The sequence below is a fragment of the Callionymus lyra genome, chromosome 3, assembly GCF_982586985.1.
Source record: "Callionymus lyra chromosome 3, fCalLyr1.hap1.1, whole genome shotgun sequence".
Taxonomy (NCBI): Eukaryota; Metazoa; Chordata; class Actinopteri; order Syngnathiformes; family Callionymidae; genus Callionymus; species Callionymus lyra.
This window is the reverse complement of record NC_141820.1, coordinates 29,931,103-29,985,448: the sequence shown is the minus strand read 5'-3', so window position 1 is coordinate 29,985,448 and position 54,346 is coordinate 29,931,103. Positions and strand designations below refer to the sequence as shown.

General features: G+C 38.6%; 2 protein-coding genes across 2 annotated transcripts; both read left to right on the top strand.

Annotated features, from left to right (window-relative positions):
* Positions 1 to 16,147: 16,147 nt before the first annotated feature.
* On the top strand, positions 16,148 to 19,384 carry rpl14 (ribosomal protein L14). The gene is made up of 6 exons (XM_087787498.1): positions 16,148 to 16,167; positions 16,669 to 16,770; positions 16,841 to 16,935; positions 17,924 to 18,023; positions 19,153 to 19,206; positions 19,288 to 19,384. The coding sequence occupies exons 1-6, from the start codon at positions 16,165 to 16,167 to the stop codon at positions 19,345 to 19,347; spliced, it is 414 nt and encodes a 137-aa protein (XP_087643624.1). The 5' UTR covers positions 16,148 to 16,164; the 3' UTR covers positions 19,348 to 19,384.
* A 3,067-nt stretch (positions 19,385 to 22,451) lies between these two features.
* LOC148084428 (SNF-related serine/threonine-protein kinase-like) lies at positions 22,452 to 41,924 on the top strand. The gene is made up of 8 exons (XM_087787497.1): positions 22,452 to 22,634; positions 27,659 to 27,915; positions 28,656 to 28,874; positions 30,207 to 30,453; positions 35,647 to 35,788; positions 36,794 to 37,006; positions 38,196 to 38,330; positions 38,730 to 41,924. Exons 2-8 carry the CDS (start codon positions 27,793 to 27,795, stop codon positions 39,907 to 39,909), a joined length of 2,259 nt encoding a protein of 752 aa, XP_087643623.1. The 5' UTR covers positions 22,452 to 22,634; positions 27,659 to 27,792; the 3' UTR covers positions 39,910 to 41,924.
* The last annotated feature ends 12,422 nt before the right edge of the window (positions 41,925 to 54,346 follow it).

Here is a 54,346-nt window from a genome sequence, read left to right as displayed (position 1 = left end):
CAAGAATGTTCCAGTAGAATCAAGAAAATAAATGTAAATGCCTACTTATCGCCTACATGTAGAACTGAATGCAGAGATTTGTATTTAATATTTATTCAATTTTATTTTTTATTACAATTATTACTAACCTGCATACCTGACATACCTGGGTAAGTCAGGTATGCAGGTTAGCTTCAGTAAGAGCCTGAAGAAAAGGGAACAATATAACAATATAGGAATAATTTTAAGCTTAAACCTCTATTGTACTCATCATTATGTGTCTGTTTGTACAAAACTCTCTTTTCATTTTAATATTTACATTAGAAAGTGCACTTAAGCCCCGCCCACTGAAATAGGCTTAGTTTTTCTGGAGATGAAAGCTTCAGATTTACCATAACTTCACCCACTCTGTTGTGATTGGTCAAGCATGTTGTTTAAACAAAGAGGGTGTGATACAGCTGGTCTGAGGAGGAGTGAAGACCATTAATACATCATAAAGAAACAAGCTGGAATTAGGTTAGGTTAGGTAGAACTTTATCGATCCCTCAGGAGGTCTCCTTCAGGAATTTTTTTTTTTCCAAATTAGCCACAGCAAATACAGCAATTTTTCATAAGAAATGATCAAAATAAAATAAGAACAAGAACAAAGAGAAAGAACTGGATGATACAATCTAAGTCTAAAGATAAAGATAAAGAACATAGATCAAATGAAAAATAACAAAGACAAAGGATGCAAAGATTAACATAGAACAGAACATCATGATACTTTTACTTGACTCCTGCCCCCGAACTCAGAATTGTACAATTTAATAGCCAGAGGAATTTTTTATATACCAGAATCAGAAACCCTTATTACCAGTTGTGTAAACACAACACAATTTATAATTGTAAAATTCATTATAACATAATTATAATGAATATAATGGAAATTGGACATACTACACTTTCATTGTGTACCACTCTCCATCCACCCAGTGGTTTCTGCATCTTCAAGTATTTAAAGGTCATGCGAGACACTTCTGCTCTAAGTCATCTGTGAGTTACGCGTACAGTGAAGAGACTGTAGTCAGTAGGTGCTTCAATAAACCTCGGGATGATCAGCAGGGTGAACCAAGGACTCCAATGAGGTCTCTCACACCACATGTGTTAAGATGACAGTAATTGGTAAAAGCTTTGGGGAGCTGTGAATCCAGAATTCATTTCCTAGACAGCGTCCCCATAACCGGATGCAAAAGATATTTGGGATCAAACAGAGAGAGCTCTGTAACAGTATAACACAGAGCAAGTCTGTATTTTCTCATCGAGAAGGCCACGGCCATTGCCAGGCAGATGTTTGGGTTGGATCCCTCTGTGCTGAGACGCCACCCTTCCATCTGGCTCCGGCTCTGTAGCCGACAGGAATAGAGCTGAGAGAAAAGCAGGGAAAACAACGCTTCTTTTCAATGGCAATAATATAAAAATGTTCTTCCTGCACCTGCTTTGCTTTTATGAGAGCAATTATTGTTCATGGCATTCCATTTTGCTTGTGTTTAATCACTTGGCTTGCTGGTGTTGCACCTCAGAAGCCGCCTCTGTCTGAAACATCAAACAGGCAAATGAATTCTGGAACTGGGAGGGGGGGTGGGAGAAGTTGGAATGACTTATTCAGTCAGAATTATATATGAAGAAAAAAACTGTGTCCGTCGAGCAAAGCATGGAGGAAAGAATGATCCTTCAGGTCTATATATTTAGTTACTTAACTATCTCTTTCCCCTCAGTACTAGTGAACTAACAAAGTTCACATACTCTTTATTGTGACCTGTACTTGGATGGCCTGACACTTATCAGCTTTATTTATAATGGACTTATGGGTCTCCCACCTTATATAACTGTGAGTCTTCAGTGCAAACCTGATGGCAAATCCTAACCCTTGTTTTATGACAGCAGTAAGAGCGAGAATGGCCTCTCAGTCTCAGGCTTCTGCAGACTGGAACTCTTCACAGAGTTCTCAGGTTTGGGTTTAAATGCACTCTGAAAGACCTGGAACTGGAATTACCATAATTTGTTCTACTATTGTATGAAATGTAGTGGTTGTGTGTAAATTAACCTCTTGGCCAGGACCTTGAAAAAGACTATCCTAAAGAAGTATATCAGCGTACTGAGAGAGTGGTGGTGATGCTAAGATCACAGTCTTGTTGGTGGTGTCCACTTAAGTAAAAGGTTGTATCGCAGGAGTTCACTCAAAGCCATATAGACAGTCAGAGGGACTATGTGAAGTTCTAAAACACTCTAAGTTACAACGTATCCCTTTGAGAAATAGGTAAATAAAGCCTTGACAACCATTCACTGACAGTAATGAAAAGGTAGAGTACTCAGTTAGCTGTATGTTTTTGGACTGTGGAAGGAAACCAGAGTTCCCGGAGTAAACCCACTCAAGAACTGAGAGAACATACAAACAGAGCTAACCACTTTTCCACAACCCTATAGAGAAATGTATTTCTTTCTTTTTTGCTTTTTCAGCTTGTTTTTTATTTTGGATCTCTTCCATTCCAACTGAACCAACGAAGAGTAAGGCTGGCTTTTCTTTTGGATCAGAGTTTTGCTCCATTGCATCAGGAGGGTGTGCGGTTCTCTCCCTTGATGCCCAATTGTGCCAAAAGTCTGTCTCGATATTAATAGCATCTCTCCTATAATCTACGTGACATTTGTTCCAATACATGAGCAGTTTGGCATCAGTGCAGCAAATGAAGAATCAAGCTCTCGATGAACGACTGAAAGAGAATCTGTGGCGTTCCTTCGTGGTCATTTAAAGTTTGTGAGAGATCTGCACTGTATAAGGTACAGATCCCGCCAGCGACCTGCAAAAACCTCCTGCTGAAAACTGGCAAAGCTGCACTGAGGGAGATTTATGAGAATTCCAGCACACATATCAAATGTTAGGCCAAGAAGCTTAAACTTCCCACATTTACTGTACAATAAACTTATTTTCTCCCTGATTCAAGTTGAAGACAAGATTGTCGACGATCCTCTCTCGGTTTATAAACATACTATCACTGATATAAAACAGTAAGTTGATTACGAAAAAAAAAAGTTCTTTAGAGGGACTTTCATTTTTGAGTTGCTTTAGCTAAATCACAAATTACGATGAAATGACTTTGTTATCTTAGGGTCAAGTTGACCTGTAGGCCCAAAAACAAATGTGTTTGTGTGGGTCACCTTGAACCTGAGATGACACAAGGGTAAAACTACCATACACTCACAATAACATTTAAAAGCTAACCTAAGAAATGTTGCACAATCATACTGTGTTGCAGTGCATGCTGGGAGTGCCCTCCTAACATGAATACCTGCAAGAAACAAATATAAAGGTTTTAACTCAAAATAAATTAACTAATTAAATATGCCAAAAAAAAATAAAACTAAGATACTGTCAGGCTCTTTCTCTATTTTTATTATATGTTTTTGCACTATTACTTGTTTATTCCAAATAATAAAGTTATTTAAGTTAATACTTAATACTAAACTAGTTCTTCTCAGTCAAAAAGTCCAAGTTAAACGTTATTATGTTTATTTATCTTAAAAATAATTGTTTACAGTGTAGGGTCTGCTTTGTGTACAAAAATGCTACTTTAACCTGACATCCAAAAATGTAAACTGATATCCTGCTTTAGTTATATTAGAAAACAATTATGTGCTTGCACTGAAAAATAAGATCTTGTCTGATGAGATTTTGCTATAGAGAATATAAGTGAGTCTGCAGCTTGAGTAGTGAGTCTTTTTTTCATCTTGTGTTAGATAATGTTCTATTTTTTTTTTCATAAAATGAATTCCAGTTTCTGGGCAATTTATTTTTGTCGACGATTCCTTCAATTTCCAGAGAGTAATCTATCTGATTCCAGCAAGATATTCTGTAGAAAGTGTTGGAGAAAAGGTCAAACAGAAGCGAACAAATGTGATGTAACAAGTGTGATATGATTTTGGAACTAAACACGCTGAACAAATGCAGAACGTTCTCTCCACAAAGTACAAGACTAATTTCTCTTGGAGCCAACGACTAAAAATCAGGAAGCAGTGGGAGGAGAGGGAACATATGTGGATCGGTCAATTTGGGAGTATCCATGAGTCTGTGCTGTAGGACTGTTTGAACTTTTAAACTGTCAACATGTCAGACAAAGCGACTCTTGGTGCAGTTTTGGGGAGACAATTCACTTTTCTGGAAAGGATTTTCATCAGAATTTCTTTTGGGATCAAGAGCTGCACTGTTTCATGACACAACCACTTGTTGTTGTGGTGATGTAGCTGCCTAATGGAGGACAAGGAAGGGGGGGGGGGCAAAATAGGAATTATACTTTTATGCTTGCATACTTGATATTTAACTTGGTAATAATACATATTTGTATATGCAAGATAAGATTAAAACAACAAAATCTAGGTCATGGTGACAAATTAACAAAGTACAGAAATTATTTTACTGGCAAGAGGTATAATTCTGATAATGATAAGATATATGACCAGAGATTATTCATTTAAATGTACAAAACTATAGCAGCCAGTTCTGCTATTTGTCGAAAAGATGAACACAAACTTGACTAGTATGTTGGTGTTTTTTCTCAATGTAATTGTTTTTTTTAATATTTAGTTATTATCATTTGTATTATTATTATTGCAGTACTGTACATTAGTGTTATTTAACTGACAGTGCTGTGCTGTGTCCTTATAAAAAAAAGGGGAAAAAAAACAATGACGCATTTCCTTGTTTTGTTTTTTCAGCACATTGATACCACTGTCCATTTACCCCCCTCCGCTTTTTGTCCTTAATTGTGTGTTGTGTGTTCCGCAAACATCTCGACGTTGACCTTAGAAAAGCACCCAGGCTGAAACTAGGTTTGTGAATTTGCAACTCAGTTCTCAGTATCTGGCTCTGCTGACTGTGTGTGTTTTTTTTATTGCTAAAATAGTATCTTGAGAGTGTTGCTTAACACCAGGTATTTAATGCTGGCTGAAGTAATGACCAATGGAACAAAAAAATATTATCTAAAAACCCGCCATCCTTGGTGGAGTACATTTAAATTGAGACGTAATAGGTGTGTTCTAGGGCTGTCATCATATCAATATAGTGAAAAAGGGGAGACTGAGCTGGGCTGCAGAGCTGCACACATGTGAACAGTTTGAGCGGGGTTAGGAAAACAGCGGCGGTGATAACCTGGAGGGTAAGCCGGCCACGTTGATTGGCTTATCTCTTCGTGATGGCTTTAAAAACGTTGGCCGTGGGCCAATAGCAACAGAGCGAGGAACAATCCGCTCCAATCAGCCGGAGAACAAAACACAATGTGCTGACACACAGGGAGGAAGACAACCCTTCAGGAGTAGGACTTGAGGTCTCTTGCTGAGCAGCAGTCGGCCCTTCAGAATTTTTAAATAATCCACGCGTTAACCTCCTGACCTTAGAATATCTGGGAGACTTTTCATGCAACAACCATTTGGTACATTTGTCATCATCATTGTGGTCACCTTAACTTCCCAAGAAAAGTCACTGAAACTTTAGTTACGTGACTCATATTTTTGGCGAAGCTTAACTCTCTAAATCGTGTTGTTATGTTGTACAATTATGGAACAGTCGCAGACATTTTCCAAGATGTATTTGGGGTATTCAACTGTACTGTCCAACTGAGTCCAAATGTTCTTTTACTGTTTTGTATTATTTCTGCCTATTTCTCTTGGTTCACATGTTTTAACTTGTACAGAGTGGTCCTGCTAAATGCACGACTGGGAAAAGACTCCATCTATGCGGCCCGCATGAGGTCAAAAAAATACTTTGAAAAACTGGCCATGTGAAAAAGTTTCTGATGGCTATCCAACAATTGTATTACTTGTTCAACTCTACATGTAACTTGAATATCTTTGTGTATAAACTCTTTTTCTTTTCTTTATTTCTGTCCTTTTATTTATTTATTTTTACATTTTACCATTATATTAAATCATTTATTTGTCCCTTCCTCATTTTGGCTTTACGGCCCCATATAACAGTCACAGTATATAATGCAGTATAATATATAATGCTGCCCCAACCGCACGGTGTTAAACTTGTCTGTGGAAGGGCCCGATTATTAAAGGATATACAGTACATATATAGTATTCTATCTGTATTGAATATTATCTCTCTTGTAAAAGAGATTTTAATCTCAATGGGACTAACCTGGATAAATAAATAAATAAAATAATTATTTAACATTGAATAAGAGCTAACAACTATAAAAAAAAAGGAGCAAAAAAGATTGTATATTCAAACAGTAAAAAAAAATACAGTGTAGACTTGTACATTCCATTTATCCTTCCCATTGATTCCACCATAAAAAAGATTGATGATGCAGAGGGATTTGGTTTAGAGGGGGTAGTTTTACTTAGATTAGTAGATTAGTTTACAATCCATTTCCATCAAATATATATTTACAAGAAAAATAATAATGTCTAACATGTTTTTTTGTTTTTATTTTAAGAAAGGTTCATGAAATTTGACCAGGAAACAAATCAAGTGACACTATAAACCTGCACGCCTATACTAACTTGAGCATCTATGGATGCATGAACAAACGTCTCTGTGTGATTCAAATGATGTGAGGCTGATTTATGTCCACACAAATAAGGAGGTAAGCAGGATACACAAACACACACCTAACAATTAAGTGACAGCGCGTCCCTAAATAGCTCTCCGACAGTGTCATTATCGCAGCAGGGGCAGAGCTCTGTTATCTCTCACCCTTCACTCCCATTGTTTTACTACTTGAGCAGATGATGGCTACACAGAGGCCGAGACCTGTTTGCTCCCTGCAGTACTCGTTATGTAAGACGTGCTTTGACTACAGCTTGTTTGATTTGTTTCTCAGAGAGACAATATTTATTCTTGCTTTGTCGGGCGCAGCACAATGTAAACTGAGCAAGTTCTGAAACTGCTTTACGGTGCTTTAGTGTGTTCGACTTAAGATTTGTTGAAAATTCTGTTTTAAAGCAGTGCTACATAGCATTAGGAGATCAAATATGTTTTTTTTTTGGATTGGTTTAATCTATTCATAACCTGCAGTTGAACTCACAAGCTCTCTAGAATATTTTTTTGCTCTGATGTATTTCTACTTTTGCAACAGTTGAAAATAATCTGGCACTCTATTGAAACTATAATACTGTATATGAGGTCTGAAAGTTTCAGTATTAACTTTGCGTATTTAACACTCATCACTCATTTAAGAGGCTATGTAAGTAATGGTTATTTCTAGAGCGCCTTTCTAGACCAGGGTAACAAAGCGCTTTAACAATCAAAAACAATACACAGTAAAAATATATACTTAAAAGATCAAGACACCCAGAAAACCAGGGAAAACCCTGCACAAATAAGAATGTCTTAAGATGTTTCTTGAAGGAATCAGTAGATCCGTCAAACACAGAGAGAGAGGGAGATCGTTCCAAAGCTTAGGAGCAACAGCCTGGAAGGATTTCTCTCCTCTGGTCCTGAACCGTGTGCGAGGAACCATAAGTAGATTCTGATCCACAGACCTCAGAGTCCGAGCTGGGGTGTAAGGCTGGATCAGATCAGTGATGTAAGGAGGAGCCTGACCATGAATAGATCTGAAAGTAAGAACCAGAATTTTAAAGTTGACCCTGAAAGTAACTGGAAGCCAGTGAAGAGATTTAAGGATCGTAGAAATGTGAGTTCTTCTACTAGAGCGGGTCAGAATTCTTGCTGCAGAGTTCTGTATTAACTGCAAGCGAGACAGTTCCTTCTTGTTTGTCTAAACAACAAGACACAAACACATGGATTACAAGCTCCAGATCCTGTTGTCACAACATTTTCCTAAGTTAAGAGATTTTTCTCAGGTGAAGGAAACAGTTTCTGGTCAGTTTTCTACAGTGTTGAACTAGAGACATGTCTTTGTCAAACACAACACCCAGGTTTCTCAGGCTCAATTTGACAGACTGACCTAAGAATCAACCCTTGAACCTTCAAAATCATCAGGAGCAATAACCAAAGTTTCAGCTTTGTCCACATTTAGCTGCAAAATGTTTTCACTCAGCCACTATTTCAAGCAAACAATTGACTAAGCTGTTCAGCCTCTGGGGCTCAGTTGGATCAAAAGAGCAGTAGAGCTGGATGTCATCAACAAAAATGTGGTAAGAAACATCAGGAAATCTCTGAATGATTTCACCCAGAGGATTCAAGTACAGCAAAAACAGTAAAGGACCCAGAACAGAACCTTCAGGAGCTCCAGACAACATATCCGCTGATTCAGACCTCATTTGATTGGCAGATACACTGAAACGGCGCCAAGAAAGGTATAACGAGAACCACTCTAACACAGACCCAGACAGTCCCACTTCATCCCTCAGTCTTCTCAGCAGGATCTGGTGATGAACTGTGTCAAAGGCTGAGGACAGATCCAAGATCTTCTCAGTTGCACTAATTACATCAAACACTTTAATAAAGAGCCTACATGGAAGGACGTCGGACGAGCCAGAGGAGCGCTTCATCTTGCTCACGAGTGTTGAAATATCAGCCAGCGTTACAACGTTGAAGGAGGACCACAGCGTGGAGACAGGCTCAGTGACAGCAGGGGTTCCACACAGAGGGGGAGCGATTTTCTCTTTGATCAATTTAATTTTGTCAGTGAATAAAATCTCAACAAAGCATCGCTGTCAGCTTCATAGAAGATAGGGGTGATTGGAGCTGCAGGACACATGACAGAATTTATCGTATCAAACAGCACCTTATTTTTACCTGTTCTTAAACAAACACTGTTCAAATAAAACGGTCACCAACAGTTTCATCAAATCCATTTTTACCCTGATGTTATTCACAGGTTGACTTGGCCTTGAGATAATTTGCTCCGACTCGACTCACACAGCCTTACCATGTTCTCTCATCCCAGAGGGCCATGATGACGGACCGTTGACAAGGGCGTCCCTGATTCACATTTTGCTGCCTATGTTATGCAGCTAAGGTAAATGTGATGAAAGCAATCACCACTCGAGAACGTGTCCGATCTCCGGGTGCATTGCACTGTAGACGCTGAGGATATATATTGATCATCAATAACGCTGTCCATGTGGCCTAAATTGTTGACTCAGGCGAACCATGGGTCTCCCGTAATCAGTCCACTTATTCCAGATGGTGGGTCAGAATGCTTCTCTGCCATCAGTTATGCCAAGTGGGACTTCATTAGAGATTGGATATAGTTGCTTTCCACTTCCTCCAGTGATTGTTGGTGAGTGTCTCTAGGTACATCATTAACACCTTTGCCAGAACAAGCTCTACCGTGCGAGTGGAATCCCGGAGGCGGTGTTCGTGTGAAAGGTGTGGTAACAATCATTTCCACTTTGTTTGCCATGGATATTTTTCTACCTCTAGCTTCTGTTGGACTGTGGCCACTCATTGTCCGCTTGTGTGGTTTTAGCCTTGGCCATGGCCGCCTTCCACAATAGGTTTGCCTGAAGCCACTCGTGGGTCACGGCTTTTTGTTAAGGTCAATGTCACGCACAACAAAGATTCCTTCCTCCACCTCTGATTCATGCTCAGCAGCCAGCTGGAAGTACACAAATTCCGCCATGACTCCGTTTCTGGTGCTAACAAATAGTTAAGTTACAGTGTGGGGCACGTATGATGTAGAAATGTGGGGTTACCTTGGTGTAGACCCAGTTATGTGAATATGTGCAATAGCCGCTAACTGTTTACCCAGAGTGGACGAGTGAGTCGTACAGTATCTATGCTTTTTATAACATGGGTTACACTGCCTACTGTCAGGTGCTGAGGAATAGGATCAATGATTGGTAAAGCCCTTAAAGCACATGAGTCCAACCCAAAGTCGGCCTAGTGCGGCCCGCCAAGTCTTTTTATGTGGCCCGCCAGTTGTTTGGCTCAAAATGTTGATATGTTGATTTGGTGATCTATAAAAATGCCAATGTTTAGGATAAGATGGGAACAAATAATATATGTCAGCCATTATACAGTGACGCCCAATAAGAGTGAAAGTGATGTTGAAATTATGGTAATTGATAAACACAACAACAAAAAATTGAGAAATATCAAACTTCAAAATATGAAAAGACAACATTACAATTAGACTCATAATTCCTGTTTAAGACGGTTTGGTAAATAAGTTAATTTTGTTTGACCCGCAACTTAGACGTCTAAGAGATTGTGGCCCCTTGTGTGATTGAGTTTGATACCCCTTCTTTAGCAGGTGTTGCGCCATAGAAAATATGAATTTAAAATTCTATTTTATTTTTATATAAATTAAATAACTGGTAGATAATACATGTAATACTGTAAACCCACCAGGGGTGTGCATTTGATGAAGAAAGTCTTTTTTGAAAACAAAATATGTTGAAACATCAGTTTTTAAAGCTGCTTTTATTAAAGTAACTAGAGAAAAAATATTAGATATTTGACAAAAGCAGAAGTCAGTAAACATTAAACATAATTATCCTAAACAGCCAATATTTTCAATTCAATTGTAAATCAAAAAATAAAATGATTTCATTTTATCCACACTTTGTTGAACTACTGTATCATTATAGACTAGAACAATGGTAAAAAATAAAATGATTTAATCTATACTCATTAGCTACTTTGAATCTTAGGAAATATATTTTCTAACTCCCCTAAAATTAACCAAATATATTTTTTCCAATGTTTTACTTGGGTATGTTTCTACTGTACGTGCAGACTCTCACGAACCAATGGTCTAAATGATGACAATGACCCCTCAGAAGACAATTTGCAGAGTTTGGCAGCTGAGAACAGATATTGTTCCAGACCAACACACCACAGGAGGTACTCTGTTGTTTTACCGCTTTTATGACAGAACACCCACATTGGTTTGCTGAGTCACCCATTGAGAGTTGACCAGTCCGACGGAGGGATGGAGCTCAGCTGTCTGATGGCAGCGGCTTCATGAAAACGCATCAAACACACACCCTGCTGCGGTGCGGGACAAACACACACACACATTTCATTCACAAAATCTATTGTTCACCTTAGCCGGATGTGTGTAGTAGGCCCTGGCCTATTTTGACACATCCCAAACAACGACTGACCGACCACGCTACTATTTCTCACACGGCACACAGATGCTGTCTGTTCTCTGCTGTGTTTACACCCAAACAAACACACTGGTGATTGGGTGGTCACAGCGAGCGCCGCATTCCTAAATCAGGTCCGCAGTTTGCACGCAGCATTTGCCTATTTAATACTCACTGACCCACATAGATCTTAGCACAGATCTGATATTGTGGCATCAGTAACGAGTGTGAAATGTATTCAAACCGTATTTCCACAATTATGCTACAAATGCATGGGATATGTTGACTTCTTAAGTGATAATGTTGGTTGATGTGTTTAGAGATTTTCGAGTCTTACAGTCTTTTTAATTCTGCCATTACGCATATCTTTGTTTTTTTTCAATGTTTTCTTGATACTTTTTTAGATTTGAAGACAGTTGTACAACTTCATCCAGGTCTGAAACAGGGCAACAATAAATCATCTCATTTTAGATGTTTACTTTGGCAAATTAAACAGAAGGGACAGACTTAAGAGACATTTTAACCCTTGTGTTATCTCAGGGTCAAAGTGACCCGAAGACCGGAAAAACAATGTGTTTGAGGTATCTCTTGTATTGCTCCTGGGTCAAGATGAACGACCTCCCTGGCTTCAATAAATACTGTACATATGCAAATGTGGGGGTCATTCATAATGACCCAAAAGCAACACAAGGGATAAAAAAATGAGATAAAACAAGAATTAATTATGGAGAACATTTTCGACAGGACTTTGCCACTTGCATTCTGAAGGCTTATCTTAAGTCAAGATACCCAGAAGCCTTAGTGGAGTTATAGTATCTCTAGAAGTATCTAGAGAGTTCCAAAGTGAGGCCACTGGACTGAGTAAAGTTTGGGAAGACCTTTCTCATCTTATCCAAGAGGCTTCTTTAGTTCCAAATAACTGGTCTGAGGAGCCAGTATATATCTTGGACATCTACGGGAGATGCCGAGAGGTAATCCACCATCTACCTGGAAGTTTTCTTGTGCTCCCGAACCAACTGATTCGTACTTTACCCGAAGTGTGATCAAATATGTCTGTGAATGTTCTCACTTATCCAGGCCATGGTTATCCAGAGAGTTCCAAAGCTGGGCTGAGAAAGGTTTTGGGAAGACGTTCATACCTGGGGTTAAGAATTGAAAACAATGGACTTGGTAAGTTGTTTAGCTGTAACCAGAACTCTAAGTAGTTATTTTGCAGACTGTAGGAAACTGTAGGAAGGTGGACAATCCAAACTCTATTAGAGATGATTTCTTTAAAGTTGTCTGCACAAATATTATTAATGAAAAAATATATTAAAGAGTGTTTCTGCAGTATCGTGATCCTATTCTATTCCATTAAACAACTTTGTGAAAGCCTTGGATCATTTGAAGAAAGAGTCGACATCATCCGTTAGCAAAAGCAAACAACGCTCACGCCACAGAAACAAAAATAGTTTCTTTTAACAATTTTTGTTCACAGCTTCAGGCCAAACTGCGCCAGTTTGGCTTTCAATAAATAAATAACAGCATCGCAAGAGGACTGACCGGTTAAAGTGTGACAGATTGTTGGTGAATGAGTAAGTTTCAGAGTGCCGACGTGGTTTTCTCCACTGAAATCCCAAACAGTTGTTCATGTGTGTCTAGGGAAACTAAATTGAACAAAATTCACACATATTAAATGCAGCACTATGTAAAAATTTTAATTGATTAATTTTATTTGTGTATTTTCTGTAATGGTTAGTTTATTTTCAACAGTCATGAATCGGAAACTAGAAGCCTCTAACTACTTTTTAATATTTAAAAATACACGTGCTGTTATGTGGTAACAGCGCAACAGAGATAGTGCTACAACATTGCAGTTACTCTGTTCTTACACAAGGGCGAGCCAGAAACAATATTTCCAATATTACGTATTGCTGCTTTAAGTTTCTGTTTTAGTAAAGATACTATTTTGAGTTGACTAAAAGTATATATTGCTGGATTTGTGAGTTCCCATGTGAGAAGCTATTGTTTCACATGTGAGATAAACTGCTAAATAAATAAAATGCTTGATAGATTTTCCATGTGGGATAAGGAGTGCGCTCTCGCTAAATGCAGGTTATTAACACTAATTTGTAGCAGAAACGTGCTTTAATTGAACAATACATTGGGTTTCCACTTGTAAACCTGGAGAGGTAACACAGTTGATTAAAACAATTGTTTTAAGCTAATATGATATAGATGTTCAACCAAAAGCAGCCCGACTTCATGACACTGACTTCACGAACGAGCCTGACGTGAACAAACCCAGAGAATGTGTCTAATTGTCAACGCCTGAAACTTACAAGCTAGTTTTTATGCCTTGTGGTCTGATTAAACAAAAGCTCCATTACATCCGAGATAAATTGTCAAACAAGCATTACTCAGATTTTCCAGAACTGAAAAACTCCAAGGCTGAGCCCATTGAAAATATTGCCGTTTAACTGCAAACATCTGTGTGTGTTTCGTGTTCAGGCATTCATCAATTGTGTGTGTTTTCATAGTGAAACACTTTTCGACTCACACAGGGGTCTTGATTTTCTCCATGATAACATAAGCAAAAGATAAATCGTGTAACATGAATATATGTAAATATTTGCAGCAGAATAATAAAGTAAAGTTATTTTTCGAAACATTTGAAATATGAAATGACAAATCTGACATTAATCCGGTTGTTGAAATAAAGTTTGTCGTTTGTTATGTTAATTGCACAGATGCAGTTCACCAAAAAAGATTAACGTTACAAACACATTATATTTAGATATACAATATGATAATAAATAAAAGTGATACAAATTAAAAATAATGGAATGGATGCTTTTATATGCAGTTTCCAGCGTAAGATCATCGCTTAATGGCAGTCTTTGTGTAAGAGAATGTTGTGGAAAAGAATCTAGCATAAATAATTACAGATAAGCACATGTAAATGTAAATAACTATGTACCTTAAAAAAAAAAAGTACATTTTATATCTCTATATTTTAAGTGTCTGTACCTTAAAAATGGAGAAATTATACTTCAGTTACCAAGACATGCTGCTCAGATGCAAAACTACCTGAAAAGCTACTTATAGTGTAAGAATTATTCTGAAACAAAACTCTTCTGTCTTTACTTTCTCTGACCCTGGTCCACTTGAGTCTGGCTCCGAACAGAGGCTTCTACTTCCAGGTCAGCTCTTAAAGATTGGCTGTTTAAACAAAGATTAGAACCACCAGTTACATAATGTTTACAAGAAATGAAAACGTCCGTCTCCTGGACGTCACTAAGTGCCAGAGTTTCCATCAGAAGTGGACCAGAGGTCAGACAGGATTTCCTTCATGGTTAACAGTCGGCTACACAAAATATAGACTTGAAAACAAACATGTTATTGGACTGAGGGCCACAGGAAAACCCAGACAAAGCCGTGGTGACGTGGCAGCTGAAAATAAATCACATCATCCATCAGACGTGAGAGCTCTCCTGCTGGATGTTTGAGGCAGACCTCTGCACTCGCTGGCCCGAGCCGGCTCTTATTGTTTTAATGAAACACTGTATCAGCAGACTTTGGCATGATTAACAATTTGTGGAATTCTTTCTCTGTGTGTGTAACCTTGTAATCAGTTGCTGGACTCCCCGTTTTCCGGCCACTAAATCCACCTCATGACACTTGAATGTGAGTAATTTGCTCTCGCTGCTGCACTCTGATCGTCATCTGGCCATTAAACAAATGGGAGTCCAGCTGCACTCACCAACAGGCTTCCTGGCTTTGTTTGGAGTGAAATATGAAGCCTGGGCTGTCGGACATAAACGATAAGGAGCTCATCTTGTCCAGCTGAAAGTCCTTCTTAGCGATGCCGACTAAACTAACCAATGCTAGTGAAGAAAATATAGATTTATTTTCAGGGTAAGAAGACAAAAACAAAATACTTAATGGGTTAAATGTAGTGATGGTCTGATGAAGCTTTATGAAGCAGTGTCATGTTGTTTAGACGTCAGTAGGTGGCGCCATCCGTTTAAATATGATGTGATGTTTTGTTCAAAACAACTATCCCATGTAAACAAATCTCATTTATCCAAAGTTAAGCTAGACATTTAAACTTTTTTGTCTTTATGAAGTTGTATTTTATCATAGAACAAAACTCAACAAAGACTACAGAAATACCTATGTTGCTCATTCTGGACAATCCCAAGATCCATTGCAAACCAAAACTAAACTGTTCTTCAATAAACATGAAACTGATAGAATGTTTTTGTCGCACATTGTGAACGAAGATAATGTTTGACCTCCTATTGGGTGCTGTTTGTTTCTTTCCTCATGTGGAAAACCCTTACAAAACATTGTGTCAATTACACCAACCCCTAAAAAATGCAAAATATATTTTTATAGGATCAAAAGTTGAAGTGGTAGGAATCATATAATGTATGTTTCAATGTGATCATGAAGATAAATAAATACATTACTCAAATAGTTTGAAAACTAAAATCCCAAATCTCCAATAAAAAAACTATAATCCATCACTTCAAATTGAGGACATTTAATGACAGGAAAACATTGAATTGTTTGAAATAAATGAATACTACAAATATTACTCGAACAATGTCATGTAAATTGACACTTAAGAATACTGTTCTCGTAATACCTGATTTTTGTTAATGCTTTAATAGAAAATGTATATTTCTAAAGCACTGTATAGAAATTGAACTGTGCTGCTCTCTGGTGGAATATTGGTAAAACAATTATTTGTCAGCGCTTCCACAGACGGGACATGACCTGAATACCTCACCGGGCGTCCAGGAGGTATCCCTATCGAATACCAAAGCCCCTTTATCTGACCCCGATATACTTGAACTCCTCCGCCTGGGTCCAGATCTCATCGCGGATCCGAACCCCCTACGCTTGTGAACCGTAGTGACGTAAAAGCAGGAAGCATGCCCATGACATACAACACTTTTTTTTTTTTTAAAGTGAGTGAATTGTTGTCTGTTTTTTAACGTTCTAGTCATATAGGGCTGCATATATTCAATTTATTCGCAAATGTTAAAAAAAAAAAGTTTTTTGAATGGTGCGCATGCGCATTTGCAGAAAGGAAGTGATGATTTATTTTGCCGGAAGCTAGATCGTCCTTTCCGCTCCCGGTCGGCCATCATGGTAAGGCAACGCCGAGTACTCTGAAATAAAAATCCGATTTTCAACTAAAGTACTTGATCATTTGGCACCAAAAGCATACATTTTGTAATATAACGATGTATTACACGTGCTTCAATGCGACGGTGGATCGTTTGTGTGTTTTCTTGAGCTAAAACTCTACGTGGAATTCAGCTTCACTAAAACGTGGTCTCGGGGCGACCAGGCCTCAGACTAGAGCAGCTAACAGCGTGTGCTGTGGTTCGTGTTTTAGGTGAACGTTGAAGTATTTGATTCATCTTGTTGAGTTGTTTGTCTTTATGGTGTTAGAATTGCATGTATCTGTTGTTTACGAATATCTGGCTAATGTTAGCAACGGTTAGCTGTGAGCAGATGCTTTCTGTCAGTCAAAGTGACTTGGTTTACTCATCCAGCATAGCTTCTGTAGAATATCTCCACTCCTTTTATTCTCATCAAAACTTCCCCCCCATTTTTGAATCTCACTCTGGTTTTATATTATCTTAGGTGTACAAGCGCTTCGTCGAGATTGGCCGCGTTGCCTACGTTGCTTTCGGCCCCTACGCTGGCAAGCTGGTGGCCATCGTTGATGTCATTGACCAAAACAGGGTGAGTGTTTGTCAGAAGTAACTCCTGCGATTTGTTGAAAGTTTTTTTTTAAACCTACGTGTGGTTACAGGCACTGGTTGATGGTCCCTGCACTGGTGTGAAAAGGCAATCCATGCCATTCAAGTGTATGCAGCTCACAGACTTTGTCATCAAAGTACCACACAGGTGAGTTGTTGGATCTACTGAAACCCATGTGCTTGTGTTGACTACATTATCTACCACTCCTGTAAAAAAACGTGCTAAAAGTGTGACGTTTACAATTATATGTATGAGTCTAAAATAAATCATACAAACTTCAGTGCAGAGTAAGGGAAAGGGAAAACGCTAGTCAGTTCTTCTTCTTACTGCATATTTATGCATAGTTTCTCTTCTGTTTAAGTGCAATTCCTGTCGTATATAATATGTTGTCATTTACACAATTTGAAATGTGTGATTGCATAAAGTAACTTTGATGAGCACACAAACGCGCGCACGCACACAGACATGTCGGCAGACGCGCGTCTCGATTCAAATGTACGAACCGATTTAAAGATGTTAAACACTGTAGTTTGTTTCTTACTGCTGCTCTTAAGCTTCCCTAGACGTCACTGATCAACAGTTTAAAGTGCCTCGCTCTGCTTGTTGCGCTCCGAGCCGCTCGCAAGTCATTTTGAAGGCTTGAAAGTTAAATTAACATTAAATAAAATTGCCACCTGTTATATAATAATCGCACTTTTGAATATCACAATTGTATCAAAGATGTGATAAATCGTTCATCCTTAATATTACTACTAAAGTAGTATCCATCTGTTGTGGATTTTTTTAATTTAAGTTAGAAATTACCACTTGCCTTGTTCTCATGGTCAATCAACCCCTGACAGGGCAGCCATGACACATGCACTTCAGTCTACCCTAACTGTCTAATTAAAAGTTATCAGCCTTTATTTTTCAAAAAAAATCTCAAGCTTCTGATACCAATGAATATATTTGAGTTACTTTAACTGCGATGTTTTTATAGTTTTTCAGTGTGTGAAAATGAAGTCTTTGTACCAAGGTTTAGGTTGACAATCACAAAGTATCACATTTGTTCTAGTGAGTTCAATCAGTTTGTGTTTTGTTTTCAACCCAATGGTGTATCGGTTTTGTAACTACTTTTTCCTGGTGTGGTTTGCAGTGCCCGTCAGAAGTTTGTGAGGAAGGCCTGGGAGAAGGCAGGTGTCAATGAGAAGTGGGAACAAACCAACTGGGCTAAGAAGATCGAGGCCAGAAAGAAGGTACGTCTTAATTCTTTGGTGGTGGCAACGTGCAGTTAAATGATCACGGATCTACGTTCACTTAAAACACAAAAGTGATGGCTAAATTTAATTCCAATTTAAATGTCCAGTGTTTATAACAGGCTCTAGACAAGGTCTGTGTTAGTCAAATATCCATGCAGGACCAAATGTCAAAAAGGATTCTCTGGTATATCATTTTGTATTGAAAATGGTGTTTGCTCATGTTCCAATCTTTAAGCGAACTAATGAAGTTGCACTTCACTTTTGACCGCCTTGAACTTGATCAGAGAACGACCTTATTTAAATGATGGGCCCAAAACTATTCAAAGAGACTCGCTCCAAACCTCACCATAACCACTTTTTCCTTGTTGTAAAAACTAACCACCCAAAGCAGACAAATCTAAAGATGTATTTTACTTGAGCACAACAATCACTGAAACAACAGAGCTGGAGAAACTGACTTAAATTTTACAATCAGCTCTGCTGTTTTACTCTTATAAAAAAACTTTAAATAAACAACTTGAACATGTTAAATCAAGGACATTTCTTTACAAAAAAGCTAAAAGACTACTTTTAATAATAAAAAAAACGGGTGTATAGATATTGTCACCCAGAGTCGAATCAGCTTTTCATCAAATGACCAAAAACCAACCCTTTCTAATAAAAGGACTCCAAATAAAATTAATACAGCAACCCTGAAAAAAAAATCTATACCAGAGATGATTTATTAAAAGGGATTACATTGAGGTTGTCATTTTTGAAAGCGTACTATAAAACATATTTATCAACTTTGTTTTAAAGACTGCAATCTTACATCTAAATCAATCGATATATTCCCACTGGACTCTGTACAACACTCGGTTTCACACGAGCGCCATAAGCTACTGCGATATCTTAGCTTTAGTGTTAAACAGATTTTCATTTTTGGAGTTTTAACTATCGCCCCATAGTGGTGATGTCTTTATTCTGTCCACCTCGAATGGATGGATAGAAAGAACTTTATTGAATGTTTGGTCATGTTTGCATCTTTGAATGTTGAGTGGTTCTAAGAACGGTAGAATTAAACGCCTCTGGATGGTCAACGGTGTAGAACATGCATGTTTACACGTCTACAAATGTGTTTCTGCAGCGTGCCCAGATGTCTGACTTCGACCGCTACAAGGTCATGAAGGCCAAGAGAATGGTGAGCAATCGCAAACAATATTTAATTGTATTATTGTTAAACGTCTATATTTTGTGTTATTCACCCTTCGTCTGTCTACAGAGGAACAAGATCATCAGGCACGAGGTGAAGAAGCTCGAGAAAGAGGCAGCAAAGAATTAAACAGTTCCACAAATAAAAATTCATTGTTTAAATTGTTTGTTTTTCACTTCATTTACCATCTCTATCTGAAGGAAAAAGATTTAAAATGGATTTGTTACCTGGAGTAGCCTGTAGTCATTTAACTGCATAAAAAAAAGTTGTCCAATGCCAACATCTTGGCTTGCAAACTACAGGAATGTTTATCAACTAAAGAATCAAGAGACGGCTGTACTAATGAGACTTTTTTTTTTAACTTTGAAATGGTTCCTAACATCTGAATCATCACATGAATCCTAAATCATTTGTCTTGGACAAAACCTTTTCAAAATGGTTAGATTTATTAGGCATGCTATGCACAGGAAGTTATGCAACTTTAAATCCGCAGTCATTTCCTGTTGCGAACACTAGGTGGAGGTGTTGCGTACATATTTCCTCCCCCTTTTGTCTTTTTTTTCCCAGGAACAAAAATAAACGAGGTATAAATAAAGGCCCACACATGGCCGTTGGCTGAGTCCACGGGATGTGACGTGGGTGTACGAGGGCTTCAAACATGTTCGCCGCCGCGCTGGCATGAACCAGGATCTTGTTCTGGTCTGTTCTCCTTAAAATCACTGCGTGTTGCGTAATCACTCAACTTGACTTCTAAGCACGTTGTCACTAAACACACCTGAGGCCAGATACCTGCCGGACTCATCGTACGAGCTCTGACTGACAGCAGCTTTGTTTGATGGATGATTTGAAATATTCCCCTGGTGTGCGCCGCGGGCCAACATGCAGAGATGACAAACACTGATAAACACGCTTCTTTGTGAACGTAGCTGTGACGTCAGAGATGAATGGCACCAATGCGCAGTATGAAGAGAACTGTCACTGCCGGAAACATGCGAAGCCTTTAAGAAAATAAAGTCCTGAGGAACTGTAGAAAAAGAAAATGTCATCAAATAATGTGTAACTTACAAACCTTTAGAAAACGAATTAAACTAACATTTGCATCGTGACAATTCACAATATTCAATTAAAATATACAGATTTTTTTTATTGATTGAATAGTTTTGATATCAAAGTTTTCTCATTCGATATTTGAGTGTAGAGAAAGTCATTTGGGTTTTTTAAAAGAGAACATAAGTAATGTCATAGTCATGTAGAAATCATTTAAATAAATGATAAATGTATCAACACAGAAATCATAAGGGAATATAAGATGGAACTATTATAGACGTAAATAAGTTCCATCAGAATATTGAATGGTTAAATTTGACATATCAATTGTTGAAAAGTTTTTTTTTTCAATCATGGAATAATCTGTTTGACTAATTTCTTTTATTACATTTAACCTTTTCTAAATTCAATGTACAGTATATATATCAGAACCTGCTCCACCTTCCAGGGTCCCCCTCAGCTCCACACAATTGCTTCCCAGCTTAGGTTAGGTTAGGTTAGGTAAAACTTTATTGATCCCTCAGGAGGTCTCCTTCAGGATTTTTTTTTTCCAATTAGCCACAGCAATACAGCAATTATTCATAAAAATAAATACAAATAAAATAAGAACAAGAACAAAGAGAAATGAAGAGAAAGAACAAGATGATACAATCTAAGTCTCCAGGTACGCGATGTACTTCGGAGGATTCGTCCAGGGAAGGCTGCTGGTTCTGACAAGCTGTCTGCTCAGCTGTTAAACACCTGCGCTGCTGAACTAGCTGAGCCGCTCCAGCATGTCTTCAACAGCTGAGGAAAGTACCAACCCCGTGGAAGACTTCCTGTATCGTTCCAGTCCCAAAAAAGATCCGGCCGAGCGAGCTGAACGATTACAGACCGGTGGCACTGACTTCACAACTGATTAAGACACTGGAGCGGCTGGTCCTCAAACATCTCAGGCCACAAGTCAAGAATGCACAAGACCCCCTGCAGTTTGCATACCGGCCAGCAGTTGGTGTAGAAGATCCTCATCATCATCCTTCACCTCCTGCATCGGACCTACTCCCACCTGGATAAAGGAAGCTGCTCAGTGAGGATCCTGTTCTTGGACTTTTCTAGTACCTTCAACACTATCCAGCCCACTCTGCTCCAGGACAAATTGACACAGATGAATGTGAACCCTGTTTTGGTATCCTTGATCTTGGACTATCTCACTGATCGACCCCAGTATGTCAGGCTGAAGGACATCACGTCTGGTTGGCATGAAGCTGGACTCACTGGTGACAGTTGCTGAGAGGAGATCACTGGACAAACTACTGTCCATCATGGATGATGACAGTCATCCTCTGAATCTGTCATCAGTGACCAGAGAAGCAGATGGAGAACGAATGCTCCTCCCATGATGCAACACTAATAGACTCAGAGACTCATTCAGTCCTCGTGCTATTAGACAGTTTAATTCTGAGTTTGGGGCCATGAGTGGAGTGAAAAGATGATTCTATTCCATGTTAATCTTTGTATCCTTTGTTATTTTTCGTTGATCTATGTTCTTTATCTTTAGACTGAGATTGTGTCATCTTGCACTTTTTTTTTAATGAAACTATCGTCTATGTTTCTGTGTGCTGGCTAGAAAAACAATTTCCCAAAGAAGAGGTATCAATAAAGTTTTATCTATCTATCTATCTATCTATCTATCTATCTATCTATCTATCTATCTATCTATCTATCTATCTATCTATCTATCTATCTATCTATCTATCTATCTATCTATCTATCTATCTATCTATCTATCTATCTATCTATCTGTCTCTGTCTGTCTGTCTGTCTGTCTGTCTGTCTGTCTGTCTGTCTGTCTGTCTGTCTGTCTATCTATCTATTCTCTATCTATCTATTCTCTATTTATATAATATACAAGTAGGAGCGAGTATGATTGACTGAATTATATTGAATTTAAAATGGAAAGTTTCAACATTTCACATGTTAAATCCAACCATTTAATATTCTGATGGCACTGAAACACTTCCATAAACTATACACTGCTGTAGTGTCGTATTAAAATGATAACGAAGCACCACTATGCCTCAGTTCTAAGGAGCAACAACAGTGTTATATAACCTTCTTTGTACGTCCAGCTTACGGTCTATTTTGAGCGCCGTGCTTTTATTGTGAAGGCCGCGGCTCCAGTCCTGTCGCGCTGGGAGCAGCTTGACTGCAGCAGACGCAGCAGCAGGACTGAGGACGAGAGTGGAAGAGGATCGAGTTCATAGATGACGCTCGTCGGCGGGAATAACACAAGCAGCGTGTCCGTCGAAGCCGAGTTTCCAGGGAGCTCCAACCCACGACATCCGAATCTGCGCCACTGAAGCCCGCAGTGGAGCAGCAGGAGCCGCGCGGTGAGTGGACACTAGTGCGGCGCGTGCGGGCCTCTGGACACTCCGTCAACTTGACGATTGTTTTTTAGAACCAACGCTTTATTTGTTTGCTTCTGGAGTTTAAAATGCTGCTCGCGTCTCCAGCGAGGGAGGCTGCAGGTCTGAACACCTGAACCCGGGACTGGTCTCTGTCCAATTCGGTTAAACCACAATTACGGTGTGTTTATCTGGACTGAAGAGCTCCAGAGAACTGTTGTCCAAACAGAAAGATAATACGAGTAATATACTTTAAATACTTTTGTAAATATATTTCTCATCTTGGTTTCTTAGCCATTCATTATTTTTAAATTCATTTGACCAGGACAGTGTTGCACTGTTGTTTGACAACATACAATAATAATGGGAGTGACTGTGGATTAATTCAAATGAAAACAATTATTAAGATCATTATTATTATCTCGGCTTAGAGCTTTACAGTTTAACAAATATAAAAGTTAAAATGGGAGGAAAAACTGTTTGTTTTGACCTTTTCAATTCTTCTCCTATGTTTTCTTTTCTTCATAATTTGTATGTATTAGTCAATAAGAGACTTTGTAAACCTATAGACCCGTATACATATCAGAATCAGAAGATTTTATTGCCACCGTTGTAAACACAACATAGAATTTTTGTTGTGTTGTCAGTACAGAATAAAATAAATAAGACAACAAAAACTGAGATCTAATATAAATAAAGTAGAAGAAATCATACTCAGAACCAGACTAATTCATTGCAATGTGTTTTTTAACATCCGTCTTCTTGACGTTATGGTTGTCACAAATGCATCATTTCAATTGTCATCCACATCATTAATAATAATAATAATAATAGTGGAGTCGGTCAATGCTTTTACCTTCGGGATTCCTCTGAGATTGTTTGCCTTGCGTGTGAGGCCATTGAAGCAATTACAGAAACATCTCAACAGATAAATCATCATTCCTTCAAAAACAATACATAAAAGAAAAAAAAATAGAACCTCCCCCTCAAAAAATCTCAAACAATGTTCACTGTAAACATGAGACACAACAGTGTGCCATTAGTGAAGCAGCCATTGTCGGGTTGTTGGAAGAGCACTTGAAAATATGCTAAACATTTATGTGCATTACATGGAGAGTGATGTAAACTTACAGTTTCAAATCATGGTGGTTGAGACCAGAACGCCTCACTGACTGAATCAGCAATTATTATTTTTAAAAAGTGCACTTTAGTAGCAACTAAATGCATCCTATTTTGTTTTTATTTCATCAAGAGCTTTTTTACTCAAGAATGAGCTTTTATTTTTCTGCCATGCTTCATTAATTCCAAATATTTGTTGTTACGTAACACCACCATTAATGCCACTAGAAAGAACTGAATCGCTCTGACCTCGCTCTCGTTGTTATTTTATTAGGATCACTTTAATCATTAAAAAAATTCTCTTAATCTAATGAGTCGGTTGCAAAGCTCGGTCCGGCCACATTCTTCCCGATCATTGCCACACGTCTAGAAAAGACGCGTTCATGAACTCATGGACATTTGAGCTTGTCAGGATAATTACCCAACGTTCACATGTTCCAGCACTGAGTGAGGAGCTCTCGTGTGCAGAGGAACAGGATTATGGTTACGTCTGTAGATTCGTCTGCTCCTTTGATGTGAGCTGTGGTCTGTTGTTTTACTGTGAGGGAATATAAATAGACGCCGCACCATTAAAATTCCATTCCCATCAAAATTAGCTTTTGTCCAGGCAGAAATCTTGCTTTTGACCCAGCAGTGGAGAAGAAGTTAGTTAGTAAATAATAGGTTGAAAATAACCTAAGCACTGGTAACGACGCTCACTGGAAGCTGTTTGTTGCTTTTTACTTTTGTGTTTTGTTAAATATTAATCATATAATTTAGAATCAAGCTGTATTCTGGGTCTGTTAGGGGGAGATTATGATTGGCCGACTTTTAGATGTGACATATCTGCTTAATACACAATTATTAAATATACTTTTTAATAAGAGTAGTGTGAATCGAGTAAGAGAGTGATGTAACAGGACGTGGTCTCAACACTGACCCAGATTTCTTTTATGCTCTAATTCTTGTATGGAGACATTAACGTTCATGGCAAGACATTGTTATTCTTGTAACACTTCAAACATCCACCCAAGTTGTTTCTATTTTTTCTGTCATGTGTGTATTTGTTTAACTCTAGATAAAAAAAGACTCTAGATATACATATATTCTTTCCTCATTGCAGAAATTTGATTTGTCACATCAGAAAGTATCAACAAATATCTTCTTTTTTTTCAATTTACTTCAATTCAATTGTATTTAAAGTGTCATATCATAACATAAGTATCTCTAGACACTTAAAAGTTAAAGTAAGACTAAATTGTAGATTTATTTGGGGATTCTGAATCAACAATGAATCACAGTGGCAAGGAAAAACTACTTTTAGAAGGCAGAAACCTCGAGCAGAACCAGACTCATACATACATACACTATAGATTAAATGTACACTAAAAACAATGGAAAAAACATTAACAAAAAAAACAATGGTTAAAATAATAATAACAACAACAATATTGAACTGCTAAGTGAGCGCTATTCAATTGTGTCATTTCAGCTTCAAAAAACACAATTCAATCAAAATATTTTGAGTAGAACCAACTTTATTTTTGTAGCTCAGAATAACAGGCTTCAGCATCATCCCTCAAAAAGAGTGACAGCTGACACAAGTCCACAACAAGATTAACTGCTGACTCCTTTGTTCAAGTGAATTGTTGTAATTGTATTCTCAAAAAAAAAAGAGAATTTCTGAGCCTGTTGGAATCAACCAACAGTTAGGAAAGAGTAAGAGAATATTTGTGGCCAAACTTAATCCAAGAATCTCTTAATGATTAAAGAGATCTTAATAAAAATAATATTGGGAGCGAGGTCAGAGCAATGAAGTTATTTCTGAAGTCTTTCTTGTGGCATTCATGTGGTTTTACATAAGAACACATATTTGGAATGAATTAATCATGACAGATAAATTAAAGTTTATTCTTGGCTAAGAAAATCTAACAAGAACAAGCTATATTTAAAAAAGTTTACTAAAAAAAAGGATACATTTAGTTGGCACTAATGTTTAGGACTTTTTTTTAAATCGCTGATTCAGTCGGTGAGTCGGTTGCTTTCTGGCTTCAACGTCCCTGAATTCAAACTGTAAGTTTATATTAATCTCCACGTTACATAATATAAATGTTTAGAATATTAAGAAGTGCTCTTTCAACTCAAGGACAATGGTTGCCTTACCAATAGAACTAATAGAACAAAACGAACCATTAGAACTGGCCTGCATTGACTTTGATACAGTAAAGAAACATCCAAAGCTCAGAAGTAGCCTCTCGATGCTTCCTGCAGCTCGTCTTGTCATCGCTGGGTCATTCTAAAGTGTGCTTTGGTTGGACCGAGACAGGAACAGGAAGTTATTGAAAGTGGCTGTTTGATGCTCAAATATTGTGTTTCCAGGCGTCACATGTTGATCTTCGATCACATACGGGTCATAAAAGATAAGTAGCTTTTTATCAAGCTCGCTCATATCTTTTCAATCCGAGCCACCCCAGGATCTGTTATGTAACTCTTGAGAGTCACAATGAGCTTGTTCTGTGTTTGTTCAGCCACACAAACGCCTGAATCATTTCAGCTCCTCATTATGTCAGGCCCGGCCAGAAAGGAGTTTGTTGTTGCTTTCTAAGTTGGACCGAGGACATGTGATCCCACCGCGGAGACTCGGTGTGACTGTACGAGTCGACCGATCCTTTAATTAGTTTTCAAACCTCTGCATTTCACTGTCTGCGAGAGGACGAGCTGCAGGAGATTAAAGTTCAAATCCTTTAGCTTCACACGTAAGCCCTGGAATAGCCTGGTCGTCTTCCTGGTTTACATAACCGGCAGCGTGTGTCCCCGAGTGAATATCCTGAGCATGTGCTGAGAGGCGCGTCGCCATGTTGTCTCTTGTCTCTTGTGGATCCAGGTGAGCCGGACACACCTGAGAGAGGTTCACCTGCCAGGAATGCTGCGTCACCGAGCTCATTGCTCTCTTTGTTAGCGTTCTAGGCGGGCAGACCAGTCGCTGAAGGAATGAGCCGAGCCTCTGCTGCAGGCTGTTTCGTCATCGCCACTCGCATGAGTGGAATCCAAACACTCACTTAGTTAGAAAAGAGAACATTTGAAAACCGGAACCTGTTCCTTATTGGTCAGTTTTAAATACGGTTGATCTTAATCTCAAAACAGGAGATTTCCTCCTCTCTCTCTTCAGAGTTTTCTGGGGTATATGGGTTATAAGAACATCAGAACATACTTGTGTTATTCATCTGTATGGACAAAGTTCAATTCAATTCAATTTTATTTAAAGTGTCTTATCATAACAAAGTTATCTCAAGACACTTTACAGTTGAAGTAAGACTATAGTTGATTAAGGAAAAACAGATCCCAGCAATTCAACAATGAGCGAAACACTGTTATGTTATTATGTAACATTATTATGTTATGTTACCACTAGCTATGGCGAGGAAAAACTTCCTTTTAGAAGGCAGAAACCTGGAGCGGAACCTGACTCATTGTTGACGGCCTCCTGCTTTGACCGGCTGGGAGGAAGGATGGGGGGGTAGACCGAAGGAGAAGAGTGAGGGAGGATATAGTGATATCCAAGTTGTACCATGTGTCCACTTGTCAATATGATATAAGCTCTCTACATATAGACATCATTGTTTCACTTAAATCTGTGTACATTTTAATTTCAGTAAAGCAAGAGTAGTAGCACATCTTCAGAGGGTGCCAAAGATCAGATAGTGTGACTCACAAGTTGGCTGAGAAATGAGATTAATTGTCATTCTTGTGGGTCTTTGACTCGAGACAGTGCCGTGAGCGGCTCACCTTGTCTTCTCTGGAAACCTAAACCTCAGGAGGCGTTTTTTTAAGACGTCAGCAGAAACAAGTTGACACTTGTAAAGAAGATTCCGTGGTGCTACAGGGATTACATTTTTTCATTTCCCCCTCAGATAAGAAGACTATGGCTTCGCTGGAAACGAGGTGGCAGTGACATCTCCGACATCAGATCTTATCGTCAGGACTAACATCGGAGCGGCGGACGATGGAGGTCTGACTGGAGTCCAGCGGGTGACAGAAGGCAGCCATGGCGGCCCTTAAACGCCATCACGATGGGAAGATCGCCGGCCTGTACGACCTGGACAAGACGCTCGGGCGAGGACACTTCGCTGTGGTGAAATTGGCTCGACATGTGTTCACAGGGGAGAAGGTATGTGATGCTGTCGTATGTTCAGCCCTGCCTGCACTCTCCTCTTCACCTCTCTTAATCTACGTCTATTCCTCTGTTATAGTGGTGTAAACTATTGCAATGATGAAAATTATAACTTCAAAAATTACCTTTTTTCTTCTCCTCTGTTCATTTTTTACCAATATATACATGTACGCAAGTGACCAATGAGGCGTGTGTGCCATGGTCAGACGTGAGACTGTGGTCTCAAAAACAACAAATCAAAAGCTTTTATAAAAAAATGTTAAAATATACAACACAATCCAAAAAGTATTCATACCTAAGTGTTTATTGTACTTAAACAGTGATTCAAATGTTTGTAGAATAACTATAGTTCAACTCAAAGTTTTCCAATATTTTGTTGCCCTGTACCACATTAAATTGGTTCAAGATCAAGTAAAACCAGAATTTCTAAGTCAGTAAGTTAATTTAAGTGATTCATCTGTTATGTTGGTTATATGTATTACTTATGTTGAAGTGGGTCTACAAAAAAAAACATTTAGTCTGATAACTACTGGAAGGGCTTTGTTGTAATAGGATTAGAGGTGTTTGAATGGAGACCAGAACCCTCCAGTGGTTTTATACCGCAACTGTGTATAACTGTTACACGACGGTTACAAGATTCAACTACACAGGTAGAATAAATCGCAGACGTTGACACTGCTACTCTGTTGAAACACTTGTGTTGCCACTGATAATAAAACCTTCACCAACGTCTCTAGGTGGCAGTAAAGGTGATCGACAAGAACAAACTGGACCCTGTGGCACGTGCCCACCTTTTCCAAGAGGTGCGATGCATGAAGCTGGTGCAGCACCCGAACGTGGTTCGCTTGTACGAAGTGATCGACACGGCCAACAAGCTCTACCTCATCCTGGAGCTGGGAGATGGAGGGGACATGTATGACTGCATCATGAAGCACGAGGGGGGCCTCAGTGAGGAGGTGAGACTTCGTTTTTCTCCGATGCAGATAATAACTGAATCTATTCATAAGGTCAGATTATTATCTGACCATCTTAATTAGTTGTACTTGTTTTTTACCGGTGTTACATTTCAGAATGACTGCTGCTAGCTATGTTAGACTAGCTTAGCTTGAAAATATTTGGTACAGAATGTTAAGGGTACAATATTGTTCATACTTTAAGGAACACTTTGCTGGTCAATTTTGATACATTTTATTAGGTTAGGTTAGGTTAGGTAGAACTTTATTGACTAACTTGATAACTTTATTATATGTCATACTGGATTCTAATGCTTTTTTACTGAAAAAAAAAGTCAGATAAGTTTGAAAACTTTGTTCTGGTTGTAACACATAAAATAAAGACCAAACAACTACTCACATTTTGACTTTTTGAGCGCAGAGTTTGAGGTCACAACCAGAATTTAATACATAAACAGCACAGGAATACAAGGCTCACTGTTGATTTCTAAGGAAATGCACCTTAATAATAATTTAAATACAGTACAAGTACAGTGAGATGAAATAGTCTGGGACACGTTAAATCTATGCATAAAATTATGAAATCGTTCGTGAACCGTATTCGAACTGTAAAAAGGCGAAAGGCCAATTAGAAATGAATCAAAAAGTCCTATTGTGTGGCACTAGGCATATGCTGATACTTAAAAAAACTCAACAAATCACTAAAATGATTTGCTCAGGCTTCACCTCGTCCATGACACATCGCTCGGCTGTTCTTGTTTATCTGTGGTTCTGTTTGGAGAGTCATTGAAGTCATAGTTGAACGAAAGTAACAAGTGATGAGTTTATGAGGCTTCGTGAGGCAGCTGATGCTGTATCACGATACAGTTTGGGGGCAATTCTGATTTGAAAAAGATGCCAATGAATTAGTAGAGCAGAGTCAAAGATTATGAAGCAGAGAGCGCCATCTAGAGGCCTTTCAAAATCAAAACACTGCATTGTGATGCCTCATCGACCCATCACTAGCAATAACCAACTAGTGAATGTAAATGTTTAATGTCCAGTTAGTTGCCCCCAAATGTCCCAAAATTTGAATCTGGGCGCTGGCAAGTGAAGCGTTAAATAAACCCACAAACTGGTTTTAATTCCATTAAGATAGACTTTATCAATCTCTCTGGAGATCTCCTTTGGGAAAATGGGCTTCCACTTAACAGCAGAACATAGTTTCATAAAAACAAGTGCAAATAAAAAGAACAAAGTACAATGAATGACAAAGTGCAAATATAAAGAAAATAGATCAAATGTTGTAACGCAAAGAAAAGGTTACAAAGATTAACATGTAATATCTTTTAACAGGTGGCGAAGTGTTACTTTGCCCAAATCGTCCACGCCATCTCCTACTGCCACCGGCTGCACGTGGTCCACAGAGACCTGAAGCCGGAGAACGTCGTCTTCTTTGAAAAACAAGGAGTGGTCAAACTCACCGACTTTGGCTTCAGCAACAGGTTTCAGCCTGGAACAAACCTCAACACTTCCTGTGGTTCTCTTGCCTACTCCGCGCCCGAGATCCTGCTGGGGGACGATTACGATGCTCCGGCCGTGGGTGAGTGCTGAGAGTATGAAGTCCTTTAGAATTACTATTATGTAAGAAGAAAAGTTTGTACTATAATGACCTACATGTCTGTCAGCCATGTTTGTTCACGGCTACATTGGCTTCAGAGCTGGTTTACATTGTCGATATGTTTGCATGACAGCTAGCTTTACACAGCTGTGTTGACTTCATGCAGCAACGCTGGTATTACAACTATGTTGACTCAGTTAGTGTACAAAAGCTTCATGGGCATCTTAGTCATTCCAGCAATTCAACACTTCGGTTCAAACTACAGCCATAGCTAATGACAAAGGTTCTCACCATCTGAAGCTTGGTCAGCTTAATGCTGGGTTTGCATAACAACCTGTTGGCACAACATCTGTGTTGACATTACAACAATATTCATGTTTCCGCTGTGTTGGCGTGGAAGTTCAGAGGCTGCGGGTCCTTAGTATCTCAGATGACATTTCTCAGCTCTATTAGCTTCATTGAAAGTTAGCTGAATTAGCCAACGGTCACCATAGATTCTTTTATAAAATACAAAACAGCAAAAATTATTTTTGCATGAAAAATGCAGAGGCCACATTTGGTTTTAAATATTTAAATGTTCTTTTAACAGGCTGGCATGGATAAATATGGTTTCAATTTATATAACCCATTCATTTAACAATATAATAGTACAAACACCAAATAGAGAAGTGTGTTTACAGAGAACTGAACTGATGACAGCTTGAGAAAGAGCTTGTCAAACTCAAGCGTGCTAGTTTCACTTTTCGGTTGATTGTGACAGTTTCCGTAAAATGAAGATGCTGCTAAGGGCTGAAACACTGTTTTCCTAGCAGGCCACATTTGACAACGTAAGAACGAACTGTCTCCAAGATCACAATAAGAGTTATCTGGTTTAGAATTTGAAATATAAAGCAATGTCAACGATATACCTTTGACAATTTCAACACAAAATAAGTTTTCACTGACAGATTCTTACTTTCTTTTTATAACTATATTTTTCGTAACGGAGGCCACAAGTCGAGTGAAATCTGCTCACAGGCTGCAAATGGCCCCCGGGCCACACTATGAAAAAGGCCAAAAACAATTGAGGACTTGCAACTTTTAAAAGGCTGTAACTTGCTTAAAGGGTTAGTTCACAGAAACTTCACTAATGTTCTACTCACCCTCATGTCGACTGAGGGTTGGGATTATTTTCAGAGTAATCTGTTCCTTTTTAGAGTTAATATAAACTTGTTTAAGTTTTTCCGAAACCATTCCTCTTGTCGGGGCTTCAATACAAGATGGATGTTATAAACAAACACCGAAAAGGTTTTTTTTTGGATGAAGATGAAACTAACTGAGCTCCAGTCGCTTCAGTTAAATGAACAAACATTTTTTGTCTATAACTCAAAAAAAGGAACAGATCACTCTGAAAATAATCCCAACTCTTAGTCGACATGAGGGCGAGTAGAAAATGAGTGAAGTTTGAATTGTGTGTATGAGCTCAACCAAATCTTTGTAGGACCCTGTAGCACCGTGAGAGAAACATGCTGACTCAAGTGATCTTTATAGATAACGATAGTTTGAGCTTCATTCAACGTATTTATTTGCAAACGGCTTGTTTGACATTCTGAACTTGCATTGCTGGACAGCAGGAATGTCTGGCTAACTACATCGTGTGTTTGACCTACAGTTGCTTCTGCCCAGACTCTGTTATCAAGTGACGTCAATGATCAGCTCGAAGTCCATCAGCCAGGAAATGATAAGGAATTATCCAACATGAATGTTGACCTTCATGTTTTCAAATGAAGCAGGCAAATCATTGACAGTGATGCAGGTTTACACCCTCATTTATCCTCGGCAGCTCTGATGGATACAAATAGGCAAACAGTGAAAAGGAGGTCGAGTTCATGGAAGTGAATGCTGGTCTTGTGTATGGAATGAAACTGTAGCTTCATGCAAAGACAGACATTTTGCCCTTTAAAGGTCAAAGATACAAAGATGAAGTCAAGTATAAAGCGAACAGGATTTGTTTTATTCTTAATATAGTTCTTAACCCGTTTATTTTAGATCTTGTCTCCTCACATCACAGGTTTTTCTTGTGTAACAAATGTCCTTGTTTATTTGTTGTTATTGTAGCCATTAGCACTTCTTCAGGTCTAAATTGATCTTTTATGTGGTTAAATAAAAATAAAACAAATAATTCAGTAGAACCGTACAATTGTATAACAGAGACAAGATTCAACTGCACATGCACCGAGAGTCACACATGCTTCTAAGAATAAAAGCTCCTAAATCAAGATTTACAAAGTGTGCATCCACTGAACCGATTTAATCAAATGACCTCTGTTATAAAACTGCTTTATTAAGCTTCACAACTGTTTTATAATCGTGAAAATAAACCTTTTAAATGTTGTTTCATAACAAGATCATGAAATTAGAATTGTTTTGTCTTGTGTATAAACACTAAATACATCAAGGTGCAGAGATGAGTTCACTGAGAGGGGGCAAGATGAAAATAATTTCAGTTTGAAGGTGTTAGATGGTTTTCAGTCTCACTCATAACATTTTTTATTGCAATATTCATTCGAGGAGTTTTCTCTTCTACAACACAATCTTAAAACTAAAAAAGTTGTATTTATTGATCTGAAGAAAAATGAAACAATAAAAAGACAAGACTAAAAGTCTGTTATTTTTACCTCTCCAGTTTTTTCATCTCATTTTAGAGCTGTTATATTGACAAACTACAAAGCTCTTGGATTTCTTTCAATTAACACCCAAAATGTACAAATGTTTTAAATAAATGGAGATGTTTACATTCTTAGCAATCATTCCAGGAGACTTAAGAGATGACTCGTCCAGATAAACAGTTATTTGACTCATTCTTATTGGAAATGTTGCAAAACTATGACTCTTTGAGTGAAACAATGTGCAAAGGCATCTGGAGAAAACCATTATTTACCGTGGCTAAGAATAGATTTGTGTCTCATCAGCTGCCGTCTCTACGCTGAAGCCCGCAATCCTCGCTAAACCTCCATCACCTCTGTCAACAGTGTTCTCCACGCCTGCTCAGCCTCAGCATAAATATTAGATTGTAATGGAATTGGAGTGAAGCGAGACAAAAGCACCGAGGCCTGGAGGGGGCGAGTGAGGGAAGAGGAGTGAAGAGATTAGGGTCGTAATGAAACCGTAGCCCCTCAATCTGTCTCACGCCGCATCACCACGTCAGTGGAGAATCTTCCAGATTTGCAACTTTTCAATTTGACGTCCTGAATCCGGTAAGGTCACCTGGCTTGATCAGTTTGACCCAGTTGTTCGGTCGCGAAGCATCCGTTTTCCACACGTGCTGTTGTTCACTGAGCCGAAATGAAGCGGCGCTCCGCGGCCATGTTTCTGACACGCTGTCAGCAGAGCGGCCTGATGTGGAAAAGGTTGAACGGCGTCCAGAAGTCCCCAGGGTCGTCCTGACGAGGGATTACATTGCCTCTGACAGTCCAGGGTGCTGAGTTGGGATCAGAGTGTGCCAGGTGGCTGCGAGCCCAGTTTGTCTCGGAGATAAAGAACGCCGCTCAAGACTGCTCGCTTGCATTCTGCTGCTCTTTTAAAGAAGTGCGGAAAACTAAGATGGGATTGATTTGCAAACCTCTGATAACAGAAGATCGTTATAAACCTGTTGATTTAAGATGTGACTTAACTTGATTATTATTAATCATTGGAATTGTGATGCGAATTTTATTGTAAATAGTACTGCATTACTTCTACAGTTTAAACAGTTAAACCTGGTTGACGGGGTGAGAAACTCTTTCCAGGGTTGGATTCACTTTGTAGAAATAGGAAACATTGTGGGACAGGAAGCGTCCATGACTTCTCACTGGTCTGTGTCTGTTAAAATCAGACCCCTGAACTCACTTCCTGTTAAGGTTTAACTCCCTGTAGAGATCATGAGTACAACTGCTTTCTGTTATGTAATCTGCAGAAGTCAGATTGTTGGCTAGTGTGACACTTATAATGGATACTCTGGGACTGAAAAGTCAGCACCGAAGCCAATTTGAGGTCCATAGATCTGTGTGCAAGCGAGTTCCGGGACGTTACCGTCATCTTTTGTCCATTCAAGGCATTTGCTATTGATATTGCAAATGCTAACAAGGTAGCGAATTATATACAGTAGGTGAACTAAATGTTGGGCAACAATCTGCAAAGTTGGTTTAAAGAGGCATTTCGGCAGAGGTGTGCACTCTCTGAGTGTGTTACTTTTTATTTGCTTTTACAATTGTCTTCAGTCAAACTTTCCAAAATGTAATTTCACAAGAACGTCTTAAAGAGCTTCCTCTTTGTCGCTCAGTGGTTCCACGGTACAGTAGTTGGAGTTGAAGTACAGCAACAAGGCAGTTTTTGCACTCACAGCTGTTGCAGTGTAAATTGCAGAGTTGAAGCTCGTTCACTGTAACATGAAGACCCAACTCTCTGAGAGCCAACGGGTTTATAAATAAAGTTTTCAGGGAGGAAGAAGTGAAGTGGTGATGAAGGGTAAGGATGAAAGATGGCGGTTGCTAGGATACGAGTAGGTAGCGGGGGGGTTTAGATGACTTGCCCCCCCCCTTCAGACGTGCAATATAAAGTGAAGTAACTTTTTAGATCTACATTTGTTCAGGGACTAGTTTGTCAGAAAATTGTGTCCCATTTACAAACACATATCTATTTAGAGAAACTGGATTCGTACAAACTTAACTCAGTTGATGTTCAAAGAAAAATCAGTTGGAAATAAAAGATGCAGAATCTCTGACTCTCGCTGCTGACGGTTTAATTGTGTCTTGATAAGTGGGCGGTTCTGAAACTCCTGTCTGTCCCTCTGAAGTGGCCGTGACACAGATAACAGCTTCACGCTCTCATGTTTCCTCTCCGTCAGCATGTTTCTGCTGAAAGTGTGTCAGTGAGCCATCCTGAACACGGCGAGGGTCGAAGCCAGAGGCGCGAGAGTCGTCCTTTAAATTGCTTAATCGCACAAAAAGAGCCGTTCCATGAAATTAGTCTGAAGCGGCGCGGGGGGACGGACGCGATAACCCACTTTCCTCGCTTGCTGACATGATTATACAGATGTGTGTGTGTGCGTGTGTGTATTTCTGGAAATATAATTCACGCTTCACTTAAGAGTGTTTTTTTTATCTAGGTCATTTCCGCTCCCGATGATTTTAAAGCTGACCGTCAATGTCTCGGCAGATATCTGGAGTCTGGGCGTGATCCTCTTCATGCTGGTGTGCGGTCAGCCCCCCTTCCAGGAGACCAACGACAGCGAGACCCTCACCATGATCATGGACTGCAAATACACGGTGCCGCCGCACATCTCCGCGGCATGCATGGAGTGAGTAGCAGAGCGCACAAATGGCCGAGATACTCTGCAGGTGCTGCATATTTCAGGAGTGTGAAGAAGAGAGAGAAATCCACTGACGTCTCTCCCTCCTCGTCCTGCTCTGACTCTGTAGAAGCAGCCTAGCGTTAAGTGAATCTAATGTAGCCTTCAAACTCAGCCCCCGCTCGTGAGGGTGAAGCAGAGCTCGGCTCAGCCATCGCAAATCGATTTAAAGTGTCTGTAGACTCAACTCAAGCTCTGTTGTTCAGGCCCTGAGTCAGATCCTGACGACTTACCTTCTCTTGAAAATGGCTGATCATTTATTAATGTATCAAGACTAATTGTTGATTTCCCTTAAATTAAACAAGATGAAACGATACTAGAAAACAAAAACTTTAAACAAAACTCAATAAAATATATACTTAAAAAGATCAGAACAACAACACAGGAGTCTCAGAAAATCAAGGAAAATCCTGCACAAATAAAAATGTCTAAAGATGTTTCTTCAATATAGATTATAATTATTATTATTATGATTGTTTTATTTTTTTCACTCCAGTTTGAAAATAGTATATTCTATTATTAGACACTATAATATTTATTTTTCGAAGAGTAACATGTAGTGCATGTTTATGCTTTTACTCCTGTCAATGTTTGAAGCTAGAAATACATTTTAAAAATGTCATTGCTGTGTATTTTTCTTCAGATAAAGTGATGGGATCATTCTTTCTTAATGACATCTTTCAATGTGAATTTCAGTAAGACAACTGTGCGTCCTCGCCAGGGAAAACAAACAAAAAAAACAAACAATTATTATGCGAATAATAGAAGAGAAAAAGTAAAAAAATAGCATTAATAATGGAATGTGCATCTCTCATTCTGTGATTGTGTGTCATTAAACATATACATAGGGATTTTAATTGTTTAAAAAATTAAAAGTATATTTTCTGTAATGCAGGTGAAGTAATTTAATGAAAATTAATTTGGTATTAAGTCAATTTGTGGTTCTACTCTCAGCTTGATCGACTGCATGCTGCAGAGAGACCCGAAGAAAAGAGCTACTTTGGATCAGATCGAGAGTCACGAGTGGCTCCAGGGTGTCGACCCCTCTCCGGCGACCAAGCTGTCCACGCCGCTGGTGTCCCATCGCAGCTTGTCCGAGGAAGAGCACGGCTCCATCATCCAGCGCATGGTGCTCGGCGCCATCGCTGACAGAGACGCCATCACCGAGTGAGTCACCATGATCAAGATCCTCTTCTTCCACGTCTCATGACTGTCGAGACACATCCAATAATCTTCTATTGGAAAAAAACACATCATTAAAATGATCTTAAAGAGGGCCATTCCAGAAGAGATTGGTTTAAATCTTGTAATTATTGTGCCGTTAGCAAGTAGTAATCAAAAATAACGACTACAGGTAATGGATTTGACAAATGGCAGTTGTTATTGCGGTCGATGCCTCAGTCACTGACAGAGGCTGCTCTGAGCTCAGGGCAACTCTGGGCTTGAAGAAAAACTAGGTGTGGAGTGAAGTTGTTCCGGAACTTTGGATCGGAATGCAAGGAGTGCCTGAGTAATGTAATAAAAATACAAGTGGAAATAGAGACACAGACGAGAAGAAACATTGTACATATATATACATATATAAATCAAAATGTGTACTCAAACAAGGAAATACGTTTATACAGTACATTTTAGTCTTTTTATCTGTTGGGTACATATTAACTTATTTATTTATGTACACATATGTGTGTGTTTATATCCCCTTAAAAATGTTTAGATCCATTTAAACACACTTCATTATATATATATATTTACTCGTTTTTTTTTTTTTACTTATGGCAGGTCTGGTGTTTTCTTCCTTTCACTTAAAGTAAACATGACCCACATAACCTGAAGAATGAATACATTCATTTCTTCAGCTTCTTTTAGTTGAAGTTTCTGCAGTGTGAAGGATCAAGTGAAAGATAACAAAATAAGAGATTATGTATATTATATTTTCTAATACCGTTTTTATGAATAAAAACTGATTTTATTATTTTATTTACTCTCCCACCTAACTGGAAAAAAAGCTCCGGCTTACGAAAACCCTAATGTTTCATACAATTAAAGACCTATAAAATCAGTTTAAAATGTTGTTTCTGGCTCCCCCCAGTGCCAGAGAAGTGTAACTGCAATGTTGTAAAAATCCATGTTGTGCCATTCCGAGACTAATAATGAGACTGATAATGACTGTTCAAATCAAACCAATCATTACAGAAAATGGAGTAAATAATAATAAGGTCAAATTGTTACTTATTGCTTTTCCAAGCGGCAGCAATCATGGCGATCACTGATGATGCTAAAATCAAATTGTTATTGTACGTTCTCGCATGCTTGCGACTACATTGTTTAATATTGAAACTCCTTCTGTGCAAAGGGCTCTGGAGTCGGACCAGTACAACCACATCACAGCGACGTACTTCCTGCTGGCAGAGAGGATGCTGCGGGACCGGCAAGAGAAGGAGCAGCACTGTCAGACCCGGTCGCCCAGTCCCAGCAAGGCTCAGTTCAGGTGCGACAAACCGAAACTTGAACTGGATTCACTCTTCAGTGGTGAACAAAAAGCACTTTTGAAGCTTGAATAAATACATTTTTAACTGTGACCCGACCTACATACAAATAATTATCAAGTTTTTGTAATGTTCTGGTCATTTTGAAAAATAATCAAAATAATTATATTTATCTGAATAAAACACTGTTTAAGATAAGAGAAGGAACAGATTATAAATGTCAACAATTAAACATAAACTTCCAAATAGAGTAAAACTGAAGGGAAGGATCATGATTAAGCCTTCATTGACAATATTGTCATCAGAATTTCTGTTGTAGGCATTCGCTAAAAAAATAAATCTTTGGGAACTGCAAGACAAACTGCAAAATAAAACGATCTCTCACACTTCTATCCATGCAGGCAATCCTGGCCCACAAGAGTTGACGTTCACCAGGAAGTCCACGATGGTCTCGGGGGGCCACCGATCTCCCACCCTGGAGGGCCACAGTCTCCCGCTCGGAGCGCAGAGAGTCTTCACAAAGGCCCGAGACCTAAAACTGCTTTGTTGGACCTGAACCAGCGGCAGGAGAGGAACGCCCCGGCGCCCGGCCAGCAGGAGAGAGGAGCACGACCTCTGCCGAAGCCGCACTCCAACCCCCTGAGACTGGGATCTCTGTCCTCGGGGAAAACTCGGAGTCCGAGTCTCTTCAGCGTGGAGGAGGACGAGGAGGAGGGGGACGACGTGTGTTCGTCGCCCTCTGCACTGTCTGCTCAGGTGGTGCTTCGGTGCAAATCGTCAACAGGTAATCGGTTGACGTCTCGTATGAGCGCTCCAGTCCTGAACCAGATCCACGAGGAGACAGAAGAAGAGGACTCGAGGAAGGGCCGGTCCGGGCTTGGACCCCCTAAGCCTAGCCTGAGCCTCAATCTGAACTCCAGAACACCACTAGCACTCATGTCCTCCTCAAAATCTGCCGGCATAGCGACCCTGACCCCGAACTCTGAGACCAGTGATGAGGACACGGAGGCGGTCCGCAAACCGGACACGGTCATGGAGGCTAGTCCGGAAGTGAAGGAGGTCAGCAGAAGTGAGGGGGGGGACGGAAGTCCTGCCAGCCCAGGATCAGGATCGGCTCAAAGTAAAGGTACAAACAAACCTGCCAGTGGTCTGGTGGAGAGCTTGAAGATCATGAGCCTGTGCCTGAGCTCGCAGTTCCACAATCTTACCACTGGGGGCAATGTGGGGGGCGGCGGCGGCGGCATCGCAGTCGGCGAAGCTCAAGAGCGCCCCATGTGGAGGATGTGCATGGGGGGCTCCACGGGAAGCCTGGATAAGGTTTCACTTTTGGGGGGGCCCTCGCCGAGAGGGAACCTGTATCAGCACCAGCCGCAGCTGGCCGAGGCGTTGGCGGACCCTCTCCTGGAGGGCGCAGCCTCGGCCACTCTGAGGCTGAGTGAGCTGGACCTGGCCAGCAAGAACCACAGGAACATGAAAAACCTTCACATGCCTCTGCGGGACAAGACTCTCAATATCCACCGTAACCCGAAAGAAGGGCTGCTGTGTACGCCTGCCCCCCACAGCTGCTGCCAAGTCATATAGATCACCCACAACACCCCCTTAGAACTTTCTTTTGATTTCAGGAAGTTCATCTGAATTTGTACTGCTTTTTTTTAAGATCTCAGTCTCACAGTGTGTCACAATGTTATATATGATTATTATTCAACGTTTGACTGCAACACAGATGGGCATTTTTTTACTTTTCACGTTAAGTGATGACTGTTATTCTTAGTATTTTTTAAGTGCACAGACTGTCCTGTGCAGCGTTGTGTTAATAAACGGACCAGGTCCACACTCACGATGGAAACAAAATGGGTTTCAGTCAAAATAGAAATCATTTTTAATTGTGGCGGTTTTTATTTATTCTTTAAATGATGTTTATGGTTATATGTGTGAGAGCTGGTGTCGTCAAGCTAACAGACTTCTTCGGAAACACTGTCATCGCTTCACCAACATGCTACCTTCATAGTGGTTCTTTTTTTAAAGCAGTAATACGTAACATTTTGTTAACATTCTGTAGTGTTTTCAAACCGTCATGACAAAGAAGGGTGTCTTTCTAAAGATGTACAAAGATGTGTAACTTTGCCCGGCGAGTCAGTGAGTGTCACATGACCACCAAATGAAACCGGAATCTGAAACAACAAGAAAATGTATCATGTTTTTAAAACAAATTCAAATGCACATATGTGGCGACGGGGTTTCTACTACTTTGTAGTTTCACTCTTCTGACAATGGGGGGAGCTAGAAGCAATGTTTTAAAACGTACCTATTGCTGCTTTAATGGGAAAACATACGTATATAAATAATATATTTTGTTATAAAAGCTTGAAAATGGAGTATCTGGGACAAAACTTGTTATATAAATGTGTGCTTTACATTATGATATTTATTTTGTTAATTTACGGGTATTTGAATCACTTAACTACACCATGATGACCTTTGTTTAGGGGTTCAAATCATTTAATCAAACTTCAGGCTCATTTCACTGTGATTGTATAAGCACTTGTCAATCATCCAAAGCACATACAAGATATATTTTTGATTCTGAGCTAAATCATATGTATTTTATTTTCATAAAAATATATTGCAATGTCTCAAATATAGTGATTTCATTTTGACTGAAAATGTAACATAAAGCCGGACAAACGAGGGACAGTATTATTCAGCATATCACTGTTTTCATTTGATATTTATCGGGGTCCTCGGCTGCGAGGAGGTTTTGTAAATATGTCGATATGCTATTAGCAGTGCTGTTGTTTTTGCCTGTGAAGTGGTTTGGCAGTAGAACTCTGTGTACTTTTACCACTTAACCACCACTGTACAGTCTCTGGGTTTGTTGCACCGACTGGCTGCAGATGTTCAGATGGCGACAGAGCAAGAAATATACTCGACATCGACACCGTATATACTCACTGCTGATGGGAACATAAAGAAATCATATATAGGTTAAACTCATGCTCCATTTTGTCTTTTATTTTCCCTCTTAAAACTTGACCACGAGCTACAAAACTCTGTACAGTCCAGCTGGGATAGCTTGCAAAGGTTTATGTTACATTTGTATGTTTGATCAACACTGGGAGTGCTTTATCAAAAGAAACATCTTTACCGTGTATTTTTCACCTGTTCAACAGGTGTAACTTGACATTATTTATTCACACCAAACCGATCTTCCACGTGTTCCTCCAATAAAAAGGGCAGCAGAAAGAGAAAAGTCTGTATTTGATTGACTTTATTACGGATCAGCTCTCGACCATCACAGTAGCCGCTGTGGTAGCATATTCCAGGATAGAAAAACAGCTGAGGGGGGTTTGATCTACGAAAGAAAAAACAACCTCTGCCCCTTTAACTATCGATCTGTGTATCTGGATGTGTGATCCATATAAGTGCATGTGTTTCCTGCTGTAGCGCGCTATTCTCTCTCACAGTGGTCGGTAGAGATTGTACTGGTCTCCTCACAGTAGCTGCAACCACAAGAACAACATGTGCCATCATTCCCGTGTGAACATGTATGTACTGTATGTCAACTATAGAGTTCTATTAAAGCTACCTGATGTGAATCTGCCGCTGTTTTCATTCAGTGTTGAGACTTGTTGAAGCAAATGTTACAGATCTTTTATTTTAATTTGTATTATTGAAATCATTTGAAATATCCAGCAGATTTTTAGGTGTTTTTTTTGCATTAAATGTCTCTGGGTTATAGAGCTTGAGAAGGGAAATCCTAGAAAACATGATGGTAAAACAAAAAATTACAGTTATTTTAGATCTAATTAAAATGTATATTTATAGGCTTTGACACTGTTACAGTAGAGTTATAACAGTTATCTCACTCTGAAAACTTTTACACACAGTTTAAACTTTATAAAAACAAGGTCATACATGTTTCTCAGGTGAAAGATAACTTTTTGAAATTCAGAAACTGTTCCTTTGATTTATAAGGACATTTCAAGAACGTCCTCGTCTCACTCTAAAAACATATTTTTTATCCATAGTTTTACTAGAACTGAGGTCAGATATGTGTTTTAATGTCATGCTCGATCTGTTTGCATCTGAATGTGAAGCGGCTGGGATGAGGATCAGCACCTCTAAATCTGAGGCCATGGTTCAGGAGAAAGATGGATTTTTCTCTCCAGGTCTGAAATTGAGCCCTTGCTTCAAGTGGAGAAGTTTAAGTATCTTGGGGTCTTGTTCTCACGTGAGGGTGTTCGGGAATTGGAGGTTGGTCGGCGAATTGGCGAGTGGAAAGGAGTCAAATGAGGTGGTTCATCTCTTGAGGATGCCCCCCTGGGCGCCTCCCTTTGGACGTGTTCCAGGAGCGTCCAGCTGGGAGGAGACCAAGGGGTCGACCCAGGACCAGGTGGAGAGATCATATCTCTTCACTGGCCTGGGACCTGTTTTGGGATCAGTGAAGAGCTGGCAGATGTTGCTCGGGAGAAGGGCGTTTGGCTCCCTGTTGAATCGGCGACGGATAAGCGGATGACGATGGATGGATGGATGGATGGATGAAAGGTAATATAGACATAATATTTTCTAGTTCAGACACTGTTCTGTAGCGTTTTAAATCAAAAGAATGAAAAAAAACACACCAGACAACGAGTGTCTGCAGTTGAAAGGTAAATCGATAAATGGGGTTTTGTTTAAAAAATAATTCAAGAACTTTGTCCCCATAAGAGCCACGTGATCATGAGTCAGTTGATGGTCACATCCTTGTCGGTGGTTTGTGTAAACAAACAAGAGGTTGTAGGACATGGTTAAGTTTTCACGCTGTGTTTGTTTTTACGAATGGTCCTTCCGCCCCAGACAGTGTGTCTGTACGTGTGTGTGTGTGTGTGTGTGTGTGGGGGGGGGGTCGTAATCCCTACAACATCTGCCTCAATGGCCCACATAAGTAACACAGCAGGGAAATCAGTTTAGTCTGGATCAGCTCCACTGTTTACATCTGTGACCCGGTCATGAGTAAGAACCGTCATCTCTTATTATTGCTAACATTCCAGCATAGTAGGAAAGTGTAAGCGATATAAATGGTCTCTCGTTTTGAACAAAGTCAGGCGGATACGTGTGAGTCCAAGCATGGAGTTGATCTGAATCCACTCATGACTTCAATCGAGGATGAGCCGTTGAGATGGTTTTAAGAGAATTAACGTGTTTTCGCAGTCAATGAAGTTACACTGAGTCAAATAAACACGCGTCACATGATTGGAGGGATCAGGCGCTCACATAGTGTAGTTATTACACGGTCGTACTCTACTGTTCAGCTTTTCTATTGGCTTCACAATTTAACTGTGTCTTTTTTTTTCGCATATATAGATATATAATGTAACTTTTCTTCATAAAACAATTATTTATAATTAATTTCATAAAATGAAAATGTGCTCTTTCTCACATTAAGTTATTTTAAGTTTTTAAAAGACATGAATGTGTTTTTCTTGTAGAAATTGGTGCTCATTAATAAATTTATATAATATTTGTAAAAAGTGTTTAGAAAAGGATGGATCTTAATTTAACGTAATAAAAGAAACCAGCACAAATGCGTCACAATAAGAAAATACCAAAAATAATTTTGTGAATATGCTTTAAAAGGAACTACATAGTGGTTTAAGGAACATTTTATGTTATTTATCTTGGCTAAATATGACCTTTGTATGACCCTTTCACAAACATATTTGCCGTATAAATATTATATATTATATAGTGGATGATTTGTACCTAAATAACAAGATGTTTTATAACTTTCAAATTTACTTCCCGTGTTATTGACAAACACTTTCTTCCTCTTTGACTGAATCTTTACCTCACAACAACGTCATGAACTTGTTACACAATTTCTCCTTTTTTTATCTGTTGTTTCTCCATAGTTGCAGTAGACAACCTTATTTTTGGTTTGATTTCATGCTCACTCGCGTGCGTACCCGCAGAAGTCTTGTACATAAAAGTAGTTTTGATTATTTCAATGCATTAGAAGAAAGTGTTTTTTTTTCTCCTCTAAAAAGTTGATAATAGTGAAGGTCCTCAGGTGCGTCCGCAGGATAGAGCTGTGAGATTCCAACAATAACCACGACAGATCTAATCAGCAGCAGAACATTGTACTGATGTGTGGAGCAGCTTAACTGCAGTCTAGGGAACACTTCCAACAGATGGGAGGACAATTCATGGCCATTTCTCGCTGCATGGAAGTGAGTGGATGTGATAAGTTTCCCTCCACATCCTGCAACTTCCTGTTGGAGCACCTGCAGATATGTGAAGTCAAAAGTGTTGTTTCACTTTCAATCTGACTTTTTTTTTTAAACAATTTTAATGAAAACGATTCAATATTAACAATATTTATTTATTTTATTTTTCCTTCTACTTGGATTATGTCATATCTGTATCTTTCATCTTACGATCATTGTAGTGATATTTATTTTAGATCAGCAGCAGGTTTGTGGTCAGAGACTGTGTGATCATTTAAAAACAATCTAACATTGTTGTTTTATTTTGTACTGTGATTTTATATCACACTATTGTTGAATACCAATTACAAAAATAAATCACTGGCATGTAAATATGATATAAAAGCACGCTCATATGTTATATATGCCATATATGCTATATGATATATAGAGAGTGATATATTGTGTTCTTTCCATGATACTGTATCAATATTTAAATTTGTATTTCATTTTTGTATTTCAATTTAATCTTTACAGTTTATATTTAAATAAAGTGCAAGTAAAGTAGAAAAAAATGATTATTTTATTCACAATTAACATTAAAATATTAACATTGTTTATTCATTTTTGTGTTGCAGTTAAACTTCCGGCCGCTAGATGGCAGCGGTAATTAAGTCCTCTTTTGCTAAATTATTGAATATATCCTGCGAGATCCCGGCGATAACTGAGGATGAGAGGATACAGTTGACTCCAGCAGCTTGACAAATGAAAGCAGTTACGACTTTGTCAAGAGTCATGTTGTCTGTAAATTATGCAACTTCAGGGTCAATATATACTTGTTCATACAGCATCATAATATATTGTATTGTTGCCCCTTTATCGTTATACGAATAGTATCGTAGGATTCTTGTCAATACACAGTCCTACTCAAATACATGTTTTTGGTTCAAAAGAGCAGCAGATATTGTGCAGCAGATGGTCCAGTGTTGGAGGATTTATTGACAACTATAAGTGTCGGTGTTTGTTCTGGTGTCGCGTTAGCAACACTGGCACAGACTGTTGGAGATGGTGGACCACAAACACGAGCGTGTTCGTCTCACCAGAGTCCTCTGAACCTGTGATTATCACGTCCAACTGCAGCATCACTTCCTGCACGTCGCCAGTCCAAGAGGCTTGGTCTCCGTGGCGACACTGTTGCCAGGGAGACGGAGCGTGTGGGCTGGATTGACATCTCAAAAAAAACAAAACAAGAGAGGATGCAACACCAGTCAACGCTGATGTTATAGAATAACATCCTGACCAGTGAGTTATTTTTGTTTGTTCAACATCGGCTATTTATATATTTATGTGGCCCTCAAGGGGTCAAAGATGTAGAAACTAACAATCAGGTTTTTGTTTCATGACTTTAGTCCTAAGCTTTCATCATTTTTATGACTATTTATTTCCCCATTAATAGAGATCAAAGTGAATCCAAAAAATGTTTGGGAAAACATGTGCTTTTATGTCAGATTTCTTTTAAAATAAAAGTTTCAATAAATACTACATAATAAAAAATAGCATATTTAGCTTTATTTTATTCATTTATTTTATACTTTTCCCTGCTTTTAAAAATGTTTGCTTCATGGCCCCCCCTCAAAACTGTGGCCCCAAGAAAATGTCATTTCCCATCACTGGTTTTGGTACTTGGAGATAATATAAAAAAGATAAATACGATTAGTAAAAAAATATTGTCAGAATAAAAGCTAGACTGAGGCACAACTCTGAGGCACTTGTGATGTGTCAGTGTTTCATGATGCTTAGATAACTCTTTTTCAACCTGGAAATGATGCATAATGATGCATGGTTTGTGGAAAGAATAAATAGATCCTGTTCTATTTTCAGACTCGAGACTCGTGGCCAGAACTCATGCTCAGCCTGAGAAAGAGGGCCTGGTTTGAAAAAAGTCCTCCTTGTAAAAAGAGGGACTATTTCTGGTGGAGCTCGCGTCTCTGACCTTATTCTGTCACTGCTGTTGTGACTTGGACAGTAGAGTTTCTTAGGCATCGGTCTCCAGGTCCCCTGAGTAGGTCAGTGTGAGGAGCGACTGTGCGTGAGGCGGACTGTCTTCGTGTCCGTCTGTCCTTCACTGAGCGCTGATGTTACTCTGCTGCCATCTGCTGGCGGAAGAATCACGTTGAGGGCTTAGTATTATTTATATTACTGTGAATCCATTCTTTAAAGATAACAGTAACACATTATTGAACAAACCTTATTTTTTAAAGTTGGGTATTATCGTGGAATTGAGAAGATTTGTTTAAAAATAAAACGTTGTCAGACACTTTTCAGAACATCAAACTTTTTTAAACATCAATCATTAATACAAAATAAACACGAAATTACGTTTTTTAATTTGATTATTTAAGGATGAAGGAAGAAAGAAAATCTATAAATTCGGTAAATTAACATTTGTGAAACTTTTTTCTTATTTCTAATTCATTTAACAGATAATTTCGAAATTAGTTCATTTGTTAAGAAAGCTTAGTCTTCATCCATATTCACATTTAATATATTTTAATATTGAACATAAAAATGAATACAAAGAAACAATCATGTCAATATTGCTACCTGGAGGTGGCGGGTCAAACACCTTTTGATTGTTTAAGCGCTTTCTGACCCTGGTCTCGAAAAGCGCTATATAAATAAATATTACTTACTTACTTACTTACTTACTTTGGTGTTAGGCTTATTTAGTTCTAAGGTTTACCTGGACAAGTAGAAAATAATGTGTTATCAAAGAAACAATAATAATACATGTGTAATCATAGCTGATAGTTCTTTTTAAATATATCACATTATTTATTTGTTTTTTCCTACAGCTGAGACATATATGTTGGCTCTTTCCCTGCATTAATATAGATTACTGTTGCAATGACCTGCTGCTTTTAACTTCTATTTTACTTTCAATTTCCATTCAACTTAAAGACATGTCAAAGAATTAAAAATGGTTCTGCCACCACCACTATTTGTCAAACTTAGTATCTGTCTCATGTAAAAACTCAATGTCCATTTGATATACTACTAAGATTTCAATTTTAAAAGAATATGTATAAAGCTTGCCCCTTGTTGATCTACCGTATATGGAAAAAAGGAAGTAACTGTTTGCATCCTTTATTTGATCTCTTCTTTCTCCTCTTGTGTCATATATTCCTCTGTTTTATTTTGTTTTATATATATTTCTTTAAATAAATAATACTCACACTTCACATACTCACAATACTATACTCACATTAAAATAGTTGTATGACATTATTTTTTATTTAATTATTTCTTATCTTTATTTATTCAATTTTAATTTTAAATAGGCTTCATATGTAATGACTCTAACCAGACCTAAGCAATAGAGTACCGCTCGCTCTAACCTAATCCTGTGTCATGCTGGTGATGTTTGAATATGTTTGAAGACCAAAGCCTCAACAACTCTATCACACACCTCTCACTTAAAACACCCCTCTTATCATTCTCTTCTTTTACCTCCTTATATTTCATGATATTCCCTGAGCATCATCCCTTTACCCAGTGTTTTAGTCCCATTTTCTTTATTCAAACCATTCATGTAGTTCCTTTTTTATGTGTCCACATCCCTCTGGTACTCTTTATTTCTTCAATACATTTCTTTAAAATCTCTTTTTTTTTCTCACACACAAACACTCCCTTCATCTCTGCGCCATCTTGGGTAACTTAATAACCTCATCCTGTCAAAGCCACGGCGTTGAACTTCCATCATTCCACCTGGACTACTTCTCTTCTTTTCCTCATCCAGCTTCTTCCTTCTTTTTTCTGTTGCCTTCATCTCTATTGTAGTGTAAACCACATACCAACAATTATACACTCATTTTAAATATTTTATTTAAACATTTTAATCTTCGGACATTAACAATCAATTATACATCATACAGAATATAAAAGTATAAAGTAGCATTTGTTTGTATTTTGATGTCAAGATGTCTTCACCCGCATGTGTGTCATGGATCTGAAGCTCAGCCCATCACTGAGGTGCAACAACAAAACCCTCTCTTTCACTTCTGCCATCAGTTCGTCCACACATGTCAACGACAAGCCAAGGAGAGAATGTTTTAACTATCCACCTACATCTCTGCTAATAATAGATTTCTTCTGTACAGATTAAAGCTTATCTCTCGAAAACGTCTTCATTTAATTTAAGATAAAGGGAAAGATTAAATGGGAAGTTAATTTAATTCATTATCCTCATGATTGAGTGTCAAGTATGATCCCACTGCCTCAGGAAGAGTGCTCCGCTATCTCCCTCTCCTCTCTTTTTCTTCTTCCCCTCTCTGCAAATCTCATTAAATGTTAAAAGCAGTTTTATCTTATAGATTAAGAGAAGTGTTATCCTTGAAAGCTCTGAGGCATCCTTCAAGAACTGGTCTAGATTCAGGAGTTATTTCTGTCTTCAGGAGACATGAGGAAGAGAAACACTTATTAAGCTCAAACCTCTAACATATAAACTACTGATTCATCATTGTTTTTACGAATATTAAAGCAAACATTTTTAATAAAAAAAAGCAGGTTTTATTCGCTACCTAACGTCATCAATAGATAATATAGATTACAAGATGGGTTCTATGCTCATGTTTGGCCACTGGGGGGCGTATCAGCATTCATATTCATCTGCTCTTCATAACTTCGTTATTCACTTTATTTGAGCCCACTTTGCTTCCTCTGGTGACTGTAGGATGACTGAGTGGTTTGAGAGTGCTTCATTTCCTCTGCTCTTAGAACTGCACACGTCTGTCCGCGCAGGCCACTGACCGTACAAGAGTCTGGAGACACTGAGGCTGAACACTGACCTGGAGAGGAGCGGCCACTGAGCCTGTCTGGACCGATTAATGGCTCAGGCTTTTAGTGAAGAGGCCGCATTGATCTGCCAGTCATGAAGGGTGCAGCGGGAGACTTTCACTTCATATTCACTATATCCACCGATTACTCAAACAGATGCAACAAAACCAGAAAATTAAGCGCAATTATTATTTATATGCTTTAGATAGTGAAGGAAAACTTAGCTCTATTAGGGACAATTGGAAACATTGTCTCTGGCTCCCTCTAGGCTCAGGACAGGGTAACAGCATTGTTTTTGCCTACTAATTGTTTCTAATTCTGCATGTGTTTTCAGGTCTTTCTTGACAAAACAAGTGTCAGTTTCATGTTTTATCCTCCTGGTAACTTGAAAATGAGCTCAACGCTTCATATGGAAACACTGTCTCTGACCCACTGCTGTAAAGCAGTTTGGTCACATGACTGTCATGTCACGCACTGGTGTTACAGAATCTCGTATATATAAAATAAATAATATGAATGAAGTTAAATAGATCAATAAAATAAAATACAATACATTAAATTAAATTACATTAAAATGACATGTACAGTTAATAAAAAAAAAGACAATTTAATTAACTAAAATATAATACTTTACATTTAATTAAACAATATTCATGATCTGGACAGCAGGCGGGTAGAAAGAGTTTTTGAATCGTGATGTTCTCTCTGAGCAGTTGAACCAGCATTAGTTTAAAGACACTAATACAAATTACAAAAAACAAGAAACGATTCAAAAATATATATGTTTTAGTGCTTTATCTTTTGTTTTCTGTAAAGACAAAACATTCTATGGGTATGGAAAAATGACCCCCCCCACCTTTCCTTGTGTCCTAGTTGTCTGCAGGTGGAGTCACTGGCTTGTAACCACCACCAGGCTTTACCTCAGCTCCTCACACATCTGTGTCGTCTTTAATGATCATCAAATTGAAATAAACCTTGACTTTGTAGGTTATAAAACGTACCACAGAAGCTTAGGGGTTTTGGTCTCGGCGTATATCTTTAGTTGTGCAGTGACTTTGTGGAACAGTCTAGGGACTCAATAAACAAAGTACATAAAACAAAGTAAGTAAGTAAGTAATTTTTATTTGTATAAAGTACACCTATACTTTGAGGGAGAAGTGGGAGTGCGACAATAGAGGACTAAAATAGAGATATAAAAGAATAGTGTTTCTGGTCATTTGTGATTTCATTTCTACATAGGTACAGGGATTGTAAAATGAATATATTATGTGTTTATATGGATATCTACTTAGTATATGCATATATATATTCATCTATATTATGTTCAATTGTGTAATATAGTTAATACAAGACTGACAAACTATGTCATGTATTGCTATACGTGCTTATTGTTATTTATCTTTTTATGGATATATATAGAAATGAAGGCGAGTTGCAACAAACTGAAGAATAATTAAAGTAAGTTGTATTTACAAATAATAACACATTTTATACATGCTCAAAATAAATAAATAAATTCATCAGCAGTGTTGTCCTATAGTGATGCTGAGTAATCTCTTAATACAACAAATACGTAGCATTATTTCTAACTATTCTTTATAACTATTATACTCTTCACTAAGTATTGGATGACTCTGTGTCAGTGACATGTGACTAAACTGCTTCATTGTTTTCATATGCAGCACTAAGACTTCAAGTTACCAGCGAGATAAAAACTATAAAGGGACCAAATAAGAACATCTATCTTGTTTTATACCTAAATGTGAACACTGTAATTAGCGTTGGCGCCTTAGAAATTTTAAGGCATTGCAGTTGCGCTTCTCTGACACTAGGGGACGCCAGAAACAATGTTTTGGATCTTACGTAAAGTCACTTTAATGTCCTTAAATCCTGTTCTGCTTGTCCATTCTGTTGTCGTTTGCTGCCCTTCTTGATGTTACAATGTAGTGGATGCTTTACCGTCACTTAAACCTTGAAACATGGATCTTCAAACCTCCAGTATTTATTTATTTAAGATGCATCTTTTGATGCTCTTAAACGATCTGTCGTCGTGGGGAAGCAGCCAAGATAACAGTCAACCTAAATAGTGTAAAATAAACTCGGAGGTATAAAATTGGGATCAGCTTGCTTCTGTATAGACCGTGGTTTCTCCGCCTACAGCTGTGCGGTCCTAAATGTGTGTGTGGAAGTGTGTATGTTGATGCATGGCACCCAGCGCAGTGGGAGGTTAATACAAAGCTATCGCTCCAGGCACAGTTCTGTCATGAGTTTTTGGAGCGTGGCTCGGTGCGGTTCAAGGCCTAGCAGTGACCAGCCTTTTACCCGATGATGGACAGTGGATATAGCAGAGGCGGAGGGTCTGTCTGGTTGCTAGGATACGTGCCCGGCGCCAACAGTGTATATGATTTATAATCGCAGTCTCACTGTCTTGCTTCCAGTTTCCTCTTTCCTCAATTGCGTCTGATTTCTTTTTTTTTCTTTTTTTTTTCACCACCAGCTCTCTCCAGTCTCTCGCTCTGCATCTCTGCGGGACCATTAACAGCCTTTTACTGAACTGACGTGTTTGCTGCAGCTGAAACAGGAGCTGATGCAGGTTCATATTCTCAGAGCATCACAGGCACGCAGAAGGGAAACTTCTACGTGTTTTCACCGTCAGTTCTACGATGCTTTACTGAGATATATGTCTGAATGTTTTCATTTTGAAATGGACGTGACTAGACACTTTTCTCCACCGAAAGTTATAAAATAAATTAATAATATTGTAAATAAACTACTAAATTACTAATTTTCTGGATGTATTCTCATATAGAACTACCAAACCATCTTAACTTTAAGTAATTGAAAGTAGAAAATAGTAAAGTAATTGAACTCAAAAATGTTATATTTAAATACACAATATACAGTACAGGATATCAATGAGCACACCAGCATTAATTTCAGTCAAACCTCTGACAAGGGTAGCTGGGGGCGCGGAGAGATTATATGACAGCCACCAAATCAAGATTTTTGTGATAATAAATTAGTTTAGAAGAGTAATATGTTACAAATATGTCAGTTTAAATATTCTGATAAAACATCGAATCATTTAAATACATTTTAAGTCATTGTTTCAATACATTTTTCTAATACTAAACACACAAACCTGAATGTATACAGACACACACATATACACAAACACGACTACAAACATAAATGAACACAGAAACTTAGACAGGAAATGAACATGTACACAAACCAAACAGACAAACACACACCTATATACTTACACACGCTAGCCTAACACACATACATATACATACACAAACATGAATCGACACACAAAGAGATTAGATTAGATTGACTTTTATTATTATCCCTCTGGAGATAGATACACCTTTACACACAAAAACACACATACACACATATATAGATATATATACTAACACACACAATCTGTAACACACACACACAAATATAGCTATACAAACACAAATGTAAACACACACACTTAAATGCACACACACACACACTTTGACAGGAAATGTACATGTACACGAACAGACAGACACACACATATACCTACACAAATATGAATCTATACACAAAGAAATACACTTACACACAAAAAACACGCACACATAGAGCATACGCCTACAGACACATATACACCACACAAACACACAGAAAAACACACAAACCTACACACACACACACAAATTTCACAAATGACCCTTTAATTGAAACCACTCAGTGTGTTTTTCAACGCAATACACACAAAATAGCTTTTAGCTTGTATGTATCGAGCGTTTACATATATTCTGCCTGTTTAAGCGTCTCTGCTCTGATGCATGTGGCGACCATCTTAATGGGAAGAGTATTGACCGGCTGACCAGCCCTCCTCACCACCTTTACGTCGTGTCATCGTGCTGCTGTGCAAGAGTGCTGCACACTGGGTTGTTCTCTCCACTTAACAAATCATCTTTTAAAACCGCTGTTTTATTTCTAACCACCAAAATAACATAATATAGCAGAGTTTTAAACCATCCGTTGCTACTATCGAAGCACAGCACTGGAAGTGAAATTTCTTCCGAGATATCATTTCTTCATATTTTACATAGGGATTCACCAAATGTTCAACCAAACTTAAGATTCACTTTTGTCACCATAAGAACAGAACAGGATGCAAAACCGGACACGGTATTCCCGTTAAAGAACACGGATACATTTAGACGCTGATTTATTGATGTGGTCTTCTCGCATTGACACACATTAATAAATAAACACTGTACACTACAGCGATGGAAAGACTCCAAGACACATGGTGTTAAAGTGCAACTAATGTGAAAACTCTCCTCACTCACTCACATGTTTCAAATGTTGAAGAGTTTTGTACAAAGTGTCACATACTGATAAGTACAGCAAGATCTAGTTAAGATACGCTCAACAGTTGCCCTAACTTTCGCTGCTCTGCTTGTCAACGACGTCAGACTTGCTATAGTGCGTTTAAGAGCGTAGGACATATTGAAACCAAATCCAAAACTCTATAGCTGTCATTTCCAGTGCTGTGTCTCAAATCGCATCCTTCTCTTAGTATACTTGAAGTTAGTATGCATCAGTATAGTGTACGTACTAACTAGTACGCAAATACTCAACAGATATTATGTCTCAATTCAAACGCTGCCGCTACGCACTAACAGGAAATGACGCGACAGCTTCTTCTTCTACTACTATTTAACGATGTTTCAACCAGCTGTTTGAACGCTATTGACACCTGCTGGCAGCACGTTTTGCAAGTTTGGAAGAAGAAATAAAGAAAAAATATAAGAATCGAAATGTTTGCGAGATATTCAAGCTGTTATCAGCACCGAAGACGAGTCATCCTTCTACTTCTGCCGAAAATGCTCCTGTAAGTATATGAATATATATGCATATATATATGACCTAACTTCCGTTTACAACGTCACTAAGATGGCAGCGGTTTAGGGTAGATAGTGTCCATCGAACCATACTCAGTTTTT

Coding starts and splice junctions, on each gene's coding strand:
- rpl14 (XM_087787498.1), top strand. Junction 18,024..19,152: donor AGATCGAGGCCAGAAAGAAG/GTACGTCTTAAT, acceptor GTGTTTCTGCAG/CGTGCCCAGATGTCTGACTT. Junction 19,207..19,287: donor TCATGAAGGCCAAGAGAATG/GTGAGCAATCGC, acceptor GTCTGTCTACAG/AGGAACAAGATCATCAGGCA.
- LOC148084428 (XM_087787497.1), top strand. CDS start 27,793: ATGGCGGCCCTTAAACGCCATCACGATGGGAAGATCGCCGGCCTGTAC. Junction 28,875..30,206: donor AGGGGGGCCTCAGTGAGGAG/GTGAGACTTCGT, acceptor ATCTTTTAACAG/GTGGCGAAGTGTTACTTTGC. Junction 30,454..35,646: donor TTACGATGCTCCGGCCGTGG/GTGAGTGCTGAG, acceptor ATGTCTCGGCAG/ATATCTGGAGTCTGGGCGTG.